This window comes from Zea mays, chromosome 5 (genome assembly GCF_902167145.1).
Source record: "Zea mays cultivar B73 chromosome 5, Zm-B73-REFERENCE-NAM-5.0, whole genome shotgun sequence".
Taxonomy (NCBI): Eukaryota; Viridiplantae; Streptophyta; class Magnoliopsida; order Poales; family Poaceae; genus Zea; species Zea mays.
In genome coordinates, this window is record NC_050100.1 from 72,841,190 (window position 1) to 72,912,572 (window position 71,383).

The 71,383-nt window shown below is 46.6% G+C and overlaps 2 protein-coding genes and 2 non-coding genes across 5 annotated transcripts; 1 reads left to right on the plus strand and 3 right to left on the minus strand.

Moving 5' to 3' along the window:
- Window positions 1-15,350: 15,350 nt before the first annotated feature.
- Window positions 15,351-19,026, minus strand: LOC103626543 (phospholipase D delta). The gene is made up of 5 exons (XM_023300157.1): window positions 17,736-19,026; window positions 17,507-17,623; window positions 17,148-17,342; window positions 16,168-17,052; window positions 15,351-16,064 (listed from the first exon to the last, which is right to left on the minus strand). The coding sequence occupies exons 1-5, from the start codon at window positions 18,807-18,809 to the stop codon at window positions 15,570-15,572; spliced, it is 2,766 nt and encodes a 921-aa protein (XP_023155925.1). The 5' UTR covers window positions 18,810-19,026; the 3' UTR covers window positions 15,351-15,569.
- Window positions 19,027-19,722: 696 nt separating this feature from the next.
- On the minus strand, window positions 19,723-19,795 carry TRNAA-AGC (transfer RNA alanine (anticodon AGC)). Its single transcript has one exon. It is a non-coding gene; the product is annotated as a tRNA-Ala (tRNA).
- Window positions 19,796-28,255: 8,460 nt separating this feature from the next.
- On the plus strand, window positions 28,256-28,328 carry TRNAR-CCU (transfer RNA arginine (anticodon CCU)). The gene has a single exon. It is a non-coding gene; the product is annotated as a tRNA-Arg (tRNA).
- A 1,069-nt stretch (window positions 28,329-29,397) lies between these two features.
- On the minus strand, window positions 29,398-33,024 carry LOC542094 (Rho-related protein from plants 9). Of its 2 annotated transcripts, none has more exons than XM_035958849.1 (7): window positions 31,981-32,117; window positions 31,508-31,595; window positions 31,272-31,381; window positions 30,904-30,967; window positions 30,225-30,289; window positions 30,002-30,067; window positions 29,398-29,909 (listed from the first exon to the last, which is right to left on the minus strand). In XM_035958849.1, exons 1-7 carry the CDS (start codon window positions 32,017-32,019, stop codon window positions 29,808-29,810), a joined length of 534 nt encoding a protein of 177 aa, XP_035814742.1. In that variant the 5' UTR covers window positions 32,020-32,117; the 3' UTR covers window positions 29,398-29,807.
- Between the last annotated feature and the right edge of the window lie 38,359 nt (window positions 33,025-71,383).

Consider the following 71,383-nt stretch of genomic DNA (forward strand, 5'->3'; position numbering starts at 1 on the left):
CCGATTCACCTTCCCACCTGCAGCACTATATAAACAGACGAGTAGTTGTGAAGTTACCACAACATTCATTGCTATTGTACTGTTTTGCTGCCAAATTTTTAGTCATAGCCGAAGCCTGATCATCGTACTCAGACGAGACCTCGCTTGTGAATTTGCTTCGGCACAAGTGTAAGAGCTTCGGGAAAGACAAAAAAGCCAACACCAAAAATTTCAAATAAGTCATAATCAAATGGCCAGAGTTCGCTCTACTGCAAGAGTCGATCGTGAGGGAGACGAGACCGAAGCTGTTGAAACTGTTCCTATTTCGGAAGCAATGAAGCGATCTGGGTTGGTAACACCGGAAGACGCCCCTGCTGCTGAAACAGAGCAAGCTGGTATTGAAGAGACCGATTCTGAAGATGATTACAACATCGCAGTGCCGAGCAAGCCTAGCCACCTAGACTTCGGAAAGTCCACCATCTCCAAAGCTGATTTTCCTAAGATGGTGAAGCTGGGCTATTTTAGCGAAGATAAGAAAGAGTTGATTCGCTTCGGTGGAGAAGAAACTACTCCGAAGCCAGAAAAAGACGAAATAGTAGTTTTCAAGAGTTTCCTCAAAGCTGGTTTGAGATTCCCTTTAAATAGGATGATTGCCGATGTGCTAAAGAAGTTTGGGATCCACTTTCATCAACTAACTCCTAACGCTATCGTTAGGCTTAGTGTTTATATTTGGGCTCTCCGAAGCCAGGGGTGGAACCGTTTGCCGAAGGTTTCTGCCGGGTGCATGAGCTACATTACCAAACCAAGGCCAGAAAGGATGGATTACATGAAAATTTTGGTTGTTATAATTTTGCTTACCGGAAGACTACAAAATTTCCTATGATAAGCTACCGAAGCAAGTGGCCGGCAGGCTGGAAATCGAAATGGTTCTACGTCAAAATTGACGATGACAAGGAGAAGCTGGTGCAGAGTCCTCTAGAATTGATCTTCGGAGAAACCAGACCCCAACGCAATATGACACCAGAAGGTCCAACCCAAATTGCGCTGGCTGAATTTAGGATTATCGCAGAGCATATTGGCACTAGGGACTTAGTGCAGGAATTTTTGGCTTTCAAAATATTTCCAACTATGAAGGAATGGGCTATGCCGAAGCTTAAAGGAGAGAAGAAAGAAGGAGAACTTGTCCGACTGCCCTACCACTACAAGTTCAAGAAATATTTCAAAGCACCCTGCCAAGAATGGCTGGAAATAATGTGCACCGAAATTCTTGAGAATTATTCTAAAAAAGAAGATTAATTGATGACAGCAGCCTTCGGCACCCGTCCGAAACGAAGGCTAAACAGAGTGCTGGATGTTATAGGCTTTGAATATCCTGATTATGAACGACTCGACAAGGGTGCCGAAGGGCAGAAAAGAAAAAGGGTGGTTGGCGCTTTGAACAAAGACGACGAAGATCAATCAAAGAAGAAACAAAAGCCTGAAGCAAAAGTATTAGCTTCGAAGAAAAGAAAGGACTCGATCTCAGAGCAAAAATCAATTGATGAAGAAGAGAAGACTTCTGCAACATCTTCTGATGCTGAAATAGAGGGAATTCTAAAGGTAATGACTGAAACTTTGCCTGTCAAACTAAGTCCATTGGGGCTTCATCTGACGAAGCTTTTTCATATGAAAAAGGAGCCTACAAAAACAAAGGCATCTAGGCCAAAAAGGCAAAGGATTGTTACCGTGACAGAACTGATTGAAACAACACCACCAAGAGCTCCAACTCCGAAGGTGCTGACGATTGAAGGAACAACAGCTACCGAAGCTGTACCTTCGGAGGTTGCCGCAGAAGAAGCCAGAGCCGAAGATGCCAACTACGAAGATATTAATTTAGAGAGCATAGCTGCTGATATAGATAAAATGCTGCTAAACATGGCCGCTGAAGAAACTGCTGCGGCGACCGAAGAGACCACGGCCGCGAAACCCGAGAAAGAAGGAATAACCGAAGATATTTCGGAAGATGAAACTTTTGACTTCCAAAACTTAATTGGCCAGAAGCTAACAGAAGCTGAAAAAGAGGAATTAAAAGAGTATGCTATATCTTGCGGGTACCAGCCGGGGGCGCTTCTCTTCGGTGGTATTGATGATGAAGGGTTAGGCTGCATACGAGATCAAACCGGTGCGAAAGTTGTCGGTACTCTATCAAAGAGTATCGGCTTCCCGAAGCTCGAAGCGGATATAAGCCGCTACCGACGACAGCACATTGTCGGCAGCTTGTTCTATTCTAATTTTAAGGTAAACATCTTGTGTCTAACTCTTATTATTTGTGGTAACGAAAATATTTTCTAACGAAGGTTATTTGCCCACAGAGTATACTTTTGAGCAAGGCACTAAAAATGCAGCAAGACTTAGAGGATAAAAGGCAAGAAGTTATAATTGAAAATTTAGAAAACAAAATAAAGGAGCAATCTGCTGCCATCGAGAAGAAGGACCTCGAGCTACAAACAGCTGAAGGCTTACTAGTGGATGCTGAAGCAAAAATAACAGAATTAAATTCGAAGCTTCTTTCTCAAACAGAAAATTTTGAACAAGAAAAGCTGAAGCTTGATGCAAAGCTTGAAGCCGAAGCTCAAAGAAACTCGGAACTGAAAGAATCTTTGAAAAAATCTTCAGAATAAGTGTTTGGAGTTCAGCACTCGATGCATTCATCAGTTAAAGCAAGTGTTTCATTTTGTTGGAGCCAGTAGTGAAGAGTTTACTCCTTCGGCTGAAGACCTGCCTGGTGCCTTCGAGCACATTGAAGGTGAAATTAATGATCTTGACGAAGTTATAGCTGGGCATAGTGACTTCTGTGCCCTGGCAGCTTCTCGGGGCACAGCTGTTGCCTTTTTGAAGCCTGGCTGTGAACACGACAAGATTGTTAATAGACCCAACTTCAGCTTGTCACCAGCAGACCTAGATAATGTTCCCAATCTAGCTCGGAGTATTGCAAATAGATTTATAAAGTTAGTATGGACAAAGGGTGGTTGGAGCAAAGCTGGTGACGAAGCTCGGAGCCACCTCAAGCTGGTAACAAATTCATACTTTATGCTTACCTTTTCCTTTGAATTTTTTGAATTTAGCTTATAATACCTTCGTGCAGATTGACCAAGCTGAAGCTGAAGCTGTAGAGTAGAAGAACGAAGCTCCAGAGATAGTATCGAAGCTTGAATAATCTGTAAAAGTAGCTCAAAAAACTTCTGTAGTAACTTGTATAAAGTATGATGTAATCTGAGTCTTACTCTGTAATATAATCTTACTTTTCCGTCCATGTATGAAATGCTTTGGTGTGGACGAAATTAATACTTTTGAGCCATAGGCGAAAAACACCTTCCCTTTTTTGCGTACACAGCGAAGCATAAAATTGCCTTCCTTTCGGAACCGAAGCAAGTTTGTATGTTATGCTGATGATGATCCTATGCATGTCTAAGTGAATGTTTATGAATGCAAATGTCATGATGTAATGTATCGTGCAAATGAAGGTTCAAATACATATTTGAAGCCATATTCCCTTGGGAATGACTCAAATCTTCTTTGCCGCTTATTTTTCGGCTTCACCGTTTATTTTTCGGTGTATCAGCGCTGACTTTTCGCGGTAAGCCTCCCTTAGGAGCTTCTTCGCCTTTTACTTCGGTGGAATCAGCGTTGACTTTTCGCTGTAAGCCTCCCTTAGGAGCTTCTTCGCCTTTTACTTTGGCGGAATCAGCGTTGACTTTTCGCTGTAAGCTCTGCATTCCCTTGGGAACGACTTTTGAGCTTCTCCGTGATTCCTTTTCTTTTTTCTTTGCACTCGATGGTGCGTTCTCAGCTTTTACATTTACATCTTTGGGGGATTTTGCTCTTATAGAGCTGAAAATAAAAAAGAGAAATTACATGCTATGGCCCCATTAAAAACCTTTCTCCCCCTTTAGAAAGGAAAAGGGTGCCATGAAAAAGAATATAAAAAATTACATCAAGCTAGACATAATATCGCCGAAGCTCATCCGCATTCCATGATCTAGGAATGTCGTTGCCGTCCATATCCTTCAATCTGTAAGAACCGGGTCTTGACGAAGATACTACCAGAAAAGGTCCTTCCCACTTCAGCTGTAGCTTGCCTACTATGTCTGGGTTGGCGACTCTCCGAAGTACCAAATGTCCAGGCTTAATATTTTTTAGCCGAACCTTTCTGTCACGCCATTTTATTGTTTCGGCTTGATATTTGTTGATATTCTCTACAGCTTGAAGCCTGATCCCTTCTATAGCATCTTTTGCCACAGAATAATCAGCTTCGGCTTCTGTCGAAGCCATTGTTCTTATTGATCCCGCTTTAGCTTCTTCTGGGGTTATTGCTTCGTCACCAAACAACAATTTGAATGGTGTAAAACCTGTTGATCTTGATATTGTTGTGTTGTGACTCCACACCACTTTAATTAATTCATCCGGCCACTTCCCCCTGGGCTGGTTGAAGATTAACTTCATTATTCCTGTCATTATGATGCCATTAGCCCTTTCAACAAGTCCATTTGACTCCGAATGCCGAACTGATGCAAAATGGATCTTCATGCCAATTTGTTCACAAAATTCTCTGAAAGCTTCGGAATCAAACTGCGTTCCATTGTCCACAGTAATGGCCTTCGGCACTCCGAAACGACAGACAATATTTTGCCAGAAAAACTTTTGAACAGTAACCGAAGTTATTGTGGCTAAAGGTTTTGCCTCGATCCATTTAGAAAAATATTCCACTGCCACTACGACATATTTTAAGTTCCCTTGTGCTGGTGGTAGTGGACCTAACAAATCAAGGCCCCACCTTTGCAATGGCCAAGTGGGTTGTATTAACTGAGTTAAAGACGAAGGTTGTTTTTGATCTCTTGCACATTTCTGACAGCCTTCACACTTTTGGACTAATTCTGCTGCATCCGAAGCTGCTTTTGGCCAATAAAATCTTTGATGAAAAACTTTTCCCAGCAAAGGCCTAGATCCAATGTGAGATCCACACAGGCCTGCGTGTATTTCCTTCATCAATTCTATACCTTCGGCTCTGGATAAGCATTTGAGTAGTGGAGAATAGACTCCATGCTTGTACAGCTCCCCTTCTATTATAACATATGGTCGAGCTCTTGCCTCTATTCTCTTGTTATAAGCTTCGTCATCTGAAAGAAAATTACTCTGAAGGAAAGAGATGATTTCAGTTCTCCAGTCTTCACTATAAACAGGAGATATATTGAGGACCGCTCTCTCAAGAAGTTAAACCGAAGGTGCTTTTATTGTTTCGAAAAATACTTCCGAAGGTAAGGGCAGCCCCTGTGCTGCTGACTTGGCTAGCAAATCAGCATGCTCATTTTCTCCTCAAGGAATATTTTTGACAGAAAACCCTTCAAAGGAAGCTTCAATACTTCGGACCGTGTCTAAATATTTCTCAAGCTTCGGGTCTCTTGCTTTACAACTCTTGTCAATATGACCAGAAATAACCTGGGAATCAGTTTTAAGAACCGCCCTTCTAATTCCCATTGCCTTTAACTTTCGAAGGCCCAAAAGGAAAGCTTCGTACTCAGCAATGTTATTTGTGCAGCTAAAATCAAGTCTTGTTGCGTAGCAAGTTTTAACTTTGGAGGGTGCGACTAACACAGCGGCTGCTCCTGCCCCGAAGGTTCCCCAAGAACCATCGCAGAATACTGTCCAAGTTTCGGAAACTTTACTCGCTTCTTCTTCTTCCTGAGCCCCTGGCGTCCAGTCAGCAATGAAGTCTGCTAACGCCTGGGACTGAATCGAAGACCTATGCACATAATCAATGCAAAACTCATTGAGTTCCGCAGCCCATTTTCCAACCCTTCCAGTAGCTTCTCTATTTCTCATAATATCCTTCAATGGTTGTGAAGAAGGGACAATTATATTGTATGCCTGAAAATAGTGCCGAAGCTTCCTGGAGGCCATCAAAACAGCATACAGCACCTTCTCCAATTCTGTATAATTTTTCTTTGATAAGCTAAGGACCTCGGAGACAAAGTATATTGGGGCTTGCTTTTTGACTTGCCCCTCAAGCTTCTCTTGGACAAGTGCCGCACTTACCGCTGAGTGCGAAGCTGCCACATATAACAACAGAGGATCCCCTGGCGTTGGTGGAGTTAATGTCGTTAAGTCTATCAAATACTGCTTCAGCTCGTCGAAGGCTTTCTGCTGAACTGGCCCCCATTGAAAAACTTCGGCTAACTTCAACACTTCAAAAAATGGCAGATTTCTCTCTGCTGATCTAGATATAAATCGGTTTAGAGATACAAGTCCTCCCATCAATCGTTGAGCCCCTTTCTTTGTGCTAGGTGGTTCCATTCGAAGAATAGCTTCAATTTTATTTGGATTAGCCTCAATCCCTTTTGTTGAAACTAGGCATCCAAGGAATTTCCCCTTCTTTACTCCGAAAACACACTTTTCTGGATTCAGTTTTAGACCAGCCTATCTAAAATTAGCGAAAGTCTCCTGCAGATCAGCAATGTGGTTTTCTTGCTTCGTGCTTTTTACAATGATATCATCAACATAAGTTAGCACATTTCTGCCTATCTGAGAGTGAAGAACTTTCGCTGTCATTCTGCTGAAGCTTCCTCCAGCATTCTTGAGCCCCTCAGGCATCCGAAGGTAACAATATGTTCCGCTAGGGGTTATGAAGCTGGTTTTTGGCTCATCCTCCTTCTTCATCCAAATTTTATGATAGCCTGAATAACAATCCAGCAGACTCATAAGCTCTGATGAAGCTGCTGCATCAACTAGGGAATCTATCCTTGGTAATGGAAACTCATCTTTCGGACAAGCCTTGTTGAGATCAGTAAAATCAATACACATCCTCCATTTGCCATTGGCCTTTTTTACCATAACAGTGTTGGCTAGCCATTCTGGGTATTTTACTTCTCTGATAACTCCGGCGCTGAGGAGTCTTTTCACTTCGTTCCGAGCACCTTCGGCCTTGTCATCAGACATCTTCCGAAGCCTCTGCTTTCTGGGTCTGAAGGATGGATCAACATTGAGCGAGTGTTCAATAACATCCCTGTTGACTCTGCAAAGATCATTAGTTGACCATGCAAAAACATCTTTGTTGTTGAACAGAAACCTTATCAAGGTTTTCTCCTGTTCTTTGAACAGTTGAGATCCCAATAGCACCTTCTGCTCTACTATGTCTTCGCATAAGAGCATGGGCTTCGGCTGATCGGCTGAAGCAGCTTTCTCCCTTCTGTACTTGTATTGCTCACAAGCTTCAGCTCCATCTATGTTATGGATTGCTTTTGAGTCTGTCCAGTTTCCTTCGGCCCTTCTGGCAGCTTCCTGACTTCCATGAATAGCAATGGGCCCTTGGTCCGAAGGTATCTTCATGCAAAGGTATGCTGGATGAAGAATTGCTTCAAAAGAATTGAGAGTACCACGACCAATGATTGCATTGTAAGGGTATTCCATGTCAACAATATCAAACACAACTTGTTCAGTCCTTGTGTTGTTGATAAATCCGAAGGTTACTGGCATTGTGATCTTGCCAAGTGCTACAATCTGCCTTCCTTCGAAGCCACAAAGGGGATGTGTGGCATCATGGATATTGTCTTCAGGCTCTTGCATTTGTCTGAAGGCTTTAGCAAATATAATGTCCGTTGCACTGCCTGTATCAACCAAAACATTGTGGACCAGAAATCCTTTGATCACACAAGAAATAACCATAGCATCATTGTGTGGGTAATCCTTGAGCTGAAGATCCTCTTGAGAGAAGGTAATTGGGATGTGAGACCATCTTGACTTGATGAAGGGTCCCTGTACCCCTACATGTTGTACCCTTCTCTGTGCCTCCTTCTTCTGTTTCTTGTTAGCCGGCTCTGAGCATGAACCGTCTGTTATCGGGAGCACAAACTTCGAAGCCGAAGCAACTCCAGCTTGGAACGAAGCCATCAGGTCAGCAAGTGGATGTGAGTTCACCGGAGGTGGGCGCCAATGTTGGGGACTTGTTCTTAACTACTACGAATTAAGAACAAGGCAACACAGAAATTGTTAAATGTTATAGTCCTTCGTCCTTCGAAGCATTATTTCCCTTAGGATATAATGGGCTCCGGATGAAGGTTATGAAGGTCATACCTTCATAAGCACAACAAATAATGAAGAAGGATTCATATAAAATATGAATACTAATTTAAACACATGATTATTATTATTATTTCATTGTTATTTCATTATAAAAATAATGAAAAATTACAAATGTACCTTCGACTTGAAGGAAAGTAAAAATACCAGCGTGAAGCAAAAGCAAATGCCCAATGCGTGATTACAGGAATGCGTGAACAGTACAGGGGTACTGTTCACCTATTTATAGGCACAAGGCGCAACCTGTGTATAATTACATTTTTGCCCTTTACAATGAACTACAATAATGACACAGAATATCATGGGTCTTTGAGTCATTTCATCTTTAAGTCGGTTCACCCCTTCGTCTTGAGACATGTCACTGTGCCGAAGCTTCATAGTCGATAGCTTCGGCGCTGCTTTGGAGAGAATCTGCCGAAGGTGTTTATTTCTTTAGGATCTTCGGCTGCGAAGCATACCCCCAACAATACCGGTCGATGATAGGATCTCTCCTCTATTTATGTGCATCTTGACCGGATATTATGCTTTCCGTATGCATGTGTGCAAGATTCCAAGTCGATCCTAAGGAAGTTCACCTTAGGGCCATGAAAAGAATCTTGAGATATTTAGTTCATACACCTAAGTTTGGTCTTTGGTACCCCAAGGGATCCACCTTTGATTTAATAGGTTATTCAGATGCTGATTGGGCAGGGTGTAAAATTGATAGAAAGAGCACATCAGGGACTTGTCAGTTCTTAGAGAGATCCCTGGTGTCTTGGGCTTCAAAGAAACAAAATTCAGTAGCTCTTTCTACCGTCGAAGCCGAGTACATTACCGCAGGCCATTGTTGCGCGCAATTGCTTTGGATGAGGCAAACCCTTAGGGACTATGGTTACAAATTAACCAAAGTCCCTCTCCTATGTGATAATGAGAGTGCAATCCGCATGGCGGATAATCCCGTTGAGCACAGCCGCACTAAGCACATAGCCATTCGGTATCACTTTTTGAGGGATCACCAACAAAGGGGGATATCGAGATAGCTTATGTTAGCACCAAAGAACAATTAGCCGATATCTTTACCAAGCCACTAGATGAGAAAACCTTTACCAAACTTAGGAATGAGCTAAACATTCTTGATTCTCGGAATTTTGATTGATTCTTTGCACACATAGCTCATTTATGTACCTTTGATCCTATCTCTTTCATTTGCTATGACTAATGTATTTTTCAAGTGTATTTCATGCTAAGTCGTAGATTGAAAGGGAAATGGAGTCTTCGGCGAAGACAAGGCTTCCACTCCACTCCATCGTATTATTTACCCTTCGCCGTCACTCCACATCGCTCTCCACCTTGGTATAATCCTTCACTCATATATTGTTTGCCAAAGGGGGAGAGAATTTCATAAGGGCTCTAAAGACTCCGTTTTGGCGATTAATGCCAAAGGGGGAGAGAGTATTAGCCCAAAGCAAAAGGACCGCACCACCATGCCAATTTCAAAAAATTCCAGTTTTTAAATGTTCTTCAATTGGTATCTTTGAAATTAGTATTCCTCTAAGAAATTCTATATCAATTGGTATCTATATTTTAAGGAGGAGTTTTTCAAAAATTGGTATCTAAAATATTTGATCTTCTTCAATTGATAAAACCCTCTTGAACACTAAAAGGAGAAATTCATTAAGGGGGAGGTTTGTTTAGTCAAAGGAAAAAGCATTTGAAACAGGGGGAGAAAATTTCAAATCTTGAAAATGCTTCTCGAAATCTTACTCATATACCTTTGACTATTTGCAAAAGACTTTGAAAAGAGTTTTCCAAAAGCATTTGCAAAAACAAAACAAGTGGTGCAAGCATGGTCCAAAATAATAAAAGAAAGAAAGCAATCCATGCATATCTTATGAAAGTATTAATTGGTTTAATTCCAAGCAACCTTTGCACTTACCTTATGCAAAATAGTTCAATTCTGCACTTATATATTTGCTTTGGTTTGTGTTGGCGTCAATCACCAAAAAGGGGGAGATTGAAAGGGAAATAGGGTCAAACCTTTTCCTAAATGATTTTGGTGGTTGAATTGTCCAACACAAATATTTGGACTAACTAGTTTGCTCTAGATTATAAGTTCTATAGGTGCCAAAGGTTCAACACAAACAAATAAAAAGTCCAAGATAGGGTTCAAAAAGAAAGGAGCAAAACCAACCGAAGGCAGCCATGGTCTGGCACACCGGACTGTCTGGTGCACCACCGGACAGTGTCAGGTGCACCAGGGTGAATCAACTCGAACTCGCCACCTTCGGGTTTCTGGAAAAGTCACTCTGCTATAATTCACTGGACTGTCCGGTGTGCCAAGCGGAGCAACGGTCGCCAGCGCAACGGTCGAGTTCAACGGTCGGCTGACACAGCTACAGTGCGCGGACAGTTCACGCAGAGTCAGAGCAGGCGCCAGAAGGCACACCGGTCAGTGAACAGTGACTGTCCGGTGCACCACCGGACTGTCCGGTGGCCCCATCTGTCAGAGCTCCAACGGTCGAACCCTAACGGTTGGGTGACGTGGATGGCGCACCGGACTGTCCGGTGCGCCCATCGACAGACAGCCTCCCCAACAGCCATTTTGGTGGTTGGGGCTATAAATACCCCCCAACCACCACACTTCAAGTCATCCAAGTTTTTTAGACTTCACATTCAATAAAAGAGCTAGTGCAATCAATACAAGACACAAATCCAATAGAATCAAAGCCTCTCAAAGTCCCATTTCCACTCCAAGCAAATAGTGACTAGAGAGAGAGTTTTGCTCGTGTTCTTTGAGCTCTTGTTCTTGGATCGCTTTTCTTCTTCCTTCACTCTTGTTCTCAAGCAACTTGTAATCAAGCAAGAGACACCAAGTTGTGGTGGTCCTTGTAAGGGGTCTGAGTGACCCGTTGATTAAGGAGAAAAGCTCACTCGGTCTAGGGACCGTTTGAGAGAGGGAAAGGGTTGAAAGAGACCCGATCTTTGTGACCACCTCAACGGGGAGTAGGTTTGCAAGAACCGAACCTCGGTAAAACAAATCACCATGTCATCCGCCTTATTTGTTTGTGATTTGTTTTCGCCCTCTCTTTCGGACTCACTTTTATTTCTAACGCTAACCCGGCTTGTAGATTGTGCTTAAAGTTTATAAATTTCAGATTTGTCTATTCACCCCCTCTAGGCGACTTTCAAATCTGCTACTAAATTATTAGCTATACATGGTGTGGTCTGCTTGACTTGATTCATCTCTATGCATTGATATCCATGCTTTTCATCATTTCACATGTTCAGTTGATGTCCTTTTCGTGAGGCGCTTGTGGTTCAAACAGTCTCCCGGTTGAAGCACACCCCGTTCCAATATGTTTCTTTGATTTGTTATTATTTCTTTATTTTAACATCTATTCTAGATTTCCTTTTTCTGCTTTGTTCTTCAGTACTTTGCTGATTGATTAAAGAAAAAAATCCCCATAGGTTAGCTAGCCTGTTGGGAGTGGTGTTGGCAAAATAGTAATTATGCAATAGTTGTTGGCACCTTAGCTTAATGATTATACTCATAACATTGCAGCATATTTCAATTATTGGTTTTATACATAATTTGCATAAACTCCCGTATATCGTCTAGATCTCTACATAAGGTATTTTTCAAGCTTAATCTATTTTCCTAATAATGCACATACATAAGACGGTTTGAAGAAATGCTCAAACTTGAGCACCTGCTTAAGGAGTGCATCGATGCATGCACTAAATTATCGGCTAATTGACCGAGCTTGGCTCGGCTCGGCCACTCAACAAGCTGAAGGAGCAGGTTTGTCTCGCCTCGAAGTCGGCTCGCGAGCCGCCTCAACTCATGAGCTGCATCCATGTGACTATGACATTATGCTCAAATAATAGGGTAGCAACAAATATGATATGCCATTTGTTCTCAATAATGATCAGCTATGTTTTTTCAGGTTCAGGTTCAAAGAAATGTCCACAAATTTAGAATAAGTGCAGCAGTATACTCTTCTTTCGATCAAGACTACTGGGTGCAACGAAGATTGTTGTCCTGGCATCAAGATACAACACTGAATTGAAGGATTGATGGACAAGAATGTTGAAGCAGCAAAAAAGGTATTGTTATTATAGCAATGGTTTTTTAATAGACAAACTTTGCAGGACTATCCTCATATAAAGATTAAAGCAATGGATAGTTAAAGGTCAGGACAAATATGCAGTTTAGTGGGAAAAGGAAATTTTCATTCAACGGGTCTTTTCGCCTGATTTTGGTCTATAATTTTGACTTTACAGATGAACCCAACAAGTAAGTCTGAGGCGCGATTAGGATCAAGAACATCAACAATTCCTACCCTTCATGGTTACAACCAATTGTCTCTACAAAGTTTTAAAGGCAACTTAATTTTAATTAACACCACAACACATGGCTATACATATGTTATTGTTGCACTATTTTTCCTGTTGCAACGCACGAGTATTTACCTAGTTAATTATATGATGGCTACATTGCTTGTCATTGTCGTTCGTGTAATGAAACTAGAGTATTTGAGTAGGAAGAGAGTATAAGGTATATGCTAAAGGCTCCTGCATCATGGCACTTACATGATTACAAGCACATAAACAATAAACAATTAATTGAGGTTGAGACTGTGGATGTCTAAAACACCATGTTCGCTTTATGGTGGATGCATTGATGGAAGCTGAAACGAAGATTACATGCTTAGATGTTGTCTAAGTAGAAGGACTGACTAGCTCCCACTCTTTGATTCATGTGAGAGTTTTAGCCTAATCATAAACGACTTTATTTTGTGGAACCTTTTGAACTTGCCTTCAAATTCTAGACTTTCAAACTCTATTTTTGATTTTTGAACTCTCTTCTGTGTTGCTCTACTTATTTCTTTTATAACATGAGTGAGAGAAGAGTTACATGTCTACTGGAGAGCGGGTCCTGCCCAACAGAGGTTCAACTCCTTTTATATTGTAATAGACTTAGAGCTATATGTAGTGCATGCATTGATCATACCGTAGTGTCGAACATGTGTTGCTGCAGTAACATATATGACCTAACGTCAGCGGCGGATGCAGGGCAAAAATTTATAAGGGGACAAGAAAACTATGTGACAAAATCAAGCAAGATCGTAAAAAATTAGTATTGCATAGAATTTAAGTATTATATCGACAGATACAAGTTTAAAGATGAAAACTATATAAATAAAAGAAGCAAATATGTCGCTAAGTTCTTACTGACTGGATCCAAGCCATGCTACCCTATCGAATGTCGATATCCTCAAAGGGCAGGGGCAACACGAAGGGGGCAATATCAGGCGACCTCTCTAGCAGAGAGGTAGGGCTCATTGGTTCACCAAGCTCGCTGACCGTTGAAGATGGGTCGTATCGTTGCGCCGAGCGAGATCGGGCTTACTGGGCGAGCAAGTGTCGCGACGATAATGAGCGGGGTCAGGGCGTCAAGAAGGGGTTTGGAGTCGGATCGACATCAAGACAGTTTGGTTTGGGCGGCATCGAATAGAATAGGGCGAACGGATTATGCGAGGACTAGGTCAAGCAGGAATGGAGGATGACGGAAGTTGGGTGAACTGGACCGATCTGACAAGAAGATTTAGGACAGGTCTGGTTTACTCCACCTAAAACTTCATTTTTCTATATTTAACTTTAAATGAACATTAGGTATAGAAGGTTTTACAAAATTGAGGATGGGCCATGGCCTACTTTGCCCTCCTAGGATCCGCCCATGCCTACGGTAGTGGCAAGTAAGAGAGCCCTTGAATATGGCATAGTTAAGGAATCGTTGCCTATACCTTATAACCCATTCGGGTACGCAAACACGTTTAGGCGTGGATATAACCAGTGGCGAAGCTAGAGCAAAATTGAGGGTGGAGCATTTAACTTTGTGGATGCATAGTAATTTATTTTACGGGTGCATATATGGTGAAATTTTAACCAATTCTATAGATTTTGTGTTTTTTGGACGGTGCATTTGCATCTGCTACCTATAGTGTAGCTTCACCCCTGGATATAATGATAGTGATACACACTGCACAGTGGCCGTGGGCACACCTGTAGCCCTATACATGATAACAACACGCTCTTTTGATGGTAACACCGTCCATCATATTTAATACGAAGATGATAGATCATTTCCAAGGGGATGAGATAGTGTACCATAGCTTTTACTGTGCATTGGACGATCAACACAACAACTATCTTCAGGAACTTCTTAACACTTCGACATCAACGATCTACCTCTATGTGTGTTAAAGCTGAAGGTTGATTGTCCAATATAATCATATTGCTTAGGAACATTGACCCTATGAACGGACTTTGTAATGGTACCATATGTACTTATCATATATATGATGTTGTAAAAGAACATCGTGATTTGATTGCCAGACGATGAGATATTTTATTTCTAATTTAGAAGTTGTTTGGTTTGTAGGGACTAATTGTAAAAAAAATGGAAATGAGAGAGAAATGACACATGATATATTCACGAGAATATTATATGTATAAAGAGATTCTAGCTCCAAAAAAGTGGTAATACCTCATGCATCAATACATATTTTTCAAGATAACCAATAACACTTTAGATTTAATAATTAATAAACAATGTATCTGTAGGATAGTTCCAACTGCAGTTTAAGTCATCCACGTGATTGAAAGTTTGAAACGTAAGAAGCCAGGACTCCATATCTTGCACTTCAAATTTTTTTTATCATAGTTTGATTAGTGACCGGCTGCAGCTTAGTGCCCATACAAAACACGATCTTCTGGTCGAACTATTGAGCGATTATATCTTTAATTGTACAACATATTATATATATACATAATTTATTATAAAAAAAGGATGAGTAGTCTATCGTGCTTACATTGACAATGATTCGTAAAAATTTCTTATGAAATATCGATACCAAGACTTAGAGCATCTCCAAAAAACTAGCTAAATAGCTTGTCAAGCTAAATTTTAGCTACTTAATAGCAAAATAGCTCTTCAATAGACTAGTCATTTAACTTGCTAAGATATCCGACTCTCTAAATTTGATTCTCTCGCTAGCCAAATTTGACTAGCAACTCTCGTAATGAAACTAACTTGTATGTTGGAGAGACTGTTGGAATTAGATGTTATATATAGAGTTTAATTTTTATTGAGACACAAATAAAGAGTCAAATAGAAAGTTAAAAGTAAAGAGTCTTTTGGAGATGCTCTTATGTTATAATTTATTATAAAAAAATAATGAGTAGTAGTCTATGGTGCTTACATTGACAATGATTTATAAAAACTTATCGAATATTGATAGCAAGACTTATGTTAAACGGGTATTGTATTTTTTTTTGTCATAACATACTGACATATAGCTAGTAAAAAAAATCTACTAATACCCCCCGAGCAATTGCAATAAAATCCTATGCAGTCGTGTCAATACATGGCTATGGGCTGCTCATCTCCTCCTGGACAAACACTCTGAATTCTGTTGTGTACACGGTGACTACTGCTACATTGTCAGGTAATCCGGCAGGTTGTTGGGCGCGCCGACGACCCGGCCGCCGACGTCCGGGAACAACTCGTTCCCCGGCAGCGGCTCCACCCTTCCGTCGGCTCGGACGTGCACCGGGTACCTCAACAGGTGCCCCTGCAGCGGCCCCAGCTTGTCGTCGTCGGCCGCGTACCTCCTCCAGTTGTCCCTTGCTATCCGGTTCACCAGTTTGACGCACCGGGGCGACTCCGGCCGCAGCACCTCCGGCCGCCGGACCGCCTCCTTCCCCAGGTGCTCCTCCCACAGCGACATCCTGTACCCGTGCACCTTCCCGCGCGGGCATGCGCCCGTGTGGTCCGGCTGGTACGCGCCGACGGCGATCTCCGTGTCGCGCGACCCCGCCAGCGACCGCTGGTTGATGTTGGCGGAGCCGATGATGACGTACTCGTCGTCCACGATCATCCCCTTCGAGTGCACGTACACCATGAACCGCCGGTGCCGCCGCGCATGCGCCTGTATTGCTTATCCATCGATCAGTCAACAGTCACTCACTCACTCAGTGGAATGATTGAATGAATGAACTACGGCGAGGACCGGAGCAGTGACAATCACGTACCGCGGCGGAGCTCGTCGTGGCGTCGTCGAGCGGATCCGCCGGCGCCCATTTATTGCCGTCGCCCGCGTCCTCCGCCGGCTCCCGGTTGCCGAGGCAGTAGAAGTTGAGGTGCTCCTGCGGGTGGCCACCCTTTCCCTCCAACGCGGCCGCGACAACGCTGTACATCATCTCCATGGTCTGGTTCTGCCAGAAGAGGATCTCCTGCGCAGGGCCGGACCCGGGGTTGCCCTCGGGCCACATGGGCAGGACGACGTACGCGGCGAACGGCTCGCCGGCGCGGACCTTGCTGGCCACCTTGAGCGCGATCTCCATGGGGACCAGGTTGCAGGCGCCGCCGTTCCGGTACGACGGCCAGGCGTAGGAGCCGCCGATAAAGTACTGGTTCTCCACGTACACGAAGCGCTCCGCCGACCGGATCGCCGCCACGTACGCCGCGTGGATGCTCCGCTCCACGGCCAGGTTCTTGTCGCCGACCAGGTGGCGCCGGGCCATCTCGGCGCGCTCCCACGGCCGCGGGAACCGCTTCACCGACCCGGCGTCCACCGACCGGAACACCTGCGCGTGCCACCGCTCGGGGTCGCCGTCCGGCAGCACGTGCAGGGCTGGCTGGTCCCGCTCGTCGTCGTCGTGGTCTGCAGCGCCGGTGTCTGCGGCGGCGGAGGGTGGCTGCTGCTTGGGCTTGGTGGGGCTGAGGATCCAGGGGATGCGCTCCAGCTTCAGCAGCGCGTCGTCCTTCCGGTGCGCCGCCTTCCCGCCGAACATCTCCCGCAGCTTGGTCGCCTTCCGCCACCGCTGCTCGAAGTTCTTGAGGATGTCGTACGCCGCCGGCCCGTCCAGCCGGCAGTGCAGGTCGTGCCATGGCTGCCGGGGACCATTGACGTCGCCCTGCGGAGAAGAAGCAGATGGAGATCGATCGTCATGGAGACACCATCGATACAATCTGCTGCAAGTTAATAATGGCGCGCGCTCTATCGACGTACACCGAATGTCGGATTGTAGACGTCGCCGTGGAAGACGGTTTGGAGGTCGCGGAAGAGCCTGTGGCTGGGCGTGTCGTAGCGGCCGGCGCAGAGGTCGAGGCCGCCGAGGAAAGCCGTGATCCTGCGGGTCGACTCGGACGCCGGCGTGTCGACGAGCACGCACTTCTGGTGGTGCGTGTACAGCGTCCCCACCACCTGCACGGCCGCGGCTGCAGACGTCGCACTCAGTTTTTCGACCCATGCCATGCATAATTGCAAAACTATACTCCTTCCGAACAACTAAAGTATTTAAAAATTAAAAGTTCTTATAATCATCAAAATATTTCAACATTTATCGCTCGCAATACAATCTCGCTTGCCTTTTGTTTGACGAGGCCGAGCTTGCTGCTTGGGTAGCGCGGCGACAGAACGCAGATCACTGAAGAGTGCTTGAAGAACTTCTTCGTCTCCTCGTCGCGCGTTTGCATCACGCCTTTCTGCGGCGACAATTGAAATGCAAATGCAAATATGGATACAAAAAAGCGACCAATCTCCTCACAATTTGGATTTGGATTTAAATTTCAATGCGGGCACAAACAAAAAACGAACCATCTTCACGAAGAAGTTGTTGTGCGAGGTCCTGTCGTCCCAGACGAGGAGGAGCACCCGGACGCCCTCCTGCGACTTGTACTTGAGCAGCTCGCCGAGGCTCATGTGCTCCACGGGCTCGCCGCCCAGCTCCTCCAGCTCGGCCACCTTGGCCGCCATCTCTGGCGACATGGCCTCCCGGGTGAGCCGGACCGTGGTGTGCACCGACCACCCGGCCACGTACACGAGGCGCTGCGCGCCCAGCACCGCCATGCACAGGTCCTCCCAGCACCGCCCCGGCAGGAACCCGGGGACGACGCCCACGCCCTCCAGCTCGCCGGCCGCCACGTGCGCGTCCTGGTACAGCCTGACGTCGCACCCGCGCCGCAGCGGGAAGTAGGCCGGCACGCCAACGCCGGAGCGCCCCCGGGACGCCGCCGCGGGGACGAACGCGGCCGAAACGCGGATGGCGCTCCCGCCGCCGGGCGCGGGCGGGCCGCGGGCGTCGGGGCGGGCGAGGTCGAGCCACTGGGACTCGATGGGCGCGGCGGCGGAGGCGAGGACGGCGGCGGCCGGGAGCCAGGCGACGCCGATGAGGTCGGAGCCGAAGGGGTCGGCGTCCTTGACGTGGAACTCGAGGCCGGTGGCGGCGTGCGCCAGCGGCAGCAGGAAGCTGGCCTCCCACCGCGGCGCCTCCGAGTTGCGGAACACGTAGGTGCGCGCCACCGTCGTCTCGTGGGGCCCCGCCACCACCACCGCCGCGTAGGGGTCGGAGGTCGGGAGCAGCAGGTGCCCGTGCGGCTGGGGCTCGTGGCGGCGGCGGGGTCGACGGTGCAGGCGGCCGCGGAGGTGGTGGTGGTGCGGGTGGGTGTGGGCGTGGGCGTGGGCGCTGTCGTCGTCGTCGTCGGACAGCGAGCGTCGCCGCGCTGGCGTTATCCCCGCCAGTGGTGGGCAGAGGCAGAGGCGGCGGAGGAGGGTGGAGAGCAGGTCCATGTTGGGGAGGCCGCGCGCCTCGTGGATGGTGAGCTCGAGGTCGCCGTGGAGCCACGCCCACGCCGCTGGCGCGGTGCCGCCGCCGGATATGGTGTACGACATGGATACCCCGCGCTTCGTGGGTGGCGGAGGGGGATGAAGATCAAAGAGTTTGGATCAGGATTCATGAATAAGGAGCGTGGAGAGTTGCATTGGATCAGGATTCAGGAATAAGCCTCGTGCCGTCTGCCGTGCATGCTTTCCAGTGGAGAGAAACCGAGAGAGCAAGCACGAGGGGTGGTGTGTGTGTGTGTGTGTGGAAGAAGTGGCGTGTGGCTTGTAAAAGGAAAGAAAGACAGAAGCGGAAGGAATGGAAATGGCATGGAATGCGATTCTTGGCGTGTGTCCTGTCGTCAAGATGCACTCACTATGCACACCGGTGGATTATACTACCTCCTTTCACAGATATAAGACACTTTGGTTTTTCCGAAAATTTTGACTTTCCGTCTTATTCAAAATATTTATTTAAAAATATAAAACTTTTAAATCAAGCACAAAATATCTTTAAGTCATTTACAATTTTTTGTTTAAAACATTCTACATTTATATCTATTTTCTCTTTAGCGGTGTCCTCCATAGAACGCGCCCCTATACGCAATGGCTATATTAGTGACATATTTTATTTTGAATTTTTATACGTATGCATTTGACATAATCTCGGATATTTTGTACGTATTTTAGTTTTATTAAATCTGTTGTTTAAATCATGAAAATACATAGAGAAGAGAAAAGAGAATCTATCTTGTTTAAAATATTTGTTAAAATGGGTAGACAATATAAACGTTTCAGTATGATCAGTCGAGAACTATTTCAACAACTAACGACAATGCTTTAAGACTGCTCTGATTAGCATGTTCTGCTGCTCTAAAGACTTACTACTCGTGGGGGAAAAAATCTCGTACTAATAAGGACGCGAGAAGAAATTTTTACAAAGAAAATCTAAAAAAATGACAGAAAATGAGCTTCAAAAAATGAATGGAGATGCGGGGTATCGATCCCCGTACCTCTCGCATGCTAAGCGAGCGCTCTACCATCTGAGCTACATCCCCTGATACGTTTATTGTCAAAGATCAGGCTTTGTTGTCGTAGAATATAGTAGCGACCAGAAGTCACTACTCTGCTAGTGGCGGAACTGCCCGAATTATTCCAACTTAAGTGCCTAAGCCCTGCCTTAGAGGCTAGACCGCACTTAAATGGGAATAACTCGTCAATCCCTCGGATCTAGTCCGACACGGCCACTGACAGGATCAAGTACCACAGTCTCACTCGATGGTGAGTCACAGAGCAAATACAATAAAGCATAAAACCATACATGTCAGAATATTAAGTTATTACATCACCATCATCATCATTGGAGTTTTTGCAAAAGTAACCATCATTGTTCGAAGTGCAGCGGAAATAAACTAACGGTAAATAAATGGAGAGATGGGGAAGCCTGCCCCATCACCCCTCATGCTCCTCCTCAGCCGAGGCAGGGTCCCACTCGACAGTCCAACCCGGTGGCAAGGTGGACGGCCAAGTTATCCCAGCAACCATCTCCTCCAGAGAACCTGTAAAAATTATGCCACAAGCAAGGCTGAGTATACTAATACTCAGCTAGACTTACCCGGTGTGAGGAGTCTACTCCTCTACCTCTAGACATGCAGCTGTTTGGCTGTGGGGTTTGGTTGCCAAAAGCACTAGCTGAGTTTCTAAATCAAGATTTTAACTTAGTCAAAGTTAAGTGTGACTCTCTTAAGGCTAAAAGTGGACTATCTACTCATACATGGTAGCAAGCATTATTAACAATCAACATCTTATCTCAACTCATCATACTTCCACTTATTACTCAATGCAGTACAATGGATCAAGCAGTCTCATTAGCTGCGAGAAGCAGACGATTCGAATCGAGTTTTTATCCTTGCAAGGTAAACCTAAACACACGACATGCAGGGGCACTCCGTCCCCATACACATCAACCGTCCTCATCGATTCCCCGTCAGCAGATCAGGGCTCACCGCCTTGGCGTACAATGCCCCACTGACCCTGACTGGCCGTCGTGCAGTGACCGCACTTGTACCCACCATAACCGGAATGGGAGACCTCGTCTCAGGACGCGTGAGGGGATATGTCCACTGCCGGGTTCACTCAGGTACTAGGCTTACCGATTTACCATATTTCTCGGCATGTGCTTAGTACGTTCAAACGCTTGACACAGGTATCCGCACGTTAATCCTTATTCCATTTTCCATCTCGTAAACAACCAATCCCCATGGATTGTTGTCCACCAACTAGTATCATGACAGTATAAAAGTGGGTACAATCAATTTCCTGATCTCGCGCGAGTGCTAGAAAAATCACTCGTCTTCTACCGAGATCCTAATTAAGTAAAGCAACTACTCGACCTGTCATACTAGTATTCATCTCAAAAGGATTCCTGAGATCATGCAACTAGGGTTTCAAACAATTCCTACACCTAAGTGCACAATCAATCCTACAATCATTAAGTGAAGTAAAATAGTATAAATAACAGGTTATGCATAAAACCGAGGCTTGCCTTCCAAAGCAGTGGCAGGCAGGTCCTCTGGTGCAGGCTCGGGTGCTGGATCTGGGGCTACCTCCTGAGCAGCTCCTTGCTCCAGCACGAGGATGTACTCTCCGTCAGCAAGATTACAGTCTATCGAAATGCAATGAACATGTATGTCATGATTATGCAAGATTTAAGAACATTACTAAAGAAACTAAGTTAAGAATTAACTTAGGGTTTCCTGGTTCTGTGGGGCTTCTAGTGGTATACATAGACATAGACTTATTACCTTTTAAGCTTAGGTTTTATTTTAGGATAACATAGTGGATTGGTATTGCCTTGATACATTTTAGTGGGCAGATTACAAAGGTTTTTAGGATAACATTAATTTACATTATTCATTTTCCTTTCCTTAATTTCCATTTAGGGTTTCTAGGGTAGGTTTGAACTACAACAGGGTTTTAATAATTTCCAAAAATTCTGTAAAAATTATAGTGGGTTGCCATTTGCTATTCTAACTTGTTTTAAGAAGTTGAGGCTTTAAGTACAAAGGCTAGGCTTTAAACAAAAATAACAATAGTTAGGCAAAATGGGCCACTTTACACTACACCTCTTAGTTAGGGGTAGGTTCTGTCCTAAAGGTTATTTTTGTTGGCATCCTATAGTAATAATAAGCCTCTGTGCTAAAAATCACAGAAAACTAAGGGGTGGTTATTTAGTTATGATTTTCTTAAGTTTAATGTCAAAAAGGCTCTTTCTACTACATTATTATTTGAAAAATGTCAAACAGCAGATTTCATATTTTTCCTAAGTTCTCTCTAATAAAACAATAGTTATCCCAAGGGTGGGGGTGTTTTTACCTTGGGGTTATTTTTGTAGAGTTTTCCTAAGTTTTACTTGTTTTATTAAAACAAAAGGGGTCTTACTTATTTTACACTAAAACAGGGTATGATATATTTTTCCAGTGAACTATATTGAATAAGTAACCTAACAAAAATAGAGGTACTCTCTGGTTTATTAATTAAATTACATTTTCTATTTTTCTTATCCTTAGGCATATTATAGAATAAAGGGTAAAACTAACTTAATTGGAGTGGACAGAGAGGTTTAACATTTTTATTTGGTTTAGGAGGTATACATAAACTTCTCAAAAATTTTCTAACCCCAGTCAAATAGTGCAACTAATTTTGGCCCTATTATTAAGCTTTTGGTCAAAACTATAATCAAATCAGAGCTTTAAAGTTTTCTACAGTACATAGGGGGTTTTATATTTTTCTTAAGTAGATTACATTATTTAGCATCTGACAAAATTGGTTTGACCAAATTTGGATGATTTAAACAGAAGATATGCATTTTCAAAGTTTCTGTCCAAATTAAAAACAGATTTAATAAAGGTTTTCTGGAAAAACAGTTTACACCGAGGTCCCTGGGTTTAAACTAAATCCACCTTCGCAAATCTACCCTCGCGCCACTATTCCCTTGTGTCTCTGACATTTCACAAAACCCCCTGACCTTCTCTCCCTCTCACACGGTTTCCTTCCCCTAAAGTAAACAGTAACCGCGGGAAAGAATAGGGTGGCGCGGCTTACCGGCGGCGAGGGAGGTCCGGCGAAGGGTGGGGTTGGCTTGGGGAGACTCTGGCAGTCACGTCGAGGTACGGCTTGACGTCGGGGATGGCTGGAATCGCCCGGTCCACGCGTGCAGGCGGGTGTCCTCGTCGGCGGCGAGTATACCGGCCAAACCACGGCGAGCTGGTTCAATCCGAGGGCACGGTGAGCTTCACGGGGTCACGCAGCGACTGTGTGCACAAGGAATCGAAGGATGGTGGAGTGGTTTACCCGGTCCACGTACTCCGGCGGGGTTGAGAGCTCCGGCGAGCGTGGACTGGCTTCTCCGGCGAAGTAAACTCCGATTCCTTGCTCGGGGAGCCTCACGGAGGTGTGCACAGTCCTCTCCGAGGGCTGGACGGGGTTGGGAATGGCTCTACTGGCCGGTCTATGTGACAGAGGGATTGGGCGGCCGCGGACTCGCTGCGCACGAGCAAACGGCGACGAGCTAACTCCGGTGAGGTTTGGAGGGTGCGCGGAAGGGTGTGGTCGAAGCCTGGGAGGGCTTTATAAGTTCGGGCGCGGGCCACGACGCTGGTTTGGCTCGGGCGCGGCGCTGGGCATGCGGGGACGCGCGCGAGCGTGCTCTGGCGCGGGCAGAAGGCGTCGAACACGTGGAGGTGAGTTTCTTCCAGTGTTCAAACGTCTCCAGAGATCGCAAACGTGCGAATCTCGCCATGAATCCGGCGCAGACCTCCTCCTGGCACCTAGGGCTATCTCACATGTGTGAGTTCCAAGGGATGATACGCCCTAGATCGGGAGATAGACGGGCGCCAAATCTGGCTTGTCTCACTGCCCACTCAGCGACAAAACTGATGTCAAGAGCTGTCAAACGTCTGAGTCTCGGTCTCCACTTTTTCCAGGGGGTGCCTTAAGTGGTATGCCACATTTTTGGTATAGAACCCAAGTGGTTTTGGCGCCATCTTCAAAGTGAACACGGTTGATCTTTGGGTTAGGGTTAAAATTTGACTTAGAGGGAAATAGAGAGCTCTAGCTCTCTCTCCACTTGGAGATTTGAATTGGGGTTTCTCCAAGGGTCTTTTTGCAATATTTCCTCCCCCTAATTGATGGTTACAAGGTTAGTTAGGGTTTGGGTAAAAGTTACACATGCTTTGCACACTTGATCACTCTCTCCCCCCCTTACCCAGGGTTTTGGGGAGCTAGGGTTTAGGAGAGGTCTAGGGTTCTTCTCCCCTCTTATCCAAGGTGGTGAGTGAGTAAGGATGAGGGTAATGCTTCTCATGCCATTGGCAACTTTATTAGCATTTGATCCCCAAGTTCTTATGTGGTGCCCTAAGTCTTTACCCCTTGTGAACACAGCTTCTAGTGCCAAAGTGGGTTTTAGTCAGGGTAACACCTGGGGTGTTACAGCCCTCCCCCCTTAAAGGAATCTCGTCCCGAGATTTTGGTAGAGTCCCTTGGAGGGTGCTTGAAGGTGTGCTGGTGTTGTTTTTCCTTTACACTTAAGTTTCTCTTGTTAACTGCTCTTCGAATGTCATCCTCTTTGCAACTTCAGAAGGAAGCCCTTCTTAAATTAAATCCACAACTTAGACTATCCTTGTTATCTAAGTTTTTCTTATAATTGATTTCAAAGGGCAGGTGGGGGTGGGGTTTTGGGGTTACAAAACGACTCCTTTGGGCAGAAAGTCGGGGAAGCGAGAGCGTAGAAAATCCTCAGTCTCCCATGTAGCTTCTTCCGCTGATTGGTGACTCCACTGAACTTTATACATTCTGATCGACCTTGCCCGAGTTGATCTCTCTTTTTGATCTAGCACCTTGACGGGGTACTCTTGGTAGGACAAGTCTGGTTCTATCTCAATGTCTGGTTCCGGTAGCACTTCAGTGGGTAGACGAACACATTTTCGCAGTTGAGATACATGGAACACATTATGAACTGCTGACATGTGAGGTGGTAATTCCAATTGGTAGGCTACGGGTCCACAGCTTGCCTTGATCTTATAGGGTCCAATGTAGCGAGGAGCTAACTTGCCCTTGATCCCGAATCGCTGGACACCCTTGGTGGGTGATACCTTAAGATAGACATGATCTCCCACCTCAAACTGTAGAGGCTTCCGCCTCTTATCATGATAGCTCCTTTGTCTGGCCTGAGCAGCTTCCAAGTTCTTGGTAATAACCCGGACCTTTGCCTCTGCCTCGAGTACCAAATCTGGCCCAAAAATTTCCCTTTCTCCTGCTTGAGACCAATTTAGTGGGGTCCTACACCTTCTCCCATATAATGCCTCAAAAGGTGCCATCTTCAGACTAGACTGATAGCTGTTATTGTAAGAAAACTCCGCCAAAGACAGACACTTGTCCCAATCCTTTCCATAATGTAGTGCACATGCTCGCAACATGTCTTCCAAAATCTGATTCACCCTTTCTGTCTGGCCATCTGTTTGAGGGTGATATGCTGAGCTTCGGATTACTTGGGTCCCAAGTGATTCTTGCAGTTTCTCCCAAAAGCGTGCCACGAACAGTGCTCCTCTATCTGATATAATGGTCTTTGGAATACCATGCAACCTTACTATCTGATCAACATAAATTTCAGCGTACTTCTCCGTCTTGTGGGTGGTGTGTACTGGCAAGAAATGAGCAGTCTTGGTCAACCTGTCCACGATAACCCAAATAGAATCATAGTGTCTGGAGGTATTGGGTAATCCCACTATGAAGTCCATGCAAATGTCCTCCCATTTCCAAGATGGTATGGGAAGGGGTTGCAAAGGGCCTGCTGCCCTCAAGTGACTGGCTTTAATTCTCTGGCAGGTGTCACATTCAGATACGTACTTGGCAATTTCCCTTTTCATTCTAGTCCACCAATATAGAGATCTGAGATCATGATACATCTTGTTGCTACCAGGGTGCATGGAGAATTTTGAAAGGTGAGCTTCATCCAGTATTTGCTTTCTGAGCTCAGGGTCCTTGGGAACAACCAATCGATCTTCAAACCATAGAATTCCCTTGCTGTCCTGTCGGAAACACTGGTATTTCTCTGCCTTTTGCTTGATCATATCCTTGATAACCTGAACACCCTTATCCTCAACCTGTGCCCTGATGATCTGCTCTTGCAACGTGGGCTCCACCGAGATATAGCTTAGGTCACCCGAAGAAACAACTTCCAGGTTCAATCTGCACAACTCATCACACAGGGTGGTAACTCCCACATCCATGCTCATACAATTACACTGGGCCTTTCTGCTCAAGGCATCTGCCACAACATTGGCCTTTCCTGGGTGGTAATGCACCTCCAAATCGTAGTCCTTGATCAACTCTAACCATCTCCTTTGCCTCATGTTCAGATCTGCCTGAGTGAAGATGTATTTGAGACTCTTGTGATCAGTGTAGATGTTACAGTGAGCTCCCATCAAGTAGTGTCTCCATATCTTAAGAGCATGAGCTACAGCTGCCAATTCTAGATCATGTGTAGGGTAGTTCTGCTCATGGGGCCTGAGTGCCCTGGAAGCATAAGCAATCACTCTGTTCTCTTGCATCAAGACACATCCCAAACCAGTACCAGAAGCATCACAATAAACTTCAAATGGCTTGGTGTTGTCAGGTTGGGCCAGCACTGGGGCTGTTGTCAAATGCTGCCTCAAGGTATGAAAGGCATCTTCACACTTTTGGCTCCACTCAAATTTGACTCCCTTCTTCAACAGTTCAGTCATTGGCTTGGCAATTCTGGAGAAATCCGGAATAAATCGTCGATAATACCCTGCCAATCCCAGAAAACTCCGAATCTGCCTCACTGTAGCTGGGGGCTTCCAATCCATCACCTCCTGCACCTTCTCAGGATCAACTGATATCCCATCCTGAGAAATTGTGTGACCCAAGAATTTGATCTCCTTCAGCCAAAACTCACACTTAGACAACTTAGCATAAAGATGATGATCGCGTAGTCGTTGGAGCACGATGTGCAGGTGCTCAGTATGTTCATCTTCATTCTTGGAGTAAACTAGTATATCATCAATGAAAACGACCACGAACTTGTCTAATTCTGGCATAAATACTGAGTTCATCAAGTACATGAAATAAGCCGGGGCATTGGTCAGCCCAAAAGACATCACCAGAAACTCATATAGTCCATATCTGGTAGAGAAAGCCGTCTTGGGAATATCGCTGGCACGGATCTTGATCTGATGGTATCCTGAGCGAAGGTCTATCTTGGAGAATACCTTGGCTCCCACCAACTGATCGAACAGAACATCAATGCGGGGCGGTGGGTATTTGTTCTTGATAGTCACCGCATTGAGAGGGCGGTAGTCAACACACATCCTCAAACTCTCATCCTTTTTCTTCACAAATAAAGCTAGACATCCCCATGGTGAAGTGCTTGGGCGAATAAACCCCTTGTCCAACAACTCTTGCAATTGTTTCTTCAATTCTGCCAATTCCGCGGGAGGCATCCTATAGGGTCTCTTGGAGATAGGAGCAGTCTCGGGTTGCAACTCAATTGCGAACTCAATGTCTCGGTCAGGTGGCATCCCTGGCAATTCGTCCGGAAAAACATCCGGGTAGTCACGGACCACTGGGATCTTTTCTACTGGGGAATCTATCATGACGAAGGCACAAGAATGGGTACAACCCTGGTCAGGCAAATATGCTAGTCCGTCGGCTCGTACTTACAGGGTTGTTGGGTTTACAATACAATTTACATACATAGTTTTTCTACAGTGGCCCAGTTCACTGAAGAATCTTCGGCCTCAGTATATATATATGAGTGCTTGCTTCTTCTTCTCCATGCATGTACGAGCCCGAAAATCCTCTCCTCCTCCATGGAATCCTGCATTCCTTTCTGCTTGGCAGGACAATGCTACAGAGACACTCTTATCTAATCTGCGCGTATCGTTTTGGTGCTGGGACCTCACTCGCTGCCATTGCCAGGAATCCAGGATCAGTAGCTGCACAGGTTGGGGCAGACGACGTAACACTAAGAGCCAAGCTTAATAATAGAGCATATTGTTTGCTCTAATTTCTTGCAATGTTTTCTAAAGCCAGCAACAAACACACTCACATGATAAAACTATCAGTTAGATGAATCCATTGTCTCCTTCGTTTTTATCCTTTTGTCTTGGAGCCCGTACAGTACCTGACTCTTGTATGAGAGTCTATTTTCTCTACTTTTTTAAATCTCTCTTTCACAAAAGCAAAAATGCTATACAAATAGGCTTAGAGCTTATTATTATACTTCCTCTAGCAGACATTGCGCACGGTGAATTCCAATCCATCATAGGAATCCTTATCGTTTGATCTTGTCAGAGCTTCAGTTTCGTCGATTTCGTCCTTCCTTTTTTTTACTGACTACAGTACCAAACAACATCAGAAGCATGTTTGGCTGGACAACGGCTTAGTTAGAGATTCGTCAGATATCAGAATAAGTGTAACTAAACAAACAACAAAAGGCGCCTGTAGCTCAGTGGATAGAGCGTCTGTTTCCTAAGCAGAAGGCCGTAGGTTCGACCCCTACCTGGCGCGTTTTCATTTTTAATTTCAAATTTAGACAGATTTGGAGCAACTTTTTTTATCCAACCATTTGTATTATTTTGTTAATTTTATTCTCAAACAGATTTGGTGCGATCTTTCTTACTATTCAGTCATTTTTTTCTATTTTGTTTACTTTATTTTAAAACAGATTTGAAGCAATCTTTTTATTGTCAAGCTAACTCTTATCTCACTTAATATTTTAAACTTCACTGTATGAACAGTGAACTCTACAGTATATCTATATACACGCTACGCCCAAGATAGCCAGATAGCCTCAGCAGCACCTCTTATCCTTAATTGGGCCAACTCCTATCACGGTGTCACCTCACCAAGCGCCGGAGGGTCAGGTCGGGTGTGTCATACCATGTCATGTGTGCGCGTCGCAGGCTCGCAGCGCTTGCAAATGCAAAGGATGTGGCTGTTCAGTGCGGTTTGAATCTTTAGCTAATTTTAAAATAGATAATTATTAGTTATAGTGCATTCAAACATTAACTGAAAAGCCAATGAATAAACAAACGAATGAATGACTAAGTGAATGAATGAAAAACTGAATGACCAAACCAATGACTGAGTAAATAAACGAACGAATGAGTGCCTAAATAGCTGATTGAATGAATGCCCACTTGACTGAATGAACGACTGAGTGAATGTCTGAATAACTGACGAAGGTGTTCCACCCGAACATCGAGAACATCTGCCTGCAGTGGAGACGGGTCCCCAAGGTGAGTCAGCTCCCAACCCGGACGGGCCAAGTGAGCTTCTCTTCACAATTTGCAGCTTAGCTAGCTGGTTAGAATACTCAGCTCCTGTCACCAGGACACCACAGACAGACGTGTGCAGCACCAACCCACATGGACAACGGTTTTTCTAAATGATCTCACATTAATATATTATTCGGTCGCAGACATGCTCTCCCATGACCACTGCAAGCTGTAAACTAAGGAATCGTCGCTGTATTGTATCCACTCCGAATAAATCAATATGCATGCTCCATTTGCCACAAAGACACTGAGAACTTGACAGGCAAACAAGGAGGGAGGGGGACTGCCATGACCCACCATATAATTGGGAAGCATAATTTTCCATTGATTGAAGTGAAATAAGTAAAAAAAATAAAAATAAACACTTAGTACGATTACATCATGTCTACTTATGGAACAGAGATAGCATGATACCTTCTTTTTTTTGGTGGGGGTGGGGGCTCAAACACGGGGGAAATACCTTCTAAGCGAGTTACCTAAATTGCCACGACCTCGTCAGTCACACACACCAGATAATCACAAGGCGGGAAGGAGGGAAATGAAACAAACATATCGCTCTCGAATGCCTCGACTCGCTGCAGCCGCCAGTAAAATCTAGGGGGGGGAGGGGGTGGGATCATCCATTGCTGTTTCGCTGAAGCAAGACGCGGCGATAATAGAACCATGGCACCTTCGCCCTTGTTTCTTTTGTCTACTGATCATTATTAGATCACAAAATGGAGCACGCCCCCCTCTGCGCCTTTTTCTTCTTCTTCGCCTTAGGCGGCTGCAGCACAACCTTTATCGCCGCATCGAAGACACCCTTCACGTTCTGCAAATTCACGTGGGAAACAATAAGTAAAGTCCGTCAGTGCCTCTCACGTGATACCGCGTGTTAGCGGATGAATGAGCAGATGGCAATACTAGTTGGGTCTTTGAGCTGCACTCGATGTAGTATGGCGCGCCTATTTGCTTTCTTAGCTCCTCTCCCTATAAGGCGGTGAGGGCAAGGTAACCATGTTAGACAACAGTCACCGGACAAGAAGAAAACCAGGACAGAGTAGTTGACAAAATTCACCGGGTCTCAAACGTTTATGTATTACTCCCTAGAGCAGCAAACAGGATAGTGAATCACCAATGACCATACCTGAGCAGTAGTGATAGGAACAGCACCAGGATGGTCCACAAAGAACTGCTTGTCATCTCGAAGATCTGTCAGTAAAATGTGCATTGTGAAGATATAAGGATGTGCTGCTAGCAACCTGAGGCTTTACTCTAGGCGTGGGTTTGTGTACAAGTTATGCCACTAGTTAATTATAGTAAGCATTGTATGAACATAGAACAAGAAGCAAAATCAGTGAGAACCTAACAGGAAAAATAGCAAACTGAGGGCAGCTAACCAGTACCTGTTGCATCCGTTGAACAAAACAGTAAGTCAATAACCAAAAGTAAAGTCAATTCAAACAGGTAAATTTACAATATTTTGTAAACCAGGTAGGATCTCTGCTTTTTATCTTCCTTTAGAAAAAAATGTATTTTACAGAGTACTGGGGTTACCCATTCACCAAAGACACATACAAGTTCAGGCAACACCGAGAGCGGCGACTACTCGATCCATGCTTTTATGGTGTGTATATTTTTGCCATCATATAATAATACAACAACAACGCCAAATTCATGCGCTGGTATCATAAACATAACTGTGAAATGTGATCCCTGTCTAACCAAAACTCTAATAATTGTATTGTATCTATCGAAAACTAGCATCGTGAAGCTTACAAGCACAGAAGGCTGGATTTCCAAAAAAAGGACATAATCATACTTACCAAGCTTTGTCCCTACGAGAATTATTGGCACACCAGGTGCATAATGCTTCAGTTCAGGTATCCACTGAAAATAAAAGGGGTTCAGAGTCAGCAAACAAGAAGTTTGGAAGCCATCTATGGATTAATCCTATTCAAAAATTTGATTTTGGACATCAGTTTCCACTACAGTTTAGTAGATTTTATTTTACCAAGAAAAAAGTAGTCACTCAGAATTTGGTCAAGCCAGAAGCAATGAATTTTATCAAATAAGAAGCTAAATGAAGACTGTCTGGTAAATGAACTAAAACAAGATGCCCAGAGAACACCGAAATAAAGTAACATGTAGAGTGAACAAAACCAAATATAGAATACAAGAATCAGTGTCTTGCCTTCTTCGAAACATTCTCATAGCTGGCTTTACTGATCAGTGAGAAAGCCAGAAGAAAAACATCAGCTCCACGATAGCTCAGTGGTCTCAGTCTGTTGTAATCCTCTTGACCTATTACAGTTGCAAAGATGGAAGCTCAACCATTTTGATGAACAAAGAAAAAGGATATCGCGCAAAGGAAAGGAAAAAAAAAGCATCATAAGTAGCAGGACAGGACAGAACAGCACGGCTAGTCACCTGCAGTGTCCCAGAGGCCGAGGTTGACAGTGTTACCATCAACCACAACGTTAGCACTGAAGTTGTCAAACACCGTCGGAACATAGTCCTGCGAGAAGAGCAATGTCGACAGCAGTAAGTGTCCTAGATATCACTAAAAGTGCAACTAATTCATAAACCAGAAAAATGGGCAGAGGACAACGGGAGAGGACAAGGGACAATGAGCAAAGGCACATCGCACGCCCGCTGTAAACGCAAAGCAACTAGAAAAGTTTGTCTGATTGTCTGAGGATAACCCTACCAGAATGATACACTAGACCCCTCCACAAACATGGAGAGCGGTCCACGGTGGTCCTATCCTACTGATACACTAACCAATGGTCACACGCTTACTCAGGGCTCCAAGCTAATCTACCGCAAAGCACGCGTGAAAATAAAAATCCCATCTTTCGACCGAAAAAAAATCCAGTGTGACGGATATACTACACTGGTACCTGTACATGGCCAGAAAAAAAAATCCTTGAAAAAGACATTTCCTATTGGAAAAGAATGCGGGCCGGCGTAAAAAAAATGCAGTGCTATGGATATACTACATTAGTACACGGCCAAAAAAAAATCTCTGTAAGAGATATTTGTGTTGGAAAAGAAGGAAGGGGCATGCGTGAAAAAGCTAGCGACGCTTTTGGTGCAACCACCGGTGCGGAATTGCGTGAAGTGAGGCAGTGGCAATCCATTTATTTTTTTCACCAACCATACGGGGGAAGGCGTGAGTAGTGGAGGAGCAGGCAGGCAGGCAGGGCAGCTACAAAAAGTCGGGAGCGAAAAGTGATCTCGGTCCGGTTGATGAAACGGATCGAGACGGGGGGTGCAGGAGCAGCTGGGACAGGGGAAACGAGCAAGATTATACCATGGGAATCTACATTCCCCTCTCCTGATTTCTCATAGACTCCTATATGAATGTAATGTAATCTTTACACGAGCGGGGCGATCCCTGCAACCCTAGCGCGCTGGGGAGTGGGAACGGCGCAGGAAAGACAAGATCCCCTTTCGGTTTCCTCGAAAACCAAAGGGCAGCTGGGCACCGACCGAACCCGAACCCTAACAGGAAAAAGGGTTACGAAAAGGTGGGCACCAATTCGCAGCCGCATTGTGGTAGCCGGGGGCGAATCGAGGACGTAGGCGGGGAGCGTTCCTTCCCACGGAATCCAGCGCGCCCCAGATCGATCAAGACCGCCGCCGCAATTCAAAATCCGGGGACTCCCCCCAGAAAAAAAAATTGAAACCGTCAGAGGAGGAGGGGCGTACGGTGGGGAAGGTGTTGGAGGTGTAGGAAATGAGCATGCAGGTCTTGCCGACGGCGCCGTCCCCGACCGTGACGCACTTTATGAACCTGGACGCGCTCATCCTCTTCCGCCCTCCGTCGTCGCTACGGGGTGGCTGGGCTGGGGGGGAGAGGCCTCCTGCTTATTCTTCTTCCTTCCTCCTCTGGATGGGGAAGAAGAAGAAGAAGAAGAGAGATGGGGAAATGGGGGGCGAGCGTCTGGTTTGAGGGAGGAAGAAGAGGGGGAGAGGAAGCCGGGTGGCGGGAGGGGGCGCGGCGGGTGGTTAAGATCGGGAGGAAGCGGGGAGCGGAGGAATGGAGGGTGGCGCGTGCGCGGCGGGAGAGGGTTGCGGGGGTGGAGGGAGGGAAGCGGTCTCCGAGCCGGGATGGTGGGGGCTGGTGGTGGAGGTGGAGAGAGAGAGAGAGAGAGAGAGAGAGAGAGAGAGAGAGAGGGGTGGAGTGGGTGGTGGCCCGGCGCGGCGGTGGGTGGGGTGGGGAGGGGAGGAGAGAGAGAGGGAAGAGGGGTGGCCACGGTGTGCGCGCGCATCATTTCCTTCTTTATTGCCGCCCTGTCTGTGCCTGCCCAGCCCCCATGCATTATTATTACTACTCCGTTACGATTAGTGTTATTACTTCGCCTCATACCGACACAAAGAACTTTTGCTAAGAACGCGATAATAATACCATGCCGCCATGGATGCTTTGTTGTACGGCAGGGGCTAAATCCATGCTTCCAAGTGACGTTTATCCAGCAACGAAAGCCATTACCATTTCCCTCCACACAAATGTTGCTTAAGGCCAAGGCCAATCCTTCACCAACTGCCCCTACTGTCTGTTCCTCTTGGTGATGTGCGTTCCCTAATCATTCTCCTTTTGTGTGTGTCTACCAGCTGCCCACGTATACCACCATCCATTTCTTTTCTTTTTTTTTTTACTCTGCTGTGCCTTTCAGTACCTAGGCACTATGCGTTCTTGCTCCTTTTTTTTCTTTGTTCTCTCTTCTAGTGTAACGACTTAACTGCCACTGCGTTTAGGTGAACATTTATGCAGCGTACAAGTTGCTACTACTCTTACTACTTAGGCTCGGTTTGTTTTAGTTTTTTTTTAGCTTCTGGCCACTATAATCTGTCGCGGACTTCTTAACGTTCGGTCTTTTTTGGCCCTTTTTTTTAAACTCGCTTTTATGAAAACCATTCAAAATCAACGTGAACATACAATCGATCCAGTGGTCGTGATAGTCTGTTTTCTAGATCCTAAACCTTATGCACCACTTCATATTCCTCCTTCACGGTATCTAGATTCTTCCAACAGCCGATTTTTTTTTAAAAAAAACTGGTTAGAAAAAAAAACTGAAATAAACAAAGTGTGTCCAACGACCACATCGAGAACGTCCAGAGGAACAAGGGGGGAAAAGTGAGATCTGTCTGTTGCCGCAACAAAAAAAAATAAGAACAACATCCAGTGCTTGACAATTGACATCCCCATCTGATATGATGCATGACCTACGATTGCTAGCGACACTTTGCTTAAAAACCTTTAAATCTTGATGCATACTCCTACATGATTCCAAAAAATAAAAAAAATAAAAATCCCCGTGGCATGTATGTGATGTGCGTCGTCTAGCCATTGCATCGATGAACAGACCAAACAAAGCACCCCCCGACACATGACACTCGTACACCGCGCATGCCATTTGGTCCAAGGTTGCCGTACTAGCAAATTCACATGGCACATCTCTGGAGATGGGGAGAAGTTGCCAAGAACCAAATGCACACTATCATACGTGTGCAGTGCAGTGCTGCAGTGCACCACGCATACATCTCTGGAGGTGGACAGCTTGGAGCGCTTGTCCCCACTGTCCGGCCCGAATCGACAACGGCACCCCACCAGTCACAGGTACCCAACACAGGTTTTTGCTGATTGGGTCGGATGCACGCAGCAAAATTTTATGGAAAAATTCCTAGTATACCATCAGATTTTATACTCATTTTTTATGTGTCATCGAATGACATATAGATATATTTTTTTATGTGTATAACATGTGACCAGTGGCACACAAGGAACGAGTATATTTTCCCAATGACATACAGAGAATTGGCCCAAATTTCATCTCATCCCAGCTGTTGGAAACCAAAAGTGCCTCACGGACGGTCCGGCCCTGAGGCCGGACGGTCCGTGGTGGTGGCGCGGACGGTCCGAGCGTGCGCAGAGTCAGTTAGGGTTCCTATTTTCTCGTGGAATTTGTTACCTAAAACCGCGGGATTAACTCGGAAATCAGTTTGAAGCGGATCCAGACCTCCCCTTTATATAGATGAAGGGCTACGGCCGATTGAACCCCCAACAATCGATCAAATCAAGTCTATTTCTCGTTTTTACCTTATGCATTAGGAGTAGCGCTAGTTTAGTTCTAGTTTAGTGTCTCAATCCTCAATTTCTTCGCTTCTATTCGACTCTATGTCGATTAGAGGAGTCTAGGTCGGCCTACCGAGCCTAGACAACACCTAGGATCTCTCCTCCCCGACGGGGTCCCTCCCGGGAGCGAGATCCAGGCGCCGCCAGCGACCTTCGCTGCCTCTGCGCACGCGCGGACCGTCCGGCCTATAGGCGCGGATCGTCCGGCCGTCAGGCAGGGAGCCCAAACCCTTGTACCAGGTCGCGGACCGTCCGGCCCCTGACCGCGGACCGTCCGCGCCTCTGCAAAGGGCACCGCCGCCGGTTCTCACGCAGTGATTGGCGCCCCAAAAAGGCACCAACATACTTTTGGCGACTCCGCTGGGGACAGGTGTTTAGATCTACTAAAAATCAGGCCCTCAAATGGCCGGTTCTAAAGATCACACCGATATCTCCCCGGACAATATCCTAAAGCCGGTTGTTGAAAGTATGACGACCGATGAGCAACAGCAATACGAGGACTACACGCGTCAGGCGAAGGAGAAATTCTTATCACAATACACGGTGGATCGCCACCAGAAAGTTATCAAACATGGAGAGACCGATGTCGCATCTCTTCTATCTTCGCTTCAAGTCCCCAACGTAAGTAAACCCGACGACATCCAATCTATTAAACAGTATGTAGATCATCAGCAAAATCAAATGAAACAATAGAGTGGAGGGTTAGAAGAGTCAATTGGAAAATTAACGCGTACGTTGGAAAAGTCTGTTGCTCCTAGTTTTCCATCATACGAAACTAGTAATAGGGTATTTATGTCTGATGTATCGGCAACAAATGGGGATTCGCAACCCCAGCCTTTGTATGGTATGCCGATAAACTCATATTCAGGGCAAATACAACCACCGTCGTCCCTGAAAGTCGCCTAGAGGGGGGTGAATAGGGCGAATCTGAAATTTAACAACTTAATCACAACTACAAGCCGGGTTAGCGTTAAAAATATAAACGAGTCCGAGAGAGAGGGTGCAAAACAAATCGCAAGCGAATAAAGAGTGTGGCACGCGGATTTGTTTTACCGAGGTTCGGTTCTCGCAAACCTACTCCCCGTTGAGGTGGTCACAAAGACCGGGTCTCTTTCAACCCTTTCCCTCTCTCAAATGGTCCCTTGGACCGAGTGAGCTTCTTCTTCTCAATCAAACGGGAACAAACTTCCCAGCAAGGACCACCACACAATTGGTGTCTCTTGCCTTGGTTACAATTGAGTTGTTTGCAAGAAAGAATGAAAGAAAGAAGCAATCCAAGCGCAAGAGCTCAAAAGAACACAACAAATCTCTCTCACTAATCACTAATGCTTTGTGTGGAATTGGGAGAGGATTTGATCACTTGGTGTAACATCCCAAAAATCCCAATGAAAGGTAATTAGGCTTACACCTAGTCCCTAATTAATTTTGGTGGTTGAATTGCCCAACACAAACAATTGGACTAACTAGTTTGCCCAAGTGTATAGATTATACAGGTATAAAAGGTTCACACTCAGCCAATAAAAAGACCAAGTTTTGGATTCAACAAAGGAGCAAAGTGGCAACCGAAGGCCCTCTGGTCTGGGAGCACCGGACAGTGTCCGGTGCACCAGAGGACTCCAACTCGAACTCGTCACCTTCAGGAATTTCCAGAGGCACTCGCGCTATAATTCACCGGACTGTCCGGTGCGCCAAGGAGGAGCGGCCTCAGGAACTCGCCAGCTTCGGGAAACTCCAACGGCTAGTCCGCTATAATTCACCGGACATGTCCGGTGTGCACCGGACTGTCCGGTGCAACTCCGGAGCAACGGCTAGTCGGCGCCAACGGCTACCTGCGACGCATTAAATGCGCGCGCAGCGCGCGCAGAAGTCAGGCGCGCCCATACTGGCACACCAGACAGCAAACAGTACCTGTCCGGTGTGCACCGGACACCCAGGCGGGCCCACAAGACAGAAGCTCCAACGGTCAGAATCCAACGGCAGTGATGACGTGGCGGGGGCACCGGACATGTCCGGTGTGCACCGGACTGTCCGGTGCGCCATCGAGCAGACAGCCTCCCAACGGCCACATTTGGTGGTTGGGGCTATAAATACCCCAACCACCCCACCATTCATTGCATCCAAGTTTTCCACCTCTCAACCACTTACAAGAGCTAGGCATTCAATTCTAGACACACCAAAAGATATCAAATCCTCTCCAACTCCACACAAGTCTCTAGTGATTAGCGAGAGAGATTTGTCGTGTTCTTTTGAGCTCTTGCGCTTGGATTGCTTCTTTTCTTTCTCACTTGTTCTTGAGATCATAACTCCATTGTAATCAAGGCAAGAGGCACCAATTGTGTGGTGGCCCTTGCGGGGAAGTTTTGTTCCCGGCTTTTTGAGAAGAGAAGCTCACTCGGTCCGAGGGACCGTTTGAGAGAGGGAAGGGTTGAAAGAGACCCGACCTTTGTGGCCTCCTCAACGGGGAGTAGGTTTGCAAGAACCGAACCTCGGTAAAACAAATCCGCGTGTCACACTCTTTATTTGATTGCGATTTGTTTTGCGCCCTCTCTCGCGGACTCGTTTATATTTCTAACGCTAACCCGGCTCGTAGTTGTGTTTATATTTGTAAATTTCAGTTTCGCCCTATTCACCCCCCCCTCTAGGCGACTTTCACCCAACCCGAGGTTTGAAACCCTAACCTCCTAAATCCCCCCTTCATTTTATTCTTCTCCCTTAACTCTACCCCTAGGTCACCTAATCATATGCATACACTTAAAATGATTTGGAGCACCTCACATAGACCATATTTATCACCCAAGTTCATTTAGAGAATTTTTGTTGCAAGGGAAAAAGAAACAAAAAGACACAAAAGTAGAAAAGGAAAAGAAAAGAATTAGAATAAGAAAAGAAAAAAGAAAAGAAAAACTCTCTCCCCTCCCTCGGCTGGGCCGATTTCCAGCCCAGTTCGCGCGTGCCCGCTTTCCCCCCCCCCTCTCTTCCCGGCCCAGGCGGCCCAATCCGCGCGCCGCTCCCTCCCACTGACACCCGGGCCCCGCCCGTCAGCGCCTCACCCCCTCCCTCTCGCGCAGACTCCTCTCGCTGGCAGCCAGGGCCCACTCGTCAGCTCCATCTCCCTCGCCCATCCCTCGCCGGCGCGTCCGCCGCCGAGCGCCCCCTCGCCTCGTCGCCTCGCCATTAATGCTCGCCAGCCTCCACGACAACCCCGCCACTGTGCTTGAGCCGACCTCTCACCCCCCTCAGCCTGCCCGAGTCATCCCAATCGGCGTTAGCGCCATTCCCGCCATCATGGCGAGCTTGCCGGTGTTCACCGTCTCCCCCACCCCCTCCCTCCTCGAGCGCCTATAAAAGGACCCGTCCGAGCCCCGTCTTCACCACACCAGCTCCGACCACCTCCTCGGCTTTCCCCCGCGCCAATCGAGCTAGAGTCGCCGTGCTGCCTACCTTGCCCCGGTGAGCTCCCCTCTCCCTCTCTAGCGATCTTCCGTTCAATTAAGTTGCGAAGAGCTCCGCCACACTCTCACGTTCACGACACGCCACTTCCCCCACTCAATTATGGCCGGAAACCTCACCGGCGACTTCGCCGCCGTGGACACTCGCCACCGCGCCGCGGACCGGCCGCCATAGGCCCACTTCACCCGCCCGTGCTTCGCCACCACTTCACCGCCGAAGAATCGGACCGGCGCGGAGCTCGCCGCCGACCGGCCCCGGTCGAGCCCTTCCCCCCCCCTCCATTGCCGTCAACGCCGTCAGCCCCCTCTCCCTCCCTGGCTGGTGGGCCCGCACTACGGCGCCGTCCCCCGGCGTCGCTCCCTCGCAGCTGGGCCAGCTGGACCGCAAGCGCGCCCGCGCCCGCGCGTCCGCGCCGAGTGGGCCGAAATCCCCTCCCCTGGCCCAGTTAGTTGGAGAATTCTTTCTCTTTTTCTTTTTCCTTTTATTTTTCCCATTTTCACATATATATTTAGATGCTAATATTTTATGCACCAAAAATTGTCTAAATAAAATTATTAGGGCACAAAAATAATAAAATATAACAATTTGCACACCCCACAAAGGTCACTATGTTTGATGTATTGTTATTGTCTATGTTTAATTAGCGGAAGAGGGATCCGATCCTCCGGAACTCTTAGCTCCGGAAGAAGGGCAAGAACCCGACCCCTCCGAGATTAACCTCTTGTGCCAGGAAAGCTTCGACGAAGGCAAGTCCACCTTTCCCTTGATGCATTATTTACCTATTTCTCTCTACCACTGCCTAAGCCTGGATTATGGGATGGGAATCGAATTGCATGGTGAGCACGAGAAAGCCCGCATTAACTATTACTTTGATTAAAAATATGGGGCAAGTGAAATGGGTTCAAGTGGAATGTTTTCCAAAAGAGTGTGATGAAGGGTACTCACCCTCATCACCTAGTGGAGTAGGATGATCAGGGACTCCCTGGTTTAGGGGAGGGCCTAAGGTGTTGGCTCGGCTGGTTTAGGCGTGAGCAGAAGGATTGTCCTCTCATATAAGGACCGGTTTGTCATCTTTCATTACCTGTACTCTCAAAAAGTACAACCACTCGAGGCTGTGTGGGCAGCCACTCAATCTAAACTCGTACGATCCAACCCCAGGGTTATGAAGGCTGGGGTAGCACCGGAAGGATAAGGAGGGGGAATGTTTTGTCCGGTTTGGACATGGCGGTGGCCTGACTCCTTCCGGTATAACCGTTAAGGTTCGGACGTACAAGGAAGGAAAGAGTTTCGGATTCGGGTCTCATTGGCCATGAGATCGCAGAGCCGGACTAGTGGGTAAAGTGTACCCCTCTGCGCAGAGTCTAAACCTATTCGAATAGTCTGTGTCCACTGGTATGGACGAGTCTGGTATGGTATGACAATTAGTGTTTCTATTATAATTGGGAACAGGGAAATGTGTGTGTGTCCGAAAAGAAAAATGGTACCACGACCACGGGAGCGGGAAGCTCAGCGGTGGTCAAGCAAATGTTACTTCTTTTGTCTGGGGAAAACCATAATCAACGAATACTGCCTTTCTCTGAAAAAGTACGAGTGACTTCAACTCCACCATATAAAGCATGTACCATATAGGTCACTTTCTCTTTACGGGAGCCGGGTGGGCTTGCGGAATACCTAGTGTATTCACCCAGATTTATTTATGTTTTTCAGCAGCTGAAGACTTCTTTTCTGCTATGCTTGATTGATGGGGGTTGTGTCTTCACCCAATTCTGCCTGTGGTCTGGGCTATTTTATCTTCCACTGCGCTTTATGTTTTTCGGCTCACTTTCGAGCTTGTATCCCCGGTATTGTAATAACATTATTTAGACTCTGTAACTATTTGAAGTAATGAATGTGGTTACTAGCCTCCTGGGACTAGTAATTGTATCACATTTGAGTCCCAAAGGATCGAGACGCTTCAGGTGGTATCAAAGCCTATAGGACTGGCCGTAGACCACAGCCCTGACCTTAAAAGTTGCCTTAACAAGAAAACACCTCTTACCCCCAAGAAACACTCTTCCCCTTTTCCCGATATTAATAGACCTTTATTTTCGTCTACCAGATGGAAAACCCCTGGTTGATTAGGATCTCCTATTGCTCAGAGGAGGAAGGCTTCCCTCACCTTCTTCGGAGTTGCGCGCTACGCTTGGGGATCCGCAAGAAGCCCGAATATGTCTGGAAGGAGTACCGTGAAAATGGAATAGAAAAGTGCTCTATGGCGGTCTACTTAGGAGAGAGCCAGAACTACCCAAACCACCCTCCCTTCCAAATTACCTTCATCGGGCACAGTTTCCCAGACACTTGCCAGAGCGTTGCTCGAAAAGCCCTCAAACAACTGTGCCAAAACTATAGCCGAGAGATCTCTGAGACCCCCCTCCGATATTTCCCACCCAGCAACAAAAACACCCCCACCTGGAGGAAAAGGCTCCAGTCTCTGTCAGGAGGAGATCCCACAGAAGATGACCCCACTATCGTATACATGGCCGGATACCTCCACACCCTCGACAACCACTACGACGAGCTCTCCTCCCACTGCACCCACCTAAACTCCCGAGTGGAAAGCCTAGAGCAGCAAGTCAAAGAGCTTAAGCAAGAAAAGGCATCCCTCCAGGAGAGTCTCAACATAGCAGAAGGCGAGGAAGCCAACACTCGTGAGGCCTATCGGACCTTGAAAATGGACTATGACAAGAAGCTAAAGAAACTCGCCCCCAAGAAGAAAATCCAGAAGAAGACCACCAACCAAGGATGCCAGACAGAGAAGAAGAAGAAGAAGGCCCCTCTAGCCCTACCTCCCCCCAGAATAGATGATTGGTCTGACGACGAGGATGTATCCCTAGCAAGCCTCGATGATCTTCTCAAGGCATTTGGGGACACCCTAGATAAGGAATTCGCTAGTACCTCGGGGAACGCTCTCGTGTAGTTCCACCTGTAGTAGTCTTATGCTTGTAATGTGATGGTGTAATGAATAAAATAACTTGGTTGAAAACAATTTGCATGTGCATAATAGTGACTCTCTTCCCTGGCAGATGGCTTCGGATAAAACCACGCCTACCGCCTCTGGGATTGGAGCAGGGTTTCCCCTGAGAGCGGAAGGGGAAGCCGTTAGAGAAGAAAGTGAAACCCACCTCCCCGCACCTCCACCACTACCCTTAGACCTAGCCCAAGTTCTAGCCAATCAAACCCGACTCATCGAGGTCCTCACTCGAAATCTGGAAAATCAACGGCCGAATGGTGGAAGACCACAAGACAGAATGGGGGTCTTCCTGAGACTCAAACCTCCCACATTCGCCGGATCAAGCAACCCCCTCGATGCAGATGATTGGATGCGCACGATCAAAAGAAAACTGGAAGCCATTGGTTGCCCAGAAAATCAGCGTGTTCAACTGGCTGCCCACCAACTTTCTGGGATGGCTTAGCCTGGTGGGACACCTTCAACGTCACCATCAGAGATGCTACCTGGGCGGAATTTGAAGCAGCTTTCCGGGAGCACCATGTGCCCCAAGGACTTGTACAACTTAAGGAGGACGAGTTCCGAGAATTGACTCAAGACGGAAGATCTGTCAGCGAATATGTGCACAAGTTCACAGAATTAGCCCGCTACGCGCCAGATGATGTCAGTACCGAGAGCAAGAAGATGGCCCGTTTCCTGAAAGGACTCAGGCCTGAACTCAAGACAATTCTGGCTAGCCAAGACTTCCTCAACTTCTCTCACCTTTCCAACAAGGCCATGCAAGTTGAAAGGGCAAAGGAGGAAGAAAAAGGGCATCTTAAAAGGAAGTTCCAGGTTCTCCGGGCACAGCAGCAGGACCGGCACCAGAAGACTCGATCATTTGGGTTTCCACCCAAGGGGCCAAACTTCAGTAGGCCAGCTGGACCCACTCCGTCGCGATTCAGCCAGCAGAGTCAGAGCTCTTTTCATTCCCCCTCAGTGGCAAGCAACCAACCCCCGGCAAATGCATGTTGGCACTGTGGTGATCCCAGTCACTTCAAGAACAACTGTCCACAGCTGAAGGTACCAGTACCCGCCTACTCCAACTCGGTGAATGGCCCCAAGAATACCTCGACATCCACCCCCAAGGCGCCCTCCGCCGTCAGCCAGCAGAACAAGGCTCCGTACCAAGGAAGGGCACGTGTAAATCACGTCGATGCCCAGGAAGCTCAGCAGGCTCCGGGAGTAGTACTCGGTGAGTTCCTTGTTGAATTTAGTCCCGCTACCGTACTTTTCGATTCTGGATCATCCCACTCCTTCATAGCCACTAGCTTTGTGGAAAAGTATGGCATTCCCTCTACTCCTCTAGAGTTTCCTTTGGTCACCCGAACCCCAGGGTCCGACCTTCTATGCTAGCTAAAATGCTCCCAAGTCAGAATCCTTTTAAGTGGGGTAGTATTCCTGGCAGACTTAACCGTCTTGCCATCCCAAGGAATTGATGTGATCTTAGGGATGGATTGGCTAACTAAGCACAAAGGCATCATCAGTTGCGCAGACAAGACAGTCCTCCTCACCGACCGATAGGGAAAGTCAGTCTCTTGTCAGGCACAGCCACCCGCCAGTGACCCAATGATGTTCAATCTAGCAACGGAAAGTATATCAGTAGTAGAAGAATTCATGGACGTATTTCCAGAAGAATTACCAGGAATGCCACCAGAAAGAGAAGTGGAGTTCTACATAGATCTGATCCCTGGAACAGCACCCATCGCAAAAAGACCATACCGCATGGCTCCAACCGAGTTAGCAGAACTGAAGCTTCAAATCGTAGATCTTCAGCAAAAAGGGTACATTCGTCCCAGCTCATCACCTTGGGGAGCACTAGTCCTGTTCGTCTCTAAGAAGGATGGAAGCATGAGAATGTGTATTGATTACCGATCGTTAAATGAAGTTACCATCAAGAACAAGAATCCACTTCCTCGGATTGACGACCTCTTCGATCAGCTTCAAGGAGCCAAGTATTTCTCCAAGATAGACCTAAGGTCTGGTTACCACCAATTGAGGATCAAGGAAGCAGACATCCAAAAGACGGCATTTGTCACCCGATACGGGCAATATGAATTCACAGTGATGTCGATCGGACTGACAAACGCACCCACCTTTTTCATGAACCTCATGAATAAAGTGTTTATGGAAGAGCTAGATAAGTTTGTCGTAGTCTTCATCGACGACATCCTTATCTACTCCAAGAGCCGCGAAGACCATAAGCGTCACCTTCGGATCGTCCTTGGAAAACTCAGAGCACACCAACTTTATGCTAAACTCAGTAAATGTGAATTCTGGTTGGAAAAGATAGCCTTCCTTGGGCATATCTTAACCGCAGAAGGGATAGAAGTGGACCCTTCCAAGGTGGAAGCAGTATCAAAATGGAGGCAGCCAACCAACGTCAGTGAAGTTCGAAGCTTCCTAGGAATGGCAGGGTATTACCGCCGCTTCATCAAAGGATTCTCCAGCATAGCAAGACCGATGATAGAACTTCTCAAGAAAGACCATAAATTTGCGTGGACCCAAAAATGTGAAGGGAGTTTCCAGGTCATAAAGGAGAAACTTACAACAGCACTCGTTCTATCACTGCCAGATATTCATCAAGATTTTGTCGTCTTCTGTGATGCCTCGAGGCAAGGCTTAGGGTGCGTGCTAATGCAAAACGAGAAGGTCATTGCTTACGCATCACGCCTACTCAAGTCGCACGAACATAATTACCCCACCCATGATTTGGAATTAGCAGCCATAGTGCATGCCTTGAAGATATGGAGGCATTACCTAATCGGAAACAAATGCCACATTTTCACCGATCACAAGAGTCTGAGGTATATATTCACTCAACCAGATCTCAACCTCCGTCAGCGAAGATGGTTAGAGCTGATCAAGGATTATGACCTAGAAATTCACTACCACCCCGGGAAGGCCAACGTGGTAGCCGACGCCCTCAGCCGAAAACCATTCGGAATAAAAGGAACCAACTTTCTAGAAGATTGGAAGAAAGAATCAGCACAACTAAATGCATGTCTGGGAAACAACGACAGTCTCGAAGTCAAACCAATGCTAGAAGACCTCATCTGCAAAGCTCAACGTCTAGACTCAGAGACAGCAAGGCTTGTGGAGAAAGCCCGCAAGGAACAACTCCCGGACCTCAGGACAGATGACCAAGGAGTCCTTTGGTTCAAACACCGTCTGTGTGTACCAAAAGGGGAGGCCCGAGAAGTCCTACTCAAGGAAGCTCACGACTCGGCCTACTCCATCCACCCAGGAACTACCAAGATGTACCTGGACCTCAAAACCAGATACTGGTGGAAAGGGATGAAGAACGAAATAGCTCAGTATGTGGCCCGATGTGACATCTGCCAACGGACGAAGGCCGAACACCAAAAACCTGCAGGCCTATTACAACCCCTTCTGATACCTGAATGGAAGTGGGAAGAAATAGGCATGGACTTCGTAACCGGACTGCCCCGGACGCAAAAAGGGAATGACTCCATCTGGGTAATAATAGATCGCCTCACCAAGGTAGCCCATTTCATCCCAGTGAAAACTACCTTTGGAGGAGCCACCCTTGCCCGGATTTATCTCAAGGAGATAGTCAGACCCCATGGCATCCCAAGGAAGATAGTGTCAGACAGGGGAACCCAGTTCACATCCAAATTCTGGACAAGCCTTCAGAAAGCTATGGGCACCAAACTAGATTTCAGTACCGCTTATCACCCTCAGACAGATGGGCAGACAGAGAGAGTCAACAAAGTCCTTGAAGATCTGTTAAGAGCATGTGTGTTAGCTTTTGATAGAAGTTGGGAATCCAGTCTACCCTACGCAGAGTTCTCGTACAACAATAGCTATCAGGCCAGCATCAAGATGTCGCCATTCGAAGCACTGTATGGACGGAAATGCCAGACCCCTCTCATGTGGTCCAACGTGGGGGGAAAAGCACTGGAAGGACCTGCCTTTGTCAAAGAGGCGGAAGAGAAAGTTGCACTGATCCGCAGAAGGTTACTTGAAGCTCAGAGTCGGCAGAAGAGTTACACAGACAACAGGCGGAGGGAACTCCGATTTGAGGAAGGAGACTTCGTCTACCTCAAGGTTTCTCCAATGCATGGTGTCAGGAGGTTCCAAGTAAAAGGGAAGCTAGCCCCACGTTTCGTAGGTCCCTATCCCATCATTGGCAGGGTAGGACCCGCAGCATACCGCCTGGAACTACCAGAATCCATGTCCGACATCCACAATGTGTTTCACGTATCCCAGCTCCGCAAATGCCTGCAAGCACCAGAAAGTCACCTCGAAGAAGAGACAGTGCAGATTCAGAAAGACCTTCAGTACCGTGAAAAACCAGTGAAGATTCTTGATTCAGCAGTCAGAAAGACCCGCACCTCAGAAGTAAAGCTCTGTAAAGTTCAGTGGAGCAGAGAAGGAGAAGAGGAAGCTACCTGGGAGAGTGAGGACTTCTTGAGGAGGGAATACCCTTATCTTTTCCCAAATCCAGTCTAAATCTCGAGGGCGAGATTCCTTTAAGTGGGGTAGGTTTGTAACATCCCAAAAATCCCAACCCGAGGTTTGAAACCCTAACCTCCTAAATCCCCCCCCTTCATTTTATTCTTCTCCCTTAACTCTACCCCTAGGTCACCTAATCATATGCATACACTTAAAATGATTTGGAGCACCTCACATAGACCATATTTATCACCCAAGTTCATTTAGAGAATTTTTGTTGCAAGGGAAAAAGAAACAAAAGACACAAAAGTAGAAAAGGAAAAGAAAAGAATTAGAATAAGAAAAGAAAAAAGAAAAACTCTCTCCCCTCCCTCGGCTGGGCCGATTTCCAGCCCAGCTCGCGCGCGCCCGCTTTCCCCCCCTTTCTTCCCGGCCCAGGCGGCCCAATCCGCGCGCCGCTCCCTCCCGTTGACACCCGGGCCCCGCCCGTCAGCGCCTCACCCCCCTCCCTCTCGCGCAGACTCCTCTTGCTGGCAGCCAGGGCCCACTCGTCAGCTCCATCTCCCTCGCCCATCCCTCGCCGGCGCGTCCGCCGCAGAGCGCCCCCTCGCCTCGTCGCCTCGCCATTAATGCTCGCCAGCCTCCGCGACAACCCCGCCACTGTGCTTGAGCCGACCTCTCACCCCCCTCAACCTGCCCGAGCCGTCCCAATCGGTGTTAGCGCCATTCCCGCCATCATGGCGAGCTCGCCGGTGTTCACCGTCTCCGCCACCCCCCCTCCCTCCCCGAGCGCCTATAAAAGGACCCGCCCGAGCCCCATCTTCACCACACCAGCTCCGACCACCTCCTCGGCTTCCCCCGCGCCAATTGAGCTAGAGTCGCCGTGCTGCCTACCTTGCCCCGGTGAGCTCCCCTCTCCCTCTCTGGCGATCTTCTGTTCAATTAAGTTGCACCAAGAGCTCCGCCACACTCTCACGTTCACGACACGCCACTTCCCCCACTCAATTATGGCCGGAAACCTCACCGGCGACTTCGCCGCCGCGGACCGGCCGCCATAGGCCCCCGTCGGTCCAATTAACCCCACCCCCGTGACCCACTTCACCCGCCTGTGCCTCGCCACCACTTCCCCGCCGAAGAACCGGACCGGCGGCGGAGAACCGCCGTGGAGCTCGCCGCCGACCGGCCCCGGTCGAGCCCTTTTCCCCCCTCTGTTGCCGTCAACGCCGTCAGCCCCCTCTCCCTCCCTGGCTGGTGGGCCTGCGCTACGGCGCCGTCCCCCGCCGTCGCTCCCTCGCAGCTGGGCCAGCTGGGCCGCAAGCGCGTCCGCGCCGAGTGGGCCGAAATCCCCTCCCCTGGCCCAGTTAGCTGGAGAATTCTTTCTCTTTTTCTTTTTCCTTTTCTTTTTCCCATTTTCACATATATATTTAGATGCTAATACTTTATGCACCAAAAATTGTCTAAATAAAATTATTAGGGCACAAAAATAATAAAATATAACAATTTGCACACCCCCACAAAGGTCACTATGTTTGATGTATTGTTATTGTCAATGTTTAATTAGCGGAAGAGGGATCCGATCCTCCGGAACTCTTAGCTCCGGAAGAAGGGCAAGAATCCGACCCCTCCGAGATTAACCTCTTGTGCCAGGAAAGCTTCGACGAAGGCAAGTCCACCTTTCCCTTGATGCATTATTTACCTATTTCTCTCTACCACTGCCTAAGCCTGGATTATGGGATGGGAATCGAATTGCATGGTGAGCACGAGAAAGCCCGCATTAACTATTACTTTGATTAAAAGATATGGGGCAAGTGAAAAGGGTTCAAGTGGAATGTTTTCCAAAAGAGTGCGATGAAGGGTACTCACCCTCATCACCTGGTGGAGTAGGATGACCAGGGACTCCCTGGTTTAGGGGAGGGCCTAAGGTGTTGGCTCGGCTGGTTTAGGCGTGAGCAGAAGGATCGTCCTCTCATATAAGGACCGGTTTGTCATCTTCCATTACCTGTACTCTCAAAAAGTACAACCACTCGAGGCTGTGTGGGCAGCCACTCAATCTAAACTCTTACGGTCCAACCCCAGGGTTATGAAGGCTGGGGTAGCACCGGGAGGATAAGGAGGGGGAATGTTTTGTCCGGTTTGGACATGGCGGTGGCCTGACTCCTTCCGGTATAACCATTAAGGTTCGGACGTACAAGGAAGGAAAGAGTTTTGGATTCGGGTCTCATTGGCCATGAGATCGCAAAGTCGGACTAGTGGGTAAAGTGTACCCCTCTGCGCAGAGTCTAAACCTATTCGAATAGTCTGTGTCCACTGGTATGGACGAGTCTGGTATGGTATGACAATTAGTGTTTCTATTATAATTGGGAACAGGGAAATGTGTGTGTGTGTCCGAAAAGAAAAATGGTACCACGACCACGGGAGCGGGAAGCTCAGCGGTGGTCAAGCAAATGTTACTTCTTTTGTCTGGGGAAAACCATAATCAATGAATACTGCCTTTCTCTGAAAAAGTACGAGTGACTTCAACTCCACCATATAAAGCATGTACCATATAGATCACTTTCTCTTTACGGGAGCCGGGTGGGCTTGCGGAATACCTAGTGTATTCACCTAGATTTATTTATGTTTTTCAGCAGCTGAAGACTTCTTTTCTGCTATGCTTGATTGATGGGGGTTGTGTCTTCACCCAGTTCTGCCTGTGGCCTGGGCTATTTTATCTTCCACTGTGCTTTATGTTTTTCGGCTCACTTCGAGCTTGTATCCCTGAGAGCACCTAGAGGGGGGGGTGAATAGGTGATCCTGTAAAACTTAAACTTATAGCCACAAAAACTTGGTTAATCGTTAGCACAATAATTGCCAAGTGGCTAGAGAGGAGCCAAAACACAATAACCACAAGAAATCAATCACAGAGATGACACGGTGGTTATCCTGTGGTTCGGCCAAGTACAAAACTTGCCTACTCCACGTTGTGGCGTCCCAACGGACGAGAGTTGCACTCAACTCCTCTCAAGTGATCCAATGATCAACTTGAATACCACGGTGTTCTTCTTTACTTTGATCTTTTCCCGTTTGCGAGGAATCTCCACAACTTGGAGTCTCTCGCCCTTACAATTGAATTTCACAAAGAAGCACGGAGTAAGGGAGGGAAGAAACACACACAAATCCACAGCAAAATGCGCACACACACGGCCAAGAATCGAGCTCAAAAGACTATCTCAACGTTCTCACTAGAACAGAGCTCGAATCACTTAGAATGACAAACGAATGCGCAAAGACTGAGTGTGGATGATCAAGAATGCTCTGAGGTTGCTTGGGTGTCTCCTCCATGCGCCTAGGGGTCCCTTTTATAGCCCCAAGGCAGCTAGGAGCCGTTGAGAGCAAATCAGGAAGGCCATTCTTGCCTTCTGTCGTCGGGTGCACCGGACAGTCCGGTGCACACCGGACACTGTCCGGTGCCCGATTTCTTTCCTTAAACAGCGCAGCCGACCGTTGCAGATCTGGGAGCCGTTGGCGCACCGGACATGTCCGGTGCACACCGGACAGTCCGGTGCCCCCTTCCGACCGTTGGCTCGGCCACGTGTCCCGCGCAGATCGCGCGGCCGACCGTTGGCTCGGCCGACCGTTGGCTCACCGGACAGTCCGGTGCACACCGGACAGTCCGGTGAATTTTAGCCGTACGCCGTGGACGAATTCCCGAGAGCGGCTTCTTCACGCCGAGTCAGCCTGGCGCACCGGACACTGTCCGGTGTGCCAGACCTAGCTGAGTCTTGGCTGTACACAGCCAAGCCTTTTGCACCTCTTTTCTTTTCTTCTTCTTTCTGTTTCTAACACTTAGACAAGTATATTAGTACACAAAACCAATGTACTAAGGCTTAGAAACATACCTTTACTTGTGATTTGCACTTTGTTCATCCATGAGCATAAATTCACACTTAAGCACTTGTGTTTGCACTCAATCACCAAAATACTTAGAAATGGCCCAAGGGCACATTTCCATTTCAATCTCCCCCTTTTTGGTGATTTATGCCAACACAACATAAAGCAACTAGAACAAGTGCAATATCACTTCAAATAAAGCTCAAATTTATTTTGATTCCATTTTGGCATATATGGATCATCCTTTGCCACCACTTGGTTTGTTTTTGCAAATCAAACTCAAATCTCTATCTCTAAGTCAAACACACATGTTGAAACATAAAGAGAGTCATTCCAAAAGAGATTGATCAAGGATTTCAAAAACTCCCCCTATTTCCCATAATCAACACTTCTCCCCACAAGAGCTAACTTTTGACAAAAGAGACAATGAAAGAATTTTGACAAACCAAAAACTCTACTCTACTATTTTCAAATCTCTCAAGTGGTAGCTGATCCATTTATTGCTTTGGCCTTTATTTTCTCCCCCTTTGGCATCAAGCACCAAAACGGGATTAATCTTGGCCCCTTAACCCCATTGCCTCACCAAAATCTTCAATTAAGAGCAAATGGTAATAAGAGTTCATGAGATGGACTTGGAATAAGTTACCCTCTCATCGGAGTGCAGTGGAAGTCTTTCATGGTCCAAGTCCACCTTTTCCCTTTCAATTCTCCTTCGAGACTAAATCAAGCAAACTCAAGCATATGGTTAGTCTCAAAGGGTCAAGTTGTAACACATCTCCCCCTAAACATGTGCATCACTTTGCAACAGACTTGTGAGGTCCAGGGAGTGTTTGTACAACTTGATCACCACAATAAGCAACAAAATGCAGAATGAACATGATCAAGGGCATAAATACATGTATGCTACAATTCAATCCAAGTTCCGCGAATCTAAGACATTTAGCTCACTACGCAGCCTGCAAAAGGTCTTCTCATCTAGAGGCTTGGTAAAGATATCGGCTAGCTGGTTCTCGGTGCTAACATGAAACACTTCGATATCTCCCTTTTGCTGGTGGTCTCTCAAAAAGTGATGCCGGATGTCGATGTGCTTTGTGCGGCTGTGCTCAACAGGATTTTCCGCCATGCGGATAGCACTCTCATTATCACATAGGAGTGGGACTTTGCTCAGATTATAGCCAAAGTCCCTGAGGGTTTGCCTCATCCAAAGTAGTTGCGCGCAACATTGTCCTGCGGCAACATACTCGGCCTCAGCGGTGGATAGGGCAACGGAAGTTTGTTTCTTAGAGTTCCACGACACCAGGGACCTTCCTAAGAATTGGCACGTCCCCGATGTACTCTTCCTATCGACCTTACATCCAGCATAGTCGGAGTCTGAATATCCAATCAAGTCAAAGGTAGACCCCTTTGGATACCAGAGCCCGAAGCAAGGCGTAGCAACCAAATATCTAAGGATTCGCTTCACCGCCACTAAGTGACACTCCTTAGGATCGGATTGAAATCTAGCACACATGCATACGCTAAGCATAATGTCCGGTCTACTAGCACATAAATAAAGTAATGAACCTATCATTGACCGGTATGCCTTTTGATCAACGGACTTACCTCCTTTGTTGAGGTCGGTGTGTCCGTCGGTTCCCATCGGAGTCTTTGCGGGCTTGGCGTCCTTCATCCCAAACCGCTTTAGCAGATCTTGCGTGTACTTCGTTTGGGAGATGAAGGTGCCGTCCTTGAGTTGCTTCACTTGGAACCCAAGGAAGTAGTTCAACTCGCCCATCATTGACATCTCGAATTTCTGCGTCATTACCCTGCTAAACTCTTCACAAGACTTTTTATTAGTAGAACCAAATATTATGTCATCAACATAAATTTGGCACACAAACAAATCACCATCACATGTCTTAGTGAAAAGAGTTGGATCGGCTTTCCCAACCTTGAAAGCATTAGCAATTAAGAAATCTCTAAGGCATTCATACCATGCTCTTGGGGCTTGCTTAAGTCCATAGAGCGCCTTAGAGAGCTTACACACGTGGTCGGAGTACCGTTCATCCTCGAAGCCAGGGGGTTGCTCTACGTACACCTCCTCCTTGATTGGCCCGTTGAGGAAAGCGCTCTTCACATCCATTTGGAACAACCTGAAAGAATGGTGAGTGGCATATGCTAGCAAGATACGAATGGACTCTAGCCTAGCCACAGGAGCAAACGTCTCCTCAAAGTCCAAACCTGCGACTTGGGCATAACCTTTTGCCACAAGTCGAGCCTTGTTCCTTGTCACCACTCCGTGCTCGTCTTGTTTGTTGCGGAACACCCACTTGGTTCCCACAACATTTTGCTTAGGACGAGGCACCAGCGTCCAAACTTCATTTCTCTTGAAGTTATTGAGCTCCTCTTGCATGGCCAACACCCAGTCCGGATCTAGCAAGGCCTCTTCTACCCTGAAAGGCTCAATAGAAGAGACAAAAGAGTAATGTTCACAAAAATTAACTAATCGAGACCGAGTAGTTACTCCCTTGCTAATGTCACCCAAAATTTGGTCGACGGGATGATCCCTTTGAATCATCGCTCGAACTTGGGTTGGAGGTGCCGGTTCCGCTTCTTCCTCCATCACATGATCATCTTGTGCTCCCCCTTGATCACACGCCTCCTGTTGATGAACCTGTTCATCGTCTTGAGTTGGGGGATGCACCATTGTTGAGGAAGAAGGTTGATCTCGTTCATCTTGTTCTTGTGGCCGAACTTCTCCAATCGCCATGGTTCGAATAGCGGTCGTCGGAACATCTTCTTCATCTACATCATCACAATCAACAACTTGCTCTCTTGGAGAGCCATTAGTTTCATCAAATACAACGTCGCTAGAGACTTCAACCAAACCCGATGATTTGTTGAAGACTCTATACGCCTTTGTATTTGAGTCATAACCTAATAAAAACCCCTCTACAGCTTTGGGAGCAAATTTAGAATTTCTACCCTTCTTCACTAGAATGTAGCACTTGCTCCCAAATACACGAAAGTAAGATACATTGGGTTTGTTACCGGTTAGTAGCTCATACGACGTCTTCTTGAGGAGGCGGTGAAGGTAGACCCTGTTGATGGCGTGGCAAGCCGTGTTCATGGCTTCCGACCAAAAGCACTCGGGGGTCTTGAATTCTCCTAGCATCGTCCTCGTCATATCAATTAGCGTCCTGTTCTTCCTCTCTACCACACCATTTTGCTGTGGTGTGTAGGGAGCGGAGAACTCGTGCTTGATCCCTTCCTCCTCAAGGAACTCCTCCACTTGAAGGTTCTTGAACTCGGACCCGTTGTCGCTCCTTATCTTCTTCACCTTGAGCTCAAACTCATTTTGAGCTCTCCTGAGGAAGCGCTTGAGGGTCCCTTGTGTTTCAGACTTATCCTGCAAAAAGAACACCCAAGTGAAGCGGGAAAAGTCATCAACAATAACTAGACCATACTTACTTCCTCCTATGCTCAGATAGGCGACGGGTCCGAAGAGGTCCATGTGAAGCAGCTCCAGAGGTCTTGAGGTGGCCATCACATTCTTGCTGTGATGTGCTCCTCCCACTTGTTTACCTGCTTGACAAGCTGCACAAGGTCTATCTTTTTCGAATTGCACGTTAGTCAAACCTATCACGTGTTCTCCCTTTAGAAGCTTGTGAAGGTTCTTCATCCCCACATGTGCTAAGCGGCGATGCCACAGCCAGCCCATGCTAGTCTTAGCTATTAAGCATGCATCTAGACCGGCCTCTTCTTTTGCAAAATCAACTAAATAAAGTTTGCCGTCTAATACACCCTTAAAAGCTAGTGAACCATCACTTCTTCTAAAGACAGACACATCTACATTTGTAAATAGACAGTTATAACCCATATTGCATAATTGACTAACCGATAGCAAATTATATCCAAGAGACTCTACTAAAAACACATTAGAGATAGAGTGCTCGTTAGAAATTGCAATTCTACCTAACCCTTTTACCTTGCCTTGATTCCCATCACCGAATATAATTGAATCTTGGGAATCCTTATTCTTGACGTAGGAGGTGAACATCTTCTTCTCCCCCGTCATATGGTTTGTGCATCCGCTGTCGATAATCCAGCTTGAACCTCCGGATGCATAAACCTGCAAGGCAAATTTAGGCTTGGGTCTTAGGTACCCAACTCATGTTGGGTCCTACAAGGTTAGCACAAATATTCTTAGGGACCCAAATGCAAGTTTTGTATCCCTTGCATCTTGCCCCTAATTTTCTAGCAACTATCTTCCTATCCTTTCTACAGATAGCAAAGGAAGCATTTAAAGCATGATATATTGTGGAAGGTTCATTAACTTTCCTAGGAACATCAACAACATTTCTCCTATGCATATTATGAACAACATTTCTCCTACTAACATTTCTATCATGCACATAGGAAGAACTAGAAGTAAACATGGCATGAGAATCAAAAGCATCATATGCATTATAACTCCGATAAGCATTTCTAGATTGTCTCCTATCATGATATAAAAAGGCATAGTTCTTTTTAGTACTATTAGCCATAGGGGCCTTCCCTTTCTCCTTGGCGGAGATGGGAGCCTTATGGCTTGTTAAGTTCTTGACTTCTCTCTTGAAGCCAAGCCCATCCTTAATTGAGGGGTGTCTACCAACCGTGTAGGCATCCCTAGCAAATTTTAGTTTCTCAAACTCACTTTTGCTAGTCTTAAGTTGGGCATTAAGACTAGCCAATTCATCTTTTAATTTGGAAATTGAAACTAGGTGTTCACTACAAGCATCAATATCAAAATCTTTACACCTAGTGCAAATCATAACATGTTCTACACAAGAATTGGATTTATTTGCTATTTCTAAATTAGCATTTAAATCATTGTTAACACCTTTTAGAGTAGAAATGGTTTCATGACAAGTAGATAGTTCAAAAGAAAGCATTTCATTTCTTTTAACTTCTACAGCATAGGATTTTTGTGCCTCTATAAATTTATCATGTTCTTCATACAATAAATCCTCTTGTTTCTCTAAGAGTCTATCCTTCTCATTCAAGGCATCGATCAATTCATTGATTTTATCAATTTTATTTCTATCCAATCCCTTGAACAAGCTAGAGTAATTTATTTCCTCATCGCTAGACTCATCATCACTAGAAGAATCATAAGTAGTACCGTCTCGAGTACATACCTTCTTCTCCTTTGCCATGAGGCATGTGTGACGCTCGTTGGGGAAGAGAGATGACTTGTTGAAGGCGGTGGCGGCGAGTCCTTCATTGTCGGAGTCGGAGGAAGAGCAATCTGAATCCCACTCCTTTCCGATATGTGCCTCGCCCTTGGCCTTCTTGTAATGCTTCTTCTTCTCCCTTTTATTCCCTTGGTCCTGATCACTATCATTGTCGGGACAGTTAGCAATAAAATGACCAAGCTTACCGCATTTGAAGCATGAGCGCTTCCCCTTGGCTTTGGTCTTGCTTGGCTGTCCCTTGCGACCCTTAAGCGCCGTCTTGAATCTTTTGATGATGAGGGCCATCTCGTCATCATTAAGTCCGGCCGCCTCAATTTGTGCCACCTTGCTAGGTAGCGCCTCCTTGCTTCTTGTTGCTTTGAGAGCAAGAGGTTGCGGCTCGTTGATCGGTCCATTCAAGGCGTCGTCCACGTACCTTGCTTCCTTAATCATCATTCGCCCGCTGACGAATTTTCCTAGGACTTCTTCGGGCGACATTTTGGTGTACCTGGGATTCTCACGAATATTATTCACCAAATGAGGATCAAGAATGGTAAAGTACCTTAGTAATAGTCGGACGACGTCATGGTCCGTCCATCGCGTGCTTCCATAGCTCCTTATTTTGTTGATAAGGGTCTTGAGCCGGTTGTATGTTTGGGTTGGCTCCTCGCCCCTTATCATCGCAAACATTCCAAGTTCTCCCTCCACCAACTCCATTTTAGTGAGCATGGTGATGTCGTTCCCCTCGTGAGAAATCTTGAGGGTGTCCCATATCTGCTTGGCATTGTCCAAGCCGCTCACCTTGTTGTACTCGTCCCTGCACAAAGAGGCTAGCAACACAGTAGTAGCTTGTGCATTTTTATGAATCTGTTCATTAATAAACATAGGGCTATCCGAGCTATCAAATTTCATTCCATTCTCTACAATCTCCCATATGCTTGGATGGAGAGAGAATAAATGACTACGCATTTTGTGACTCCAAAATCCGTAGTCCTCCCCATCAAAGTGTGGAGGTTTGCCAAGAGGAATGGAAAGCAAATGCGAATTCGAACTATGTGGAATACGAGAATAATCAAATGAAAAGTTCGAATTGACCGTCTTCCTGTAGTCGTTGTCGTCGTCCTTTTGGGAAGAAGAGGATTCGTCACTGTCGTAGTAGACGATCTCCTTGATGCGCCTTGTCTTCTTCTTCTTCCCATCTTTTCGCTTGTGGCTTGAGCCCAAGTCGGTAGACTTGTCATTCTTTGGCTTGTTGAAGATAGACTCCTTCTCGTTGTTGTCGACCACCATCCCCTTTCCCTTAGGATCCATCTCTTCGGGCGATTAGTCCCTTCTTGAAGAGAATGGCTCTGATACCAATTGAGAGCACCTAGAGGGGGGGGGGTGAATAGGTGATCCTGTAAAACTTAAACTTATAGCCACAAAAACTTGGTTAATCGTTAGCACAATAATTGCCAAGTGGCTAGAGAGGAGCCAAAACACAATAACCACAAGAAATCAATCACAGAGATGACACGGTGGTTATCCCGTGGTTCGGCCAAGTACAAAACTTGCCTACTCCATGTTGTGGCGTCCCAACGGACGAGAGTTGCACTCAACTCCTCTCAAGTGATCCAATGATCAACTTGAATACCACGGTGTTCTTCTTTACTTTGATCTTTTCCCGTTTGCGAGGAATCTCCACAACTTGGAGTCTCTCGCCCTTACAATTGAATTTCACAAAGAAGCACAGAGTAAGGGAGGGAAGAAACACACACAAATCCACAGCAAAATGCGCACACACACGGCCAAGAATCGAGCTCAAAAGACTATCTCAACGTTCTCACTAGAACAGAGCTCGAATCACTTAGAATGATAAACGAATGCGCAAAGACTGAGTGTGGATGATCAAGAATGCTCTGAGGTTGCTTGGGTGTCTCCTCCATGCGCCTAGGGGTCCCTTTTATAGCCCCAAGGCAGCTAGGAGCCGTTGAGAGCAAATCAGGAAGGCCATTCTTGCCTTCTGTCGTCGGGTGCACCGGACAGTCCGGTGCACACCGGACACTGTCCGGTGCCCGATTTCTTTCCTTAAACAGCGCAGTCGACCGTTGCAGATCTGGGAGCCGTTGGCGCACCAGACATGTCCGGTGCACACCGGACAGTCCGGTGCCCCCTTCCGACCGTTGGCTCGGCCACGTGTCCCGCGCAGATCGCGCGGCCGACCGTTGGCTCGGCCGACCGTTGGCTCGGCCGACCGTTGGCTCACCGGACAGTCCGGTGCACACCGGACAGTCCGGTGAATTTTAGCCGTACGCCGTCGATGAATTCCCGAGAGCGGCTTCTTCACGCCGAGTCAGCCTGGCGCACCGGACACTGTCCGGTGCACCACCGGACAGTCCGGTGTGCCAGACCGAGCTGAGTCTTGGCTGTACACAACCAAGCCTTTTGCACCTCTTTTCTTTTCTTCTTCTTTCTGTTTCTAACACTTAGACAAGTATATTAGTACACAAAACCAATGTACTAAGGCTTAGAAACATACCTTTACTTGTGATTTGCACTTTGTTCATCCATGAGCATAAATTCACACTTAAGCACTTGTGTTTGCACTCAATCACCAAAATACTTAGAAATGGCCCAAGGGCACATTTCCCTTTCAATCCCCGGTATTGTAATAACATTATCCAGACTCTGTAACTATTTGAAGTAATGAATGTGGTTACTAGCCTCCTGGGACTAGTAATTGTATCACATTTGAGTCCCAAAGGATCGGGACGCTTCACTTGGGTGTGTCTAGAATTGAATGCTAGAGCTCTTGTAAGTAGTTGGAAGGTGAAAAACTTGGATGACTTGAATGTGGGGTGGTTGGGGTATTTATAGCCCCAACCACCAAACTAGCTGTTTGGTGGAGGCTGCTGTCGCATGGCGCACCGAACAGTCCGGTGCGCCACCGGACACTGTCCGGTGCGCCAGCCACGTCACCAGGCCGTTGGGTTCCGACCGTTGGAGCTCTGACTTGTGGGCCCGCTTGGCTGTCCGGTGGTGCACCGGACACGTCCTGTAGACTGTCCGGTGTGCCGCCCGCGCGTGCTCTGTCCTCTGCGCGCAGGCGCACATTTAATGCGTTGCAGTCGACCATTGCGCGCGAAGTAGTCGTTGCTCCGCTGGCTCACCGGACAGTCCGGTGTGCACCAAACATGTCCGGTGAATTATAGCGGAGCGGATTCCCGAAGCTGGCGAGTTCAGAGTCGCTCTCCCCTGGGGCACCGGACACTGTCCGGTGGTGCACCGGACAGTCCGGTGAATTATAGCGGAGCGCCTCTGAGAATTCCCGAAGGTGAAGAGTTTATCTTGGAGTCCCCTGGTGCACCGGACACTGTCCGGTGCGCCAGACCAGGGCAGCCTTCGGTTATCCCTTGCTCTCTTTGTTGAACCCATTTCTTGGTCTTTTTATTGGCTTAGTGTGAACCTTTGGTACCTGTATAACTTATAGACTTAGAGCAAACTAGTTAGTCCAATTATTTGTGTTGGGCAATTCAACCACCAAAATCAATTAGGAAATAGGTGTAAGCCTAATTCCCTTTCAATCTCCCCCTTTTTGGTGATTGATGCCAACACAAACCAAAGCAAGTATAGAAGTGCATAATTGAACTAGTTTGCATAATGCAAGTGCAAAGGTTACTTGGAATTGAGCCAATATAAATGCTTATAAGATACGCATGGATTGTTTCTTTATTTTTAACATTTTGGACCACGCTTGCACCACATGTTTTGTTTTTGCAAATTCTTTTGTAAATCCTTTTCAAAGTTCTTTTGCAAATAGTCAAAGATAAATGAATGGAATTTTGCGAAGCATTTTCAAGATTTGAAATTTTCTCCCCCTGTTTCAAATGCTTTTCCTTTGACTAAACAAAACTCCCTCTCAATAAATTCCTCCTCTTAGTGTTCAAGAGGGTTTTAAGATATTGATTTTGAAAATACTACTCTCTCCCCCTTTTGAACACAATGAGATACCAATTTGAAAATCATACCAATTGAAAAACTCTTTTTAAAATTAGTGGTGGTGCGGTCCTTTTGCTTTGGGCTAATACTTTCTCCCCCTTTGGCATGAATCGCCAAAAATGGATACTTGAGTGAGATATAAGCCCTTATTAACTACTTTCTCCCCTTTGGAAAAATAAAATATGAGTGAAGATTATACCAAAGACGGAGAGTTGCTCGGAGCGACGACGAAGAATGAGTTATGGAGTGGAGTGGAAGCCTTTGTCTTCGCCGAAGACTCCAATTCCCTTTTAATACACCTATGACTTGGTTTGACATAGACTTGAAAATACATTAGTCATAGCATATATAAAAGAGACATGATCAAAGGTATATTCATAAGCTATGCATGCAAGACATCAAAAGAAATTCCTAGAATCAAGGATATTTAGCTCACGCCTAAGTTTGTTCATCTAATGGCTTGGTAAAGATATCGGCTAATTGATCTTTAGTGTTAATATATGCAATCTCGATATCTCCCTTTTGTTGGTAATCCCTTAGAAAATGATACCGAATGGCTATGTGTTTAGTGCGGCTATGCTCAACGGGATTATTCGCCATGCGGATTGCACTCTCATTATCACATAGAAGAGGAACTTTGGTTAATTTGTAACCATAGTCCCTAAGGGTTTGCCTCATCCAAAGTAATTGCGCGCAACAATGGCCTGCGGCAATATACTCAGCTTCGGCGGTAGAAAGAGCCACGAAATTTTGCTTCTTTGAAGCCCAAGACACCAAGGATCTTCCCAAGAACTGGCAAGTCCCCGATGTGCTCTTTCTATTAATTTTACACCCCGCCCAATCGGCATCCAAATAACCAATTAAATCAAATGTGGATCCCCTAGGATACCAAAGCCCAAACTTAGGAGTATAAGCCAAGTATCTCAAGGTTCGTTTTACGGCCGTAAGGTGAGCTTCCTTAGGGTCGGCTTGAAATCTTGCACACATGCATACGGAAAGCATAATATCTGGTCGAGATGCACATAAATATAGTAAAGAACCTATCATCGACCGGTATACCTTTTGATCTACGGATTTACCTTCCGTGTCGAGGTCGAGATGCCCATTGGTTCCCATGGGTGTCTTGATGGGTTTGGCATCCTTCATCCCAAACTTGCTTAGAATATCTTGAGTATACTTCGTTTGGCTTAGGAAGGTGCCCTCTTGGAGTTGCTTCACTTGAAATCCCAAGAAGTACTTTAACTCCCCCATCATAGACATCTCGAATTTTTATGTCATAATCCTACTAAATTCTTCACATGTAGATTCGTTAGTAGACCCAAATATAATATCATCAACATAAATTTGGCATACAAACAAATCATTTTCAAGAGTTTTAGTGAATAAAGTAGGATCGGCCTTTCCGACTTTGAATCCATTAGTGATAAGGAAATCTCTAAGGCATTCATACCATGCTCTTGGGGCTTGCTTGAGCCCATAAAGCGCCTTGGAGAGTTTATAGACATGGTTAGTGTACTCACTATCTTCAAAGCTGGGAGGTTGCTCAACATAGACCTCTTCCTTGATTGGTCCGTTGAGGAAGGCACTCTTTACGTCCATTTGATAAAGCTTGAAGCCATGGTAAGTAGCATAGGCTAATAATATACGAATTGACTCAAGCCTAGCTACGGGTGCATAGGTTTCACCGAAATCCAAACCTTCGACTTGGGAGTATCCTTTGGCCACAAGTCGAGCTTTGTTCCTTGTCACCACACCATGCTCGTCTTGCTTGTTGCGGAAGACCCATTTCGTTCCTACAACATTTTGATTAGGACGTGGAACTAAATGCCATACCTCGTTCCTAGTGAAGTTGTTGAGCTCCTCTTGCATCGCCACCACCCAATCCGAATCTTGTAGTGCTTCCTCTACCCTGTGTGGCTCAATAGAGGAAACAAAAGAGTAATGCTCACAAAAATGTGCAACACGAGATCTAGTGGTTACCCCCTTATAAATGTCGCCGAGGATGGTGTCGACGAGGTGATCTCGTTGGATTGCTTGGTGGACTCTTGGGTGTGGCGGTCTTGGTTCTTCATCCTCCTTGTCTTGATCATTTGTATCTCCCCCTTGATCATTACCGTCATTTTGAGGTGGCTCATCTCTTTGATCTTCTTCTTCATCAACTTGAGCCTCATCCTCATTTTGAGTTGGTGGAGATGCTTGCGTGGAGGAAGATGGTTGATCTTGTGCATTTGGAGGCTCTTCGGATTCCTTAGGACACACATCCCCAATGGACATGTTCCTTAGCGCGATGCACGGAGCCTCTTCATCACCTATCTCACCAAGATCAACTTGCTCTACTTGAGAGCCGTTAGTCTCATCAAACACAACGTCACAAGAAACTTCAACTTGTCCAGAGGACTTGTTAAAGACTCTATATGCTCTTGTGTTTGAATCATATCCTAGTAAAAAGCCTTCTACAGTCTTAGGAGCAAATTTAGATTTTCTACCTCTTTTGACAAGAATAAAGCATTTGCTACCAAAGACTCTAAAATATGAAATATTGGGCTTTTTACCGGTTAGGAGTTCATATGATGTCTTCTTGAGGATTCAGTGTAGATATCACCGGTTGATGGCGTAGCAAGCGGTGTTGACCGCCTCGGCCCAAAACCGATCCGAAGTCTTGTACTCATCAAGCATGGTTCTTGCCATGTCCAATAGAGTTTTATTCTTCCTCTCCACTATACCATTTTGTTGTGGGGTGTAGGGAGAAGAGAACTCATGCTTGATGCCCTCCTCCTCAAGAAAGCCTTCAATTTGAGAGTTCTTGAACTCCGTCCCGTTGTCGCTTCTAATTTTCTTGATCCTTAAGCCGAACTCATTTTGAGCCCGTCTCAAGAATCCCTTTAAGGTCTCTTGGGTATGAGATTTTTCCTGCAAAAAGAATACCCAAGTGAAGCGAGAATAATCATCCACAATAACTAGACAGTACTTACTCCCGCCGATGCTTATGTAAGCTATCGGGTCGAATAGGTCCATGTGTAGGAGCTCAAGTGGCCTGTCAGTCGTCATGATGTTCTTATGTGGATGATGAGCACCAACTTGCTTTCCTGCTTGGCATGCGCTACAAATCCTATCTTTCTCAAAGTGAACATTTGTTAATCCTAAAATGTGCTCTCCCTTTAGAAGCTTGTGAAGATTCTTCATCCCAACATGGGCTAGTCGGCGGTGCCAGAGCCAACCCATGTTAGTCTTAGCAATTAAGCAAGTGTCGAGTTCAGCTCTATCAAAATCTACCAAGTATAGCTGACCCTCTAACACACCCTTAAATGCTATTGAATCATCACTTCTTCTAAAGACAGTGACACCTACATCAGTAAAAAGACAGTTGTAGCCCATTTGACATAATTGTGAAACGGAAAGCAAATTGTAATCTAAGGAATCTACAAGAAAAACATTGGAAATTGAATGGTCGGGAGATATAGCAATTTTACCCAATCCTTTGACCAAACCTTGGTTTCCATCTCTGAATGTGATAGCTCGTTGGGGATCTTGGTTTTTCTCGTAGGAGGAGAACATCTTTTTCTCCCCTGTCATGTGGTTTGTGCACCCGCTGTCGATGATCCAACTTGAGCCCCCGGATGCATAAACCTACAAAACAAGTTTAGTTCTTGACTTTAGGTACCCAAACTGTTTTGGGTCCTTTGGCATTAGATACAAGAACTTTGGGTACCCAAACACAAGTTTTTGATCCCTTGTGTTTGCCTCCAACAAACTTGGCAACTACCTTGCCAGATTTGTTAGTTAATACATAAGAGGCATCAAAAGTTTTAAATGAAATGCTATGGTCATTTGATGCACTAGGAGTTTTCTTCTTAGGCAACTTAGCACGGGTTGGTTGCCTAGAACTAGATGTCTCACCCTTATACATAAAAGCATGATTAGGGCCAGAGTGAGACTTCCTAGAATGAATTCTCCTAATTTTGCTCTCGGGATAACCGATAGGGTACAAAATGTAACCCTCGTTATCCTGAGGCATGGGAGCCTTGCCCTTAACAAAGTTGGACAATTTCTTAGGAGGGGCATTAAGTTTGACATTGTCTCCCTTTTGGAAGCCAATGCCATCCTTGATGCCAGGGCGTCTCCCACTATAGAGCATGCTTCTAGCAAATTTAAATTTTTTGTTTTCTAAGTCATGCTCGCAATTTTAGCATCTAATTTTGCTATATGATCATTTTGTCGTTTAATTAAAGCCATGTGATCATCAATAGCATCAATGTTAACATCTCTACATCTAGTGCAAATAGTAGTATGTTCAATGGTGGATGTAGAGGGTTTGCAAGATTTTAATTCTACAACCTTAGCATGTAATATGTCATTCTTACTTCTAAGGTCGGAAATGGAAGCATTGCAAACATCTAATTCTTTAGCCTTAGCAAGCAATTTTTCATTTTCATTTCTAAGGCTAGCAAGAGAAATGTTCAATTCTTCAATCTTAGCAAGCAAATCAACATTATCATTTCTAAGATTCGGAATTGGAACATCACAAACATTTGAATCAACCTTAGCTAACAAATTAGCATTCTCATTTCTAAGGTTGTCAATGGTCTCATGGCAAGTGCTTAGCTCACTAGATAATTTTCCACATTTTTCTACTTCTATAGCATAAGCATTTTTAACCTTAACATGCGTTTTGTTTTCCTTAATAAGGAAGTCCTCTTGGGTGTCCAAGAGATCATCCTTCTCATGGATAGCACTAATCAATTCATTTAATTTTTCCTTTTGTTGCATGTTTAGGTTGGCAAAAAGGATGCGCAAGTTATCCTCCTCATTACTAGCATTATCCTCATCACTAGAGGTTTCATATTTGGTGGAGGATCTTGATTTTACCTTCTTCCTTTTGCCGTCCTTTGCCATGAGGCACTTATGGCCGACGTTGGGGAAGAGAAGACCCTTGGTGACGGCGATGTTTGCGGCGTCCTCGTCGGAGGAGGAGTCGGTGGAGCTCTCGTCGGAGTCCCACTCCCGGCAAACATGGGCATCGCCGCCCTTCTTCTTGTAATATCTCTTCTTCTCCTTTCGTCTCCCCTTCTTGTCGTCGCCCCTGTCACTATCACTAGATAATGGACATTTTGCAATAAAATGACCGAGCTTACCACACTTGTAGCACACTTTCTTGGAGCGGGGCTTGTAATCCTTCCCCCTCCTTTGTTTGAGGATTTGGCAGAAGCTCTTCATGATGAGCGCCATTTCCTCGTTGTCGAGCTTGGAGGCGTCGATGGGTGTTCTACTTGATGTAGATTCCTCCTTCTTTTCTTCCGTCGCCTTGAATGCGACCGGTTGTGCTTCGGACATGGAGGGGTCGTCAAGCTCGTTGATCTTCTTTGAGCCTTTGATCATCAATTCAAAGCTCACAAAATTCCCGATTACTTCCTCGGGAGTCATTAGTGTGTATCTAGGATTGCCACGAATTAATTGAACTTGAGTAGGGTTAAGGAAAACAAGTGATCTTAGAACAACCTTAACCATTTCGTGGTCATCCCATTTTTTGCTCCCGAGGTTGCGCACTTAGTTCACCAAGGTTTTGAGCCGGTTGTACATGTCTTGTGGCTCCTCCCCTTGGTGAAGTCGGAAGCGACCAAGCTCCCCCTCGATCGTTTCCCGCTTGGTGATTTTGGTCACCTCATCTCCTTCGTGCGCGGTCTTTAGCGTGTCCCAAATTTCCTTGGCACCTTTCAACCCTTGCACTTTATTATACTCCTCTCGACTTAGAGAGGCGAGGAGTATAGTTGAGGCTTGGGAGTTGAAGTGTTGGATTTGGGCCACTTCGTCCTCATCATAATCTTCATCCCCTACGGATGGTACCTGTACACCAAACTCAACAACATCCCATATACTTTTGTGGAGTTAGGTTAGATGAAATCGCATCAAATCACTCCACCTAGCATAATATTCACCATCCAACGTTGGTGCTTTGCCTAATGGGACAGAAAGTGAAAGTCGCCTAGAGGGGGGTGAATAGGGCGAATCTGAAATTTACAAACTTAATCACAACTACAAGCTGGGTTAGCGTTAGAAATATAATTGAGTCCGAGAGAGAGGGTGCAAAACAAATCGCAAGCGAATAAAGAGTGTGACACACGGATTTGTTTTACCGAGGTTCGGTTCTCGCAAACCTACTCCCCGTTGAGGTGGTCACAAAGACCGGGTCTCTTTCAACCCTTTCCCTCTCTCAAACGGTCCCACGGACCGAGTGAGCTTCTTCTTCTCAATCAAACGGGAACAAACTTCCCCACAAGGACCACCACATAATTGGTGTCTCTTGCCTCGGTTACAATTGAGTTGTTCGCAAGAAAGAGTGAAAGAAAGAAGCAATCCAAGCGCAAGAGCTCAAAAGAACACAACAAATCTCTCTCACTAATCACTAAAGCCTTGTGTGGAATTGGGAGAGGATTTAATCACTTTGGTGTGTCTTGTATTGAATGCTTAGCTCTTGTAAGTAGTTGGAAGGTGGAAAACTTGGATGACTTGAATGTGGGGGTGGTTGGGGTATTTATAGCCCCAACCACCAAACTAGCCGTTTGGTGGAGGCTGCTGTCGCATGGCGCACCGGACAGTCCGGTGCGCCAGCCACGTCACCAAGCCGTTGGGTTCCGACCGTTGGAGCTCTGTCTTGTGGGCCCGCCTGACTGTCCGGTGGCGCACCGGACAAGTCCTGTAGACCGTCTGGTGTGCCACCCGCGCGTGCACTTCTCCTCTGCGCGCGCAGGCGCGCATTTAATGCGTTACGGTCGACCGTTGGCGCGAAGTAGCCGTTGTTCCGCTAGCTCACCAGACAGTCCGGTGTGCACCGGACATGTCCGGTGAATTATAGCGGAGCGGATTCCCGAAGCTGGCGAGTTCAGAGTCGCTCTCCCCTGGAGCACCGGACACTGTCCGGTGGTGCACCGGACGGTCCGGTGAATTATAGCGAAGCGCCTCTGAGAATTCCCGAAGGTGAAGAGTTCAGCTTGGAGTCCCCTGGTGCACCGGACAGTCCGGTGCGCCAGACCAGGGCACACTTCGGTTGTCCCTTGCTCTTATTGTTGAACCCTTTTCTTGGTCTTTTTATTGGCCTTTTGTGAACCTTTGGCACCTGTATAACTTATAGACTAGAGCAAACTAGTTAGTCCAATTATTTGTGTTGGGCAATTCAACCACCAAAATCAATTAGTAAAATAGGTGTAAGCCTAATTCCCTTTCAGAAAGTAAAGGCGTATGTTTAGGAATGTGAGGATAGCGTAGGGGGATCTTACTAAACTTCTTGCGCTCATGGCGCTTAGAAGTAATAGATGGCGCGTCGGAGCCGGATGTGGAAGGTGATGAAGTATCGGTCTCGTAGTAAACCACCTTCCTCATCTTCTTTTTCTTGTCGCCACTCCGATGCGACTTGTGGGAAGAGGATTTCTTCTCCTTCCCTTTTCCTTTGTTGCGGGACTCTTCCAATGAAGCCTTCTCGTGGCTTGTAGTGGGCTTGCCGCCGGTCTCCATCTCCTTCTTGGCGTGATCTCCCGACATCACTTCGAGCGGTTAGGCTCTAATGAAGCACCAGGCTCTGATACCAATTGAAAGTCGCCTAGAGGGGGGTGAATAGGGCGAATCTGAAATTTAACAACTTAATCATAACTACAAGCCGGGTTAGCGTTAGAAATATAAACGAGTCCGAGAGAGAGGGTGCAAAACAAATCGCAAGCGAATAAAGAGTGTTGCACGCGGATTTGTTTTACCGAGGTTCGATTCTCGCAAATCTACTCCCCGTTGAGGTGGTCACAAAGACCGGGTCTCTTTCAACCCTTTCCCTCTCTCAAACGGTCCCTTGGATCGAGTGAGCTTCTTCTTCTCAATCAAACGGGAACAAACTTCCCCGCAAGGACCACCACACAATTGGTGTCTCTTGCCTTGGTTACAATTGAGTTGTTTGCAAGAAAGAATGAAAGAAAGAAGCAATCTAAGCGCAAGAGCTCAAAAGAACACAACAAATCTCTCTCACTAATCACTAATGCTTTGTGTGGAATTGGGAGAGGATTTGATCACTTGGGTGTGTCTAAAATTGAATGCTAGAGCTCTTGTAAGTAGTTGGAAGGTGAAAAACTTGGATGACTTGAATGTGGGGTGGTTGGGGTATTTATAGCCCCAACCACCAAACTAGCCGTTTGGTGGAGGCTGTTGTCGCATGGCGCACCGGACAGTCCGGTGCGCCACCGGACACTGTCCGATGCGCTAGCCACGTCACCAGGCCGTTGGGTTTCGACCGTTGGAGCTCTGACTTGTGGGCCCGCCTGGCTGTCCGGTGGTGCACCGGACACGTCCTGTAGACTGTCTGGTGTGCCACCCGCGCGTGCTCTGTCCTCTGCACGCGCAGGCGCGCATTTAATGCGTTGCAGTCGACCGTTGCGCGCAAAGTAGCCGTTGCTCCGCTGGCTCACCGGACAGTCCGGTGAATTATAGCGGAGCGGATTCCTGAAGCTGGCGAGTTCAGAGTCGCTCTCCCCTGGGGCACCAAACACTGTCCGGTGGTGCACCGGACAGTCCGGTGAATTATAGCGGAGCGCCTCTGAGAATTCCCGAAGGTGAAGAGTTTATCTTGGAGTCCCCTGGTGCACCGAACACTATCCGGTGGTGCACCGGACAGTCCGGTGCGCCAGACCAGGGCAGCCTTCGGTTATCCCTTGCTCTCTTTGTTGAACCCATTTCTTGGTCTTTTTATTGGCTTAGTGTGAACCTTTGGTACCTGTATAACTTATAGACTTAGAGCAAACTAGTTAGTCCAATTATTTGTGTTGGGCAATTCAACCACCAAAATCAATTAGGAAATAGGTGTAAGCCTAATTCCCTTTCAGTCCCTGCTTGGCAGATCGGCGCCCCTGAACACGGTCGGACCGTCCGAGCCTCTGCCCGGACCGTCCGGCCCATACGCGGACCGTACAGCTTGCTCTGTCGGACAGTCCGGGGCCGCCCTAGGACCACGACCATCCCTGATTGGCAGATCGGCGACCCTGGACGCAGTCGGACTGTCCGAGCTTCTGCCCGAACCGTACGGCCCTTACGCGGACCGTCCGGCTTTCCCTGCCGGACAGTCCGGGGCCGCACCAGGACTACCACGTAGTGTCCCGATAATGGCGAACGCAACCTGTCAGTTCGGATTTACCGCCGGACAAACCGGATACGCATATGCAGAACCTGCTGTTACACATCATGCACCAAATTATTACACACCACAACAACAGTATGTTTCGCCCTCTACATATTTGAACCATAATGCACCATACAATCACAGACCGATCAACACTATTGATCGGTCATGGCAAGAAGGTCGGTATGCTAATGCCCGACCAAATGAGCCCCACAGCCCAGGATCCGGTGGTCTGCCACCAGGTGCAATGGAAAAAATTAGGGAAGAGATGACTGAACTATTTCGAGATAAGTTCGGAGTTAGTGTAGCCAGAGTGGGGCAATCATACCAAAAGCCATATAATCACCGGTTTGACACTGTCCCATATCCACAAGGGGCAAGGATACCGGAATTTTCTAAGTTTTCTGGTGAGAATGGAAGAAGCACACACGAACACATAGGCCAGTTCCTAGCACACCTAGGCGAATTGGCCGATGGAGAAGCATTTCGTGTTCGTTTATTTTCTTTATCCCTTACTGATACCGCTTTTGCATGGTACGCCACCCTGCCTCCTAATTCCATTAATTCCTGGAATGAGTTAGAAAGTAAATTTCATGAACGTTTCTTTGCCGGGGAATATGAATTAGGACTAGCTGACTTAGCTTCAGTCCGACAAGGACGCGAAGAATCGGTTAATGATTATATCCGGAGGTTCCGGGACACTAGAAATCGATGCTTTCGGATCCATGTCGCAGACAAAGAGCTAGCAGAGCTAGCTTTTAATGGGTTGTTATCCTACTTAAGAGACAAATTAGATAGGACCCAGTTCTTTTCGATAGCCCAGCTACATCAGTGGGCTTTAGCCTGTGAAAGCCGATTTAAAGAGACATCAAAATCGGTCGCCCGTACTATACATCTAATAGAACATGATAGTTCAGATGATGAATCCGTAGATGTATATACCGCTGAGTTTATTTGGCCAACAAAGGCCAAATCTTCGGCATGTTCTTCCTTACAGTCGGTTCAAAAGAATCGGCAAGAAGAGAGTAAGTTTACCTTTAATGTTGCCAAATGCGATAAGATATTTGACGAACTACTTAAAAATGACAATATTAAATTAAATCATACTATCCCTCCTATAGATGAATTAAAGACGTGCTTATTGTAAGTGGCATAATTCTTTTTCTCATGCCACCAATGACTGTAACGTTTTTCGTCGACAGGTACAATCGGCCATAAATGAGGGCCGGTTGGCTTTCCCGGAGATGCAAGTGGACACACAACCATTTTCTGCTAATACAATAGATATCGCATGCAAAAAGATCTTAGTTTGGCCCGAAATGATCGATAAAGGCAAAAGCAAAGATATCATCATTGGCAATCCTCGCATGTCAAATATATCAAAAGAGATTGCTCGAAAGGCTCCGGATGATAAGGCTAAAAAGTCTGGAGGCACCGAGGGGCAGGCACAATTAATGAGCCAAGCACGCCAGCATATCCAGAGCATCACAGACAGTCTGACACCTACGTGCGGACGGTCCGGTGCTGAGACATACGGTCCGGCTAACTCAGCGGGACAGTCCGCCTATGGCCAAGGCGTCAACCTCCACATAAAGCTTTAAAAGGGAAACAGACGCAAGGGCGAAGCACATATAGTCGGCTGATCAAAGATGACCCTGCTTTTGATCAGTTGCTCTCCAAGAATACTAGCAAGAAGACCGTTCTACATGATCGGTCAACGAAAAAACCCCGGTCACCTGCTAAAACAAAATGGGTAAACAAAACGGCCCGAAAGGCGACACAACAAGCATCGCCTATTCATCCTATGAGACCAGGGTACTTTGCACCTGTTTACTCATCGTCGGTATATTATCCTGTTCAAATATGGAATGGTACGATGATGAATCCATGACACATGTATAGTCCCTTTGTCTATCCAGACTGGGGGGCACCTCCATTATATTCCTTTTGATCCATTGATCAAATGGTCATGGCCGAGGAAGATACCATCCGAAACGGCCTTTATACACTGGTGCTTTATTGAATGATCTCTATTTTGAAAAGTCGGTGACTTACATCAGGTTTAGTTCATATGCTTTTGGTTCGTCAACCTTCACCAAAAGGCAGGGGGGCATATGTTGGAAACCAAAAGTGCCTCGCGGACGTCCGTGGTGGTGGCGCGGACGGTCCGCGCGTGCGCAGAGTCAGTTGGGGTTCCTATTTTCTCACGGGTTTTGTTGCCTAAAACCGCGGGATTAACTCGGAAATCAGTTTGAAACGGATCCAGACCTCCCCTTTATATAGATGAAGGGCTACGGCCGATTAAACCCCCAACAATCGATCAAATCAAGTCTATTTCTCGTTTTTACCTTATGCATTAGGAGTAGTGCTAGTTTAGTTCTAGTTTAGTATCTCAATCCTCAAATTCTTCGCTTCTCTTCGACTCTACGTCGATTAGATGAGTCTAGGTCGGCCTACCGAGCCTAGACAACACCTAGGATCTCTCCTCCCGACAGGATCCCTCTCGGGAGCGAGATCCAGGCGCCGCCGTCGACCTTCGCCGCCCCTGCGCACGCGCGGACCATCCGGCCTGTAGGCGCGGACCGTCCGACCGTCAGGCAGGGAGCTCAAGCCCTTGTACCAGGTCGCGGACCGTCCGGCCCCTGATCGTGGACCGTCCACGCCTCTGTAAAGGGTACCGCCGCCGATTCTCACGTAGTGATTGGCGCCCCAAAAAGGCACCAACACTAGCTTACTAACACCTCAACTTACTGGCATCATATCAGGTTCATCTGAATTCGTGTTCGCTTGGCTTTAATCCGAACCGACTTCTATTGTTTATACAGTGTTTTGTCTATATAAATTGTAGCTGCAGCAGTACGAATAACCGGCTTTAATTCAAAACCAACAAAATAAGGTTCCAGCTTCCGTGCCATACTATCAAATACAATAACGCCCTACCAAGCCGGGATGCCCGTCTGATCTGTGTCAAAGGATTTTTTTTTCCAGGGCTCTTGGGCTTTTCTGGTCCAACAGAAGGCAAGGCGCATAAAACAGTTGAGCGTTGCTTGCAGTCCACATCAAAAGGTCAGTTGCGGGT

Coding starts and splice junctions, on each gene's coding strand:
- LOC103626543 (XM_023300157.1), bottom strand. CDS start 18,809: ATGTCGTACACCATATCCGGCGGCGGCACCGCGCCAGCGGCGTGGGCG. Junction 17,624..17,735: donor ACAACTTCTTCGTGAAGATG/GTTCGTTTTTTG, acceptor TTGTCGCCGCAG/AAAGGCGTGATGCAAACGCG. Junction 17,053..17,147: donor TCTACAATCCGACATTCGGT/GTACGTCGATAG, acceptor TCTTCTCCGCAG/GGCGACGTCAATGGTCCCCG.
- LOC542094 (XM_035958849.1), bottom strand. CDS start 32,019: ATGTCTTTTTCAAGGATTTTTTTTTCTGGCCATGTACAG. Junction 30,968..31,271: donor ATGAGAATGTTTCGAAGAAG/GCAAGACACTGA, acceptor TTTTATTTTCAG/TGGATACCTGAACTGAAGCA. Junction 29,910..30,001: donor GCAGCTCAAAGACCCAACTA/GTATTGCCATCT, acceptor GTGAATTTGCAG/AACGTGAAGGGTGTCTTCGA.